This window comes from Odontesthes bonariensis, chromosome 17 (assembly GCF_027942865.1).
Source record: "Odontesthes bonariensis isolate fOdoBon6 chromosome 17, fOdoBon6.hap1, whole genome shotgun sequence".
NCBI lineage: Eukaryota > Metazoa > Chordata > Actinopteri > Atheriniformes > Atherinopsidae > Odontesthes > Odontesthes bonariensis.
The window spans coordinates 15922967-15994618 of NC_134522.1; the positions used below are offsets into that span (position 1 = coordinate 15922967).

The 71652-nt window shown below is 39.9% G+C and overlaps 4 protein-coding genes across 4 annotated transcripts; 2 read left to right on the forward strand and 2 right to left on the reverse strand.

Moving 5' to 3' along the window:
- The first annotated feature begins 2520 nt into the window (after positions 1 to 2520).
- vsx2 (visual system homeobox 2) lies at positions 2521 to 7107 on the forward strand. The gene is made up of 5 exons (XM_075448195.1): positions 2521 to 2932; positions 3262 to 3346; positions 3885 to 4008; positions 6279 to 6459; positions 6737 to 7107. The coding sequence occupies exons 1-5, from the start codon at positions 2521 to 2523 to the stop codon at positions 7105 to 7107; spliced, it is 1173 nt and encodes a 390-aa protein (XP_075304310.1).
- Positions 7108 to 21193: 14086 nt separating this feature from the next.
- Positions 21194 to 28458, reverse strand: LOC142366532 (synapse differentiation-inducing gene protein 1-like). The gene is made up of 4 exons (XM_075448438.1): positions 27990 to 28458; positions 25828 to 26324; positions 22865 to 23002; positions 21194 to 22190 (listed from the first exon to the last, which is right to left on the reverse strand). The coding sequence occupies exons 2-4, from the start codon at positions 26251 to 26253 to the stop codon at positions 22032 to 22034; spliced, it is 723 nt and encodes a 240-aa protein (XP_075304553.1). The 5' UTR covers positions 26254 to 26324; positions 27990 to 28458; the 3' UTR covers positions 21194 to 22031.
- A 16151-nt stretch (positions 28459 to 44609) lies between these two features.
- Positions 44610 to 64146, reverse strand: LOC142402529 (RAS guanyl-releasing protein 1-like). The gene is made up of 17 exons (XM_075488053.1): positions 63766 to 64146; positions 62969 to 63147; positions 57928 to 58035; positions 54862 to 54922; positions 54643 to 54774; positions 54151 to 54304; positions 53787 to 53960; positions 52878 to 52994; positions 51499 to 51774; positions 51070 to 51150; positions 49538 to 49642; positions 49250 to 49359; positions 48702 to 48846; positions 48551 to 48587; positions 48066 to 48197; positions 47028 to 47341; positions 44610 to 46943 (listed from the first exon to the last, which is right to left on the reverse strand). The coding sequence occupies exons 1-17, from the start codon at positions 63897 to 63899 to the stop codon at positions 46809 to 46811; spliced, it is 2394 nt and encodes a 797-aa protein (XP_075344168.1). The 5' UTR covers positions 63900 to 64146; the 3' UTR covers positions 44610 to 46808.
- Positions 64147 to 67613: 3467 nt separating this feature from the next.
- Positions 67614 to 71588, forward strand: exd1 (exonuclease 3'-5' domain containing 1). Its single transcript, XM_075448653.1, has 11 exons — positions 67614 to 67743; positions 67839 to 67904; positions 67985 to 68018; positions 68126 to 68202; positions 68312 to 68397; positions 68504 to 68590; positions 68706 to 68810; positions 68883 to 68963; positions 69099 to 69242; positions 69656 to 69847; positions 70845 to 71588. Exons 1-11 carry the CDS (start codon positions 67614 to 67616, stop codon positions 71586 to 71588), a joined length of 1746 nt encoding a protein of 581 aa, XP_075304768.1.
- Positions 71589 to 71652: the final 64 nt, after the last annotated feature.

Here is a 71652-nt window from a genome sequence, read left to right on the forward strand (position 1 = left end):
GTGCGTTGCCCTGACCTCACATGCCTCCGTGCCCCGACAAACGTCAATCCGATGTGCCCAGAGCCCTTAAATTAGCTGTCAATTAGTGCAAATTAATCAACTGCTCGCCTAATTAAGCAATGCCGACGGGCAGCTACCAAACATGCCATTGTGAAGGAGCCATGAGAAAGCTGCGGGGCTTGCAAACTCTCTCTGTGCTGGGGAGGAAAGGGAGGGAGGGCATCGCATCACACCAGGCCCTGCAAGCTCTCTGGGTAAGCAGAGGCTCGGGCTGTGCTTTGGGTTTTTCCCCTGACTCGGCCCTACATGTGTGCTGTCATCAAGTTTCCTGCACCCTGTTTCAACACCGAGGATCCAGCTTGACTCATACATGCACGCGCATGCGAGTTTTCTGTCCGGATTTCTGGCGGAAATCTTGCAATCTTTTGGGCACACTTACTAAAAAAAAACTATATTTGAGAAAAGAATCAATTGCCAGTGTTGCATTAATATTAGATATCGAGAAATGATGTGCAAAATCTTTCATTACGGGGTGTGCTGGATGAGTTAATCCAATATTTCCATTTCAGCAGAGCAGCTCATCAACATTTGACCTTCCTTTAAATGTAAAATTCATTTTCACAAAACCCAAGCTTTGCCACATGCATCAGCACAATATGATACTTGCTATGCATTAAGGTGGGCGGTTTTAGTTTTCAGCATATTCTGACCTTATGGAAACGACTCCTGTTTGAGTCGTTATACTTGAGGACACTTTCCAAGTCATTTTACATTGAGCGAGGACGAAAGCAAGTGGGTGCAAATAAACAATATATATATCCAACAGCTGTTTTCTTTTTAATCTGAACCAGTCTCGTCAGATCCTGCAGGTCTTTGATGTGCAAACTGCACGAATGACTGGACTAAATCTTCTCTTATTAAGCAGCCCCAAATCAGCATTCACTCATTTTAACTGGAGATGGATGGGCAAACAAAAACCAGAGGAGAGAGTGCTGCACTGTCAGCAAACAAACAGAAAAAAACAAAACAAATGTATTGCGGCAGGAGGGGCGACGGAGTGAGGCTCAGGAACTTCCCTGTAACTGACGGGTCATTCTGACTCACACCCAATTCCATGTTAATAAATGACTCGATCCCAACAGGCTGATGTGCTATTAGCATATCCTAATAACATTGATTTATTCATTAATAGAATTTCCACTAAATAGGCCCTAATTACTTTCAGCTGGCCAGCCACTAACTGCAGCAGCAATATTTTCCCCTCTTGTTAATCAGCAGCTCATTTTACGCTGATATAAAATATGACTTTGCAAGGCGGGTCAGCGGGGGCTCTCCATCTCTGACACGCACTTTGTTTAAGGCTACTTTTGTAAATCGCATGGCTGAACTTTTTTTTTTTTTTTTTTTGCTCCAGTTGCATTACTCGCCTCTGCAAATATTTGCTCTGTAATTGGGATGATTTGTTTATTATTTCACCTGAGAATGTCCTTGATAGAGAAAGAAACCCTTTAAATCAGTTGTATCAGGTCATTTTTTTTTATCAATTTCCCCCCAAATACACCAGATCTATTAATAAAACAACAAACGGTGTTGCTCTGAATCCCCAATAAGGAAGTACTATTTTCAGTGTGCTATCAAATGACATTGAACGAATACAAATAACCAACAGTCCCCATATTGTTATTGTTGTTAGTATTATTGTTGTTATCATTCTATTATTAATCTTGTATGGGCTGCCGCTGTGGGATTAGCGCCCTCCAGGACTCTGCAGCGCAGACTGGGTCCATCTAGTCCAGCTGTCGCTTTTGGGAGGGCCTTTGATTTGCGCGTGATGACTTTCCCAGAGCATCTGGAGATCAATTATCCGTTCATGTGAGCCGGTGGCTGCGCTGAGAGATCATAGCTGCCTCCGTCTGGGTATATATGTCTGTTAACCACTCAGCGAAAGGCAACACATGCAGATTTATTCAGGGAGATAGAGGTAATTTTCTAAACCATGGTCCTTTAAAGGTGGCCATAAGTAAGAGGCGTGAAATATTCATTTGTTGAGATTATCCATTTATGGAGGTTATATTGCGTTTTTATTTACAAATCTTTAGGAGTAATATTATGATTTTAATTCTTCTTTTTTGTTTGATATTTAATGTCTGCATCAATCTGCCATCCTCGTTTTCAGCACTTCGTTTTTTTCTTCATACAGATTGCAGCCTTAAAGGCAGTCATTTCTTGTTTTTTTTTCCCCTCTCATATCTTAAATCTCGTCCCGCGTTCATCCACACAGTTCTCAGGAATATGCAGATGGCTATTTGAGAGGGCGTATAATACATCTATGATCCACTGGAATCCCGAATCCTTGCAGCTGATTGGCTGCTGGGTGCTGCCTCCTGTTGGGATGGACCTGTTGGATAAAAGGACCATTTTCCAAAGGACTGCGTGTTACACAGAGGATCATGCACTGGGGACCATCCTGTAACACGCAATAATAAGAAAATAGGCCAGTCGAGAAGCATCGAATACACCATGACGGGGAAACAAGGCGCCGTGCTGTCGGAAAGTTTAAATCTGTCGGAGAAAACCTCTCTGGGTGCAAACAGCCACCAGCCGAAGAGCAGTGCCATCCATCCACCGCCCAGGTGCACCGGCTTCGGCATCCAGGAGATACTGGGGCTCAATAAAGAACCGTCCACAACTCCCAGGAATCCGCTTTGCTCGCTACCGGCTGGGGCGCACCTGATAGCCGCCAGGTCCGTGCTGGGGCCAGCGGGCGTCGGTGTGGGTGTCGGGATGGGATTAATCGGCCCTGGTGGCATTCCTTCGTTTTACAGCCAACCAGCGTTTCTTGAGACGGTGCTGTCGGACGGACAGGATGTCCACCTGCAGCCCCACGGCAGGTCCGTGGGGCCGCTGGACACCAGCCAGTCTGCCAGCTCAGGTGATCAACATGTAGTGATGATAAAGCCTGCGGTCACTGCAACATAAACCCGTGTGTGTCTGTACAAGCTTACATAGCTTACGGTGCATGAATTTACTCATTATAATCATTATTATTATCATCATTTACATTATTATTATCATATATAAAAAAAACATTCCATTCTATCCCCTTATCTTATCTAAATCATCATGTAAAAATATGATTTAGATAAGATAAGCGGATAAAGATAAAATGGTTTGTTTGGTAAAAGAGTATGGTGACAAATTATGCGTTGGAAAATGCTCATCTGCCATGAAACTTAATGCCTTTCTCTGTTTTCAATGCAGACTCCGAAGATTTATCTTCAAATGAACGAAAACTCTCAAAGTCATCAATAAGCCAGAGCAAGAAACGCAAGAAAAGACGCCACCGGTCAGTGTTCATTTCTGGGGATTGTAGGCAAATAAGATTTATTTAGATCAATCTGCAGAAAAAAAAATCTGCTTGGTTTATTCAAAATTGGTGGGTTTTCCCCCTCCAAAATGGAATTATAGGATAATATATATATATATTTTGTTTGTTTGTTCTGTCATTTATACCGAACATAAACAGCCCAGATCGCCAGAATTTCCTAATCATTATTTGATAGATGATTTAGATAGATTATTTCTGATACCAGCATAAAGATCATAAAAGGTCTGAATTGAGGGGGTTTGCTTTGGTGTGGTTTGCTTCATTCTTTTAACCTGTGGAATTTACTGAAACTACAGCAAACAGTAATTGAAATGTAGTGAATATTCGCGCTTTTCGTCTTTATTTTCTTTGGTAATTTGCTTTTTTATGTCACACATCTGCGTTTTATGTCAGAAATAAACAAATGGTTTAGTTGCTCCTTTGTAAAAAAAAAATTCTGGACACAGTATCTTGTCGAGCTGCTCCACATATTTACACCGTTAACCCATTTCCACAGGACTATATTCACCTCATATCAGCTGGAGGAGCTGGAAAAGGCCTTTAACGAAGCACATTACCCGGATGTTTATGCCCGAGAGATGTTGGCCATGAAAACAGAGTTACCTGAAGACAGAATACAGGTGAGGTCTATTTTTTTTATTTCTATCATAATCTGTATTATTCAATTGAATTGTTTCTGAACTTGGCGATTTGAAACCTGAGTATCTAACATTATATGGTGTGTTTTATTCACTTATGGCATATTTTATTAGTTTAATTAGATCGTCTCTATGAATTAAAGCTTTTAAATTATAGTAATAAAAGCCCTAATTGGCTAAATTTGAAGGGCTTCGTGGTATTAATTATTTCCATAAAAAGCACAGTGTTTTAAAGGAACAATATAGATATGTACTCCTATTATTCAATTTTAAAAAAATACACTTTGAAAACAAATATGTATTTAGCCTACTTGATGCGCTCATCACACGAAGAAGTGTTATCCAATCAAATCCAAGGAAGACTTTTACATGCAATCGAGCTCGTGTCTGTCTCAATATGATTATATCATTTATATTATCTGGTTAGCCTTGCAAAATATATCCTGTCAGTACGAGCTTCTCGTTTCAGAAATAAGCAACTAAATAGTTTTACTGCTTAGATTATAATCTAGACTATTTGTGTTCAGTGGTTTGCCTCATGAATAAACACGTGTCGGATACGGTTTCCTCTCCATCAGTGCCAATCACCTGCTGCACCACTTGAGAGTAGGCCGCCTCTCATGCTGCTCTGATGTAAAAGGGGAGATGGTCTAAAGCGGTCCTCCGTAAATCGATCAGTCCCCCCCCCCGCCCCTGTGCCTGAACAAAGCCCGCACTCCTCCTGCACCAGCATCCTCGCCAGGACAGATAATCTCTCATCAGGCGCAGTTGGATGTGAAACAATTTGTTCTCGGAGACGGAGCCACTAACGACCTAATCAAGCTATCAAGGCGGAAGAAGATTGCAGTGTGACCTGGGCCCATCCATCTGCCGCGGTGCCTTTTAATCTCGTTCTCATTACGGGCCTGCAACAGTATGGCCGTGAATAAATGAGGAAAGGAAATAAATAAATAAGCCGCTCCTCTCCCTAAATAAAATTAACACCCAATTTTCTCATTGAGTTTAATTAGTTAAATCAGACGAGCTCGGGAGGCTGGCCCTGCTGCTGCAGCCGCTGCTGGAGAGACGCAGGGAGTTCAAATGAAATAACTACATTGAATTTATTAGCACGGGTCAATAGCGCTGCTCCCCGGAGTCCCGGTAGTTTAATTTCCCGTGATATTTGCCCGCCTGCCCACCATCGATTGGGCCTGAAATTAACTTATTTTTCAATCAGCCACGCTGTGCCCCTGGGTCGCTCCTCCTTCCCGCTTTCATACACTGGCTTCTTTTAAGGGGCAAGGAGGCAATTTGTCAGAAGAAAAAAACGAAGTATCTTGTATGAAATAAAGTTTATCATCTGAATTACCCAGAAAAAAAACCCAGAAACGATTTGATCTATTGCGATTTGATGTTTAATATCTGCTCCCTCACTTTTTGATTCTTCTTTCTGGTTACTTCCTCTTTTTTTTTTACAGCACCATCAGAGGTGTCTAAGAGTGTTTAACAATCCTGTGTTGTGCCATACAATCAATTTGGCCCTCTTTCTCGGCTGACACAGTGTCTGCTGGGTCTTAAGCAGCTGTTGGCTGTGGCTGAGTGTCCAAAGTGTCTTGATTTGTCAAAAACCCACTGTGACTTTTGCACAGGGACATATTCTCAGGCATCTTCAAGAATGCTCAACAAAACTTATACAGTTACATTTCAGCTGAGTCGAATCAATAAAGATAAATTGTAGTGAAAAGGCTGTTTGATTTAAAAGGATCCACATGCCGTCATCCCAGAAAAATAGCAATTTGTATTCAAATATATCAGGGATATTTAACTGCTGAAAACATCCCATACCGCTCCAAATTTGTTCTTATTGATTACTTCTTCCTGAGATATAAAACATTATGCTAGTGATCAGTAGTGGTGTCGCATAAGTGATGCCACGCACACATACAGGCTGCAAGGTAACTGTTTTGAACTCTTGACAGTAAAAAACAAAAAAAACCCAGATCTTTCACATGAAATGGACACGTGCGTTTCCCAAATTTTCCTTTTTGCTCAGTATCAAGTTTCCATAAGAGTGAAAATCCTCAGCGCTACCAATGTGTGTCTCAGTTTCCAGAAATATTAGATTGATTGTTGAAGCATTAAAGAAGCTTATTCATTTCGCATTCATGCATCCATTTTGCGACCTATCTTGCAAAAGCTACAATGCTTAAAGCGAAGATTACTTCCGGGTGAGAATACCAGTCACTTTTAACAGATTACTCCTCCTGTCACAGGTGTGGTTTCAGAACCGAAGGGCAAAGTGGAGGAAGAGGGAGAAGTGCTGGGGCCGCAGCACAGTGATGGCAGAGTATGGACTGTATGGAGCCATGGTGAGGCATTCAATCCCTCTACCAGAGTCCATCCTCAAGTCTGCCAAGGATGGCATCATGGAGTCCTGTGCCCCATGGCTGCTCGGTGAGGCTGTCGTCTTCTGCTACGTTTTTGCATCCTTCTCTCAACTCATCCGTTAAATCTTCACTGCACTCATTCAGCATTGATAATATATATCAGCTCTGAAAGTTTGTATATTTGTGGAAGTTGTTCAGGAGCTTCTGTTTTTGATTGCTAAGCATGACACTTTCAAACAGAGAATACCATGTAATATATTCACCCAACACTCTGGTAATGTATTGTCATTGTCCATTTAAACATTATATTCTAAACCAGAACTATTTTTGCTTGCTATTTTCAGTCCAAGATGGCTTACCAATCAACAGACGCTATTCTAAATCTGAATACCCGCAACTCTTTGCAGGGATGCACAAAAAGTCCATGGAGGCAGCAGTTACCCCACCAACAGGGAAGTGTGATGCCCCCCAGCAGCCCAGCGCTCAGAGGCAGGAGGAAGCTGAGGTGGAAGAGAAGAGGTCAGAGGGAATTTCTAAAGAGGAACTGAGAGAGAACAGCATTGCTGCACTCAGGGCCAAGGCACAGGAGCACAGTGCCAAAGTGCTGGGGACGGTTTCTCATGACAGACTGCTGGAGGGCAAACAGGAGAGACAGGTGGTTGATGAGAAGGCCAGTGATCCCCCAAGTCCAGCAGAGGAGCAGAGAAGTCCCTAGAGACTATCAAGAGAGAGCTCAAGTACTGTTATTCTCATGAGCGAATACGGTGGACTGGCCGCTTTCAGCATGAGTACGGACATACCAACACAGATTTTCATCCCTTACTGACATCTCGAAACTGGCCTGCATCTGGACTTGTACAAGGAGAGAACTCACGTGGTCGGCTGCTGCACAGAAGAAGCAAACACACTTTTTATGATTCACCTCCAAACTCGCTCTTGTTGCCTGACCAGAGTAGAGACAATTTGACAGAGTGGGGGTAGAAAATGTAGATGTATATAGACCCCCCCAATTATAAATAGAATCAGATGAGCAAACATTTATACAGTACAGCAGTTGTGGCACATTTATTATTACTAATGGCCAATGAGAAGTCAGTGTGGGAAAAGCCACATTTTATTCACACCATTCATTCCAATCATTCTTGTACAGTTACTAAATGGTGACATTTTAGATAAGAATCATCTCACCGACAGTAAGAGAAAGAAAGTAATTGTTGTCCTATATTGCGATGTATATAATTGATGTATCAGTCTCTCTCACCGAGGCACAATTTGAAATATGTTTTCTTGTAGTCTTAAAATGTCTGTGTTTTCATTTCAAAATATGTATAAGTACAAATTCAAAATATAAAATACAAATCACTGTTTATTAAATTTGTCTCTCGGTGTCTTCTTCTGCTTTCTTCAGTTGGATCCTGTAAAATGATTGCATTGTCATGGTGTTATTGTAACTCTTAACTGGCATGAAGTTGCCCTCGTCTGTGGAGTAGCTACTTGTTGTCACTTGACGCTCCGCTGCCTGGGTTCATTAGGAAACCCTCCCCGGCTGCATGCTTGGTTTGGTTCCTATAATCCGTTGCAGATGAAAGCCTTCAATTTCAGATTAGACTAGGGGACCAGCGCTTTTGGGACAGGAGAAAGAGAGAAATCACCTCCAAGCAGGAATGACCTCCGCCTGATTTTAAAACACTTTAATAGATGCTGCTACCAACAGACACACAAGCTGTTTCATCCTCTTATCTGAATACTTAGCCAAAGTCTAACAGCTTTATTTGTTGGCAATCTTCGCATTGCCTGGCTGTTCATAAAAATTTGAATTAGGGCATTTGAGCTCAGCTTTATAACACATCTATGTGGACGCATTAGCCGTAATCTATTTCACATTTTACCCTTCTTAATAAGTTGAACAACTTAGCTATGTCACATTTACACAGAGGCAAACTATTATTTTCAGTATGCTGGCGAATGTCTGAGCAGTGAATGGCTATCAGATTGGAACCATGAAATCATACAATGGGGAAACGTTTACAAATAACATTGCTGGCAGAGAGAAGCACACATAAAATATTTACTGAAGGCTAACGAATGAAATCAAGTAAGTCAGGACAATTAGACAGGTCGATGTGACGCTTATTTGTGTAAACTACACATTTGGGAGGATTCGTCACTATTGCTGAGTCAGCTTGTGGATAATGATTAATGCAAGAACAATGAGGGAATTCAGCTTTACATTAAAGTCTGAAAAGACTGATGCAATTGACCGCTTTAGATAAAAAGGTATGGGCATTCTTTAGAAACACTTCTCATTTCTTTAATCAGAATAGTAAATCAGATACAGGACCGTCGTCGCATTTCTCATGACCACACCTCACTTCACCCCATCTCATCGGGCTCCACCCTCTCTTAACTTAACAACTCAACTAAACTCAAGCTTACTAAACTAAGTATAACTTAGCTTTTGTCTCATCTTATTCATCTCATCTCCATGAGACTTGACTGGTCTCAACTCATTCCTTTTAATCTCAGCTTACTTTATCCACACACATCTCATCCTTTCTCACGTTGCTTTGCCTCGTCTTTGCTCACTTTACCGTATCTTTTCCGAACCTCTAATCCTTCTTAACTCCTCAGTTTAATCATCTCATCTCACCTAATCTTATCTCTCCTCAACTCAACTTTACAAGTCTTGTCTTATCTCTTCTCTTTTCAGTTTATCTATTCCCTATCTTATTTAGCTGAACTAAACTCAACTCAACTCTGCTTAACTCAGGTTAGTTTAGCTTAGCTTATAGCTGATCTGTTGGTCAACAACTTTGATCCAGATCAAGATAGGTTTAACTATGATCATTTTGTTAACTTTTGATCGATTGATTTCAGGGGGGCAACATTTAATCTAGTCAAAATACGTACAATTAAGAACATTCTCATTGCTGTTTTTTATATTTAATCTTACAGGTTTAGACTTGTTTACAGCATGTTTTGCTGGTCTGCTGTAGTTTTTCCTGTGTGCTGTGGTTTAATCTTCAGTTTCTGAACAACCAGAAGCATGTGTTACAAAGCTGGAAACCAACGTCACACATAATGAAGAAATTTCCATTCAGAGTGAAATAACCAAGGGTTCTCAGCCCAGCTAAGTTATAGAGGCCAAGACATACACAGAGCCTGGATTATACCTCTAAAGTGCAAAGCTATTTAATCCTCTGAGAGTGAAACAGAATGCTATTATAGATCAGATTTGCTAAAGATCAAGCTGTTTACATTGAATATGAGGAGATAATTCGTAGTATCCCTCGTGATGGGCATTCTGCTCGTTGAAGACTGTCATAAGATCATCACAATCCACGCAAAGTGACTGAAAGGCTTCAAGAAAAGGTTTAGTCTAATGCATTTTTAATATTCAATTTATTTTTTGATGGGATTTTGAAAACTATGGTTTCATTGGTGAGATTACGAGTATACAGATAATACGTGGATGTCTCTAGGCTCCAGTTTTATGCTGATTTAAAAACAGATACAGGCACTGAGTATTGAAATGCGGTGCTGTTCTGCCCTCTTCTGCACAGATTTAGCAGCACAACTAAGGGCTTAGCAGACAGTAACCCTGCCATCTGGCTGTAATCAAACCTGAATATTTTAAATTCTAGGCTTATTTTTGTGCTTCATTGCACTGAAAAAGAAAAATGATATTTTTTGCTTAATGTTTTCTGATTTTAAAGTTTTGCAGCATACTATTGGAAAGACCAAAGCACACCCTGGAGAGACTGAGCTGAGAGACCCAAGTGAAACTACTAAAGTAAAACCACACCAGCTAAAGCTAAAGAAGTGAAATACTGTGTCACCTCATCTCTACCATCGTGGACGGAGCTTTTTCTGATGTTGTGATGTGTCATGTTGCTTTCTGTTCTACTTCAGCATTTTGGCCACAAGTTGGATTTGAAAGAGGTTTTCAGATTCTACATATCAAGTTGTCAATGCAATCTCATAACTATCAATAGCTGCTCTGAGGCTATCGATCCTCCCCTCTTCTTCTGATGATTGCCTGCTTCTCTGAATAATTCACTTCTAATGCTACTTTTACTTTATTTTAGAATTCGCACATCTCTGATTTACATTAGAAATAGAAGGTGCCCAAAAGCACATGACAATATTTCTGTGTAATTTCCAAGTCCTTCAGGTCTTAGTAATTCTCAAATTAAGATTTATAATGAAGTTTAATTGGACCTGGCTGGAACTGACAGAAACAAGTGATTAAAAATGTTTATTAGTGATTGCACATTCGTTAGGAAATGTTCATTTCTGCACTGTTTGAATGGTCCTGATCATTTCTGCCATGTTTAATTGCTTACTGAAGATCAATTAACATTAAGACAGGGAAAGGTTATGATGCCATATTGAAGTGTTTTCAGGTCCCAGTGTTAACCGCATAGAGCAGGAATAAACAGGAGTTCAACGATATAAAAACTGAGGTAGACAATCAAAAGATACCCCAGCTCTGGCAAGAATAGTGTTAGAAACCTAAATCAAATGCAGATTATTATCACCAAGTCCGTCCTGAAGAATCTGACAAAATTCTGTGACCAACATCTTGGGGCAGACGCTTCAGCCAACATGGCAAAAAAATGGTCTTCACCACCAAGGAGGACTCACATCTCCTACACAAACAAGTAAAAACCCACCTCACCATCACAAAATTTCACCTTGACAAAGATAGGACTTCTTGGTCCACCGTTGTTTTGATACAGTGTCACGGCTTTGGCTTGGTGAAAGAAAGGAGAAAACATCATGGAGAAAGCAATTGATGACATACAGCAGAAGCCAAGAAACCATTAACAGGGAACAATGTTAACATTTTGGAGACCTGAATCCCATCCAGCATCTGAGGAGAGAACTGAAGATCACAGTGATAAGAAGGAAGCTCTTCTGCCTCAAAGACCTGGATTTTGTCAAAGAAAAAGAGTGATGCAGAGTGAAACGGAAAGCTTGTTTGCACTTTTGAGACAAGTTTAATGCTTTTACAACAAATTAAGGCTTTGTCACTAATCACTGAGGAAGATTTTAAGTCATTTTGGAAGTTTTTCATTGAAACTAATATAAAAAAATCAAAAAACAGACCAGAATATTTCATTTATGTTCTTTATATCTTTAACATGCTGTCTGACATATGGAAATTCTGTATTAAATTAATAGTCTTTCAGTTTGAGAATGCAGTTCACCTGCTTCTTTCAGTATTTGTATTCCAGTCTAATGTTATGTATTCATTGTCAGAGAGTTTTGCTGCCTTTCTCCTAATTTGTTTTGCCTGTCTTTCTTTTGTGAAGTTTGTTCTCAGTCAGCAAATAATCTTACATGTCCTTCTATGTTTGGTTGGTCTGTTTGTTGACCTTGTTGACTGTTCCTTTGCCATGTTCTCTGATTTCTCCAGTCTGTCTATGAACCTGCACTTTAGTGTACCTGCCTGTTCTGAACTGCACATCTCTTCTCCACCAGTTTGTTTGCTTTTTGATTCTTCTCTTTTGTGTGTGCGTTCCATGCCTGGATTTCATGTTTGGGTCAGACCAGCTTTCATTGAAGCTCACTCTTTGCTTTAATAGAAACTTAAACTGTAAATGCCCATAATTAATATGCATCAGTGCACTTAGTAATGTGCTTCATACATCCCGATCAAAAACACATTCAATTACATTTCTGATGATATTTCTCCATTCTAAAGCTGGTTAACCAATAATATAATCGATGATTTTTCCCCCCAGAATTATGAGAATACTTTGAGTGCCTTATCTCTGTGTTGGAGCCACACCTCAGTGTTGCAGCCACATGGTGGCAGTATTGAACTTCAATCTTAAACATTTATTAACAGAGGGCTTGTGGATCTGATCTACATATGAATTATAACACAGGTTCACGGTCACATACTTGACATAATTCTGGCAATCTATGAAAACCTACTGCTGAACCCTAATTTAGATTTGGACTTTGATTCACAACTGCAAGGTGACAACAAGTTTGTATAACATGCTTGACACGATCCGATGACTTTATCAATATTTGTCATCTCTTGTCACTCTTATGATGCTGTTGGTGATGAAACTGTCTGCTGTGCGTTAATGGGTACGCAGTTGAATGATCTGTGCTGGCCGGTGACTAAATTAATCTTCAAGGATAATTTTTTTCCCTAAAGCCACAGACCAGCTCTCTTTCATCACCATCATAATCATCATCATCATCATCATCATTTATGTACTAATTTAATGAAATCAGAATCTGTCTGTGAAAGTATTGCTCTTTTTACATTTTAGAATGTAGCCCCACAATTTTTTCGATTACACTATTGATTCAAGTCAGCTGCTGATGTCTGTGTCCCTTTGAATACTACTTTATCTAGTTTATTTTGATTAATCAAAGCCTGAAAATCGTTGGAAAACTGAGACTAAACAGCCTCTTATTTGCTCACCTGCAGAAATTTCCTGAAGCGTGAAAGCTAATTTACTTTGTTTTAAGATTAAACATCCAAAGAGGTAAAGCATAGAGAATACATATTTTATACACTTAAAGAAAATACCCTACAGCTCTTTGAATATGCGTCAGTTGGATTACAGTATATGATTGGAGTTATGTGTCTGTAATAACCATCAGCTTAGAGTATAGTCATCTCTGTCACAGCTGCCTACTCTCCTACTCTCTCGTAATGCATTTATTATCTCTTGAAGTTGTGCTTGACAACTTTTCCCAGAAAGATTTATGATGTGTGGCACGACACCAGCAGACGTCCACTGCATCCGCCCTCCAGCCTACAGTGCATGGTATTTTCAGCAGGCCATCTGTGGGCACCTGCGCCTGCCAAATCCAGTCATCCGGGCAGACATGAACAGCGTTGGACTGTTTACTTTAATACCATCTTACCAACCTTTATTACTTCCTGCTTTATATTAATTGTCTGAGAAAATAGCATCACCCCTCCCTGCGAAGTGTAAGGTACTCAGATTGCAATTAAAAACCATCACATCTTGCTGAGTCTTATCTCAGAGCTGCATTAGAGGCTTCTGCTGGCAAAAGACGAGAGTTTTAAAGAATCCTCAGAGCCAAGAGAGGGGGGAGAAAAGTGTGCTGTCTGTTCTTATCAAGAGAAGCGAAAATATGAACCGATAGACAGCGCTCCCTTGTTGCTCAAGAGTGATAAGTGAAGCCAGTAGATGAGGCTGGGATGCCCTTATCAGTTCAGTGTGTCCTGGCAAATGGCGGCCCCACAGAAAAGAGAGGCATGTTGCTGTGCGACAAAGGTGTGAGGGCAGATAAGCTTGTATGTGTGAAATGCTTTAAAGATGAGCTTAACTCTGATGTGAAAGACAGGGAGAGAGCGAGAGACCAACAGAGAAAAAGAGGGGTTTACAGAAACGATGCGGACATCTGCTGTGCTGATAGTTGCTGAACGGATATCTTTATTTCTTTATGCAAACGGAAAAGTGGCAGAGCAACCCTGTTGGGAATACAGATTTGTTGTGCTGAAGCTGAGAAGTGATGGAAGAGGCATTCAGACCTCTTACTAGAATACATTACTGTACAGCAATATAAGAACACTTTATTGCAAAAAGCCCTGCTTTACATACAGATGTATTATCAGCTAAAACTGTCAGAGTGACCATATGACTGATATATTTAATAAAAAAAGGACTGCTTGGAAGTTTTATCCCTTGGAATTGTTTGCATTTCTTCATAAATTGGATGGCTATATATGGAAAATAACCCAATATGTCTCTGAGTGACAAAATAATTTAAACCTTTGCTTTCACGTGTGTAACCCAATCATGCAGATATAACTGCAACTAAAGGTTTTTGTTAACTGTTAATGAGTCCTGCATGTAAACCTGGCTGGGTTCTATGATACTTTTCTTCTGTGCATCCAAAAAATCCCAAAAATGACTTAATCATTTTCATGATTTAGTTGTTTTGTTGCTACGTGACATCCTTGAGATTCAGTTCATAGAGACAAATTCTGACATTTTCTGTGAGAATATTTCCTGGTATAATACAGAGTTCATCATTCAATCATTTATTTGTCATGGTCCTGTGCTGGTTGTGTGTGATTTTGGGTGCTTTTCCTCCTCTAAGATGAGGTTGGGATGGGCAGACTGTGGACGCTCCTCCCTGGGAGGAGTTTGGTTTCCAGCTCCCCAGCTGTCACACATGTTGCTCATCAGCCTCATCACTGAGCAGCTCTTAAGGACCAGCTTGTGCACCCAGTTTCTGTCCACAAAACATTTTTTCTGGATTCTCTTTGGGCTTCGTAGACCTCAGCCTTGGAGTGGCCTTTGTTGGGTTATCATTTCCAGCGAGATTAGCTTGACTTGGCCCTGAATTTTCATCATTTCTACACGGTCTCTGTCTGTGGATTGGTTGTTAGAACCTCTTTTCCAGTCTGATTAGTATCAACTCTGTCCTCAGAAATCTACTTAGTTTGTGTCATGATACACTTCCACAAAGTTGTAGTGTGAATCATTCCTTAAACCAGGAAACCTGCTCCCTACTGACTCATTAAAAACACCCAAGCCTAATTTCTCCTTCAAAGTCATTTCTAATTCTAAACAGGTACATACTTTTTCCACTCGCATGCATTGGACATTGGATCCACTTACTCATTGATTTTTAGATGAATAGGTGCGTCCAAGCTTTTGACTGGTACTCTATAAATAATATTGGATCTTTTCCTCAATAAATAAATGATGACGCATCTGTTTTTGTCTCATTTGATTAGTCATATTCTGTTTATCTAACCTTAAGGCTTGTGCGACAACCAGATAATGATTTAGATCACATTTACTCAGAAATTTCATTTTCACTCCAAAACTCTGATAAGGATTCAATGCTGAATATGCACAATGTAAGGTGGAGTCTAATGCAATCTAATGCAATTGTTCTGCCATAAAGTTTACTTTAAGGATGCCAAGAGTTGATGGTAGAGTTTTTGACACTCACTGACACTAATTCAACTACCTAAAACTTAAATATACTTCTTGTGTCAATGTGTTTCTGTTCATTTGTACTGAGTTTTCAGATATTCTACTTCCCTCGATTTCAGTTATTTGAGCGGATATCTTCATTCCTCTTGTTTTAATTGACCATTAAGGAATGCTTTTATATTTTACATCTTATGGAAATGATAGGAATCAAAATCCAGAGTTTATCTTCCATGCAATTCTTCCATAATTTTCAGTGCAATTTTTCAATTCCAATTTCCTCTTCCTATTCCATCCTTCCTGTGCAGCATAGCATAGAAACGCAATTAAGAAAAGCTCAACAAGTACATTTTATACTGAAACCACTGTAATTTTGTTTTCTGAGATGTGCTCATGAAGATGTTTTTCTTTCTGTAGTGCTTCAGATTTTGTTGTTATGTTTTGTCTGATATTGTTGTGTTACACCCTACAACATACACCCTTTCTATAAACAAATATTACATCTTGCTTTGAGTTATACTGTATACTATTCACCTCCTTCATCACATATCTAATATCTAACAAACTGTACTTAACTGCATTATAAGTAAGGTACCACAATCCAAAAATAGAAAGGAACTCTGCAAGATGACTGATGAGAATGAACAGGCCCATAACTCTCTTGTGTTGTTCTGATAAGAAGAATGACTTAATAATAGACACAGATTTGAATCTTTGAGATTCCAAATTCCATCGGATCCATTTCCTTCCCTAAGAAAAGAAAAAGATTTCAATTTTAGCTGTAACATGTTGTCATTTACCTTGAGTTAACCCTGAGTTAACCCTTGGATTAAGCGGGTAAAGAAAAAGAATGGCCGTTGTCATTTAATTTACCAACAATTTGTCAAATAAATGCACACATCCCTTACTTGTACTTACCTACTTGATGCAGGACTGTGGGAGGCTGGAGCAGGCTGGTTGCATATTAGAGAAGTCATTCAATTATCAGATGAAAGTGAATACAAAATCAATCAAAGCTTCAAGATTTGGCCCTGAATGTGTTGGAATAGGGTCGTTTGACACTCCTACTGTGATAAAAATGCTGAGTTAATGCTCATTTCTACTCATGTTTGTATTGAAACTGTTGAAATCTCGAAGGGCAGCAGTCATGAGTTTAGTTCCATCCATTGCTGGGGGCATCATTTATGCCGCTGATGCCCTAGAAAGTGTCTCTGGGTTAATCAAATATAGATAAAATGTATCTGAATGCATGGAAAAAGATCTTTGGATGAACTTCAGACAGCATGCAAGTGCTTGTAATCTACCAGATGAACTATGAGGTTTTGATTCAGGATCTGTAACAAAATAGTCGAGTGGTTTTATCTAGTTTTATGGGATCAAAACTTCAATCCAGATGATGGGAAATTTCAGGACACTGTTTTAACACTTCTCAATCCACCTTTTGATAATAGAAAGCGCAGAATTGTATTTTTTAATACAACCGTTCTCACAAGAGAGAGCTTTTCTGAGTAGCGTTTAACCACTTAAGAAAAATCTAAATCAAACAAAGACACTATTCATGCACCGATTGTCCATAATCAGAGTGGTGACGAGTGTTTCATTAAAGCAGAAGTAAAACTCTAAAAGTGCCATTCAGTTGTATAAAGAGCACCATGCTCCTCATTAATGCAGCACTTAGCTTTTATGTGTTTTTATTGTTCCACTCTGTTCCAGTTCGAAAGACCCATTCAGGTTTTTCTTTTGTAATGTGACAAGCTGGGGTATAACTTTCTCTCCAACCTGATATTATCAGGCTATTGAGTAATTATAGATGAATCAATTATATTTAGGAACTCACAAGGGACAGTGTATTTGCCATTTCAAAACAAAATCTGTGTTTCTAACACCAATATTGTATTCACAGTTTGCAGTTTATTCACATATGCAGAAGTTCACATTCAACCTGCTGCTGCCTCTTGGAAAGTTATTATTCACATGGGGGGTGGATGACTAATGAAATCAGCTTGCTTCTGGTGGTCTGAGCTAGCTATGGATGCTGTGAGTGCTAGCAAGCGTGGGTGAAGCTTCCTATCCACTGAGGGAAAGAAAACACATGCAGCGCTGCACTTTCTCGCAGAGTGAGCCCACTTCAGCACCTCATACAGCTCCCATTGATGAGAGCGGCACTTCCGCCCCCGTCTCCCCCATCGAGCCACATTTTATGTATTAGAAACTTGCCTTGGAGAGACGCTACAAAATAGAAAACATGCAAATGTAAGAGATGCCAGGATGTGCCATCTTTCGTGTAAAACTTGCTAAACCCGCCATCTGCTCAGGTTATCGAATGATGAGATACAATTTGGTCAAATTCTAGGCAATTAAAGTAAAGTATAGATGCTTTTACTTATCAAATAACTTCATACAAACTGACATACAAATCTATGTTCATCTCATTTTTATGCTACGTGATCAATAATCCAAATGCATCTCGGATGGCACTGCGTGATGAATAAGAGTCTAAACATATGCACACTTCCGTTTGTAGGTGTTGCAACTTTTTTCTCCTCTGTTTCCAAAGCATTGCTGTCTGAAAAGCTGAACCTCAAGGCCACTGAGTTGTTTAGGATAGTCTGGCTCTTGAGGCTAATGTTCTGATTGGATGGCAGGTGAAGCAAAAGAACGGGACATGCATGATGGTTGTTTTAAGTCCTGGAGGGGAACAAAGTGCTCCTTTCATTTTGCTCTGACATCCTGACTTCAGAGAGCCGGCTTTGTTCCTGCCGCTGGCAGCTAAAGTCACCTCGAGGCTTGACAGTGAGTGATGCCATAAGACAGTGAAGAGACACGGCAGTTACAGCACAGGCTTGTGCCTGCAATAGCAAATAGTCAATATATTGCTCTGTGGTAGACAATAAATTCTGACAGACTTTTCTAACCACCCAATTTGTGTCCTGTTCAGTGGTCCCAAGCCTTTGTTGTCTGTTGAACCCTTACAGCCCTTTCAAATGAGCTCCTGCACACCTACAGCAGCACCAGATTGTTGTATATTTTTACAATCATTACTGTAAAAAAAAATTCTATACTTTGGAGACAATAAACTCGGTGTTATCTAACAATACTAGCTGTTGTAAGTGGGTTATTGCTACAATTCCTTAATACAATTACAAACCCATACCACTCAGAGTTTAATTAAGCTGTTTGGCCATCACATGCTGCCAGAGCATCGTCAGCACTCTTTTGCTTTCACAAATGTATGGAACTGTACCGGAAGGATGGAGCACTATTTTTTCAGTAAACAACTCCATTAGTTAGAGTCAAAATTTGGTGACTGGGATGATCACAACACATGAATGACATAATTGTCATTGTCATTAAACCATACAGTGATCCATTGTGCCATACGAGGAGTGAATAAAGGTATTTTCACCCAGGAAAAGACACTTCTATCAGAAAAGAAATTTTCCATCATAGGATAATGGTAATGACGCAGAAAAACTTTGAGTGGATTTGAAGTGACCTCTTGTTCAAAGGGGCAAATTGAGCCATTCTATGCTGGCACTATAGACAGCGCAGCCCAACCATCTGATCACATTACTATAAAGGTCAAGGATCCAGTCCTCATGTAAGATAAAATATGTTGAAGGATGACTCAGCTGATTCATATGGCTTTCTTTCTAGATAAATGTAGAAAAATTTCTGCAAGCTTTTGCACAAATGAACTCTCAAATGTAAGTTCATCTTTGTAATGAGAGATTCATGCACTGCAACCCTGCTGTAATCCCTTCAATTAACTGTAGGCAGATTGTTTTTATTGACACAAGCTGGTCAGCTGCTGCAGTAACATTCTTAGTTCCCAAGAAAAAAAATGCATTTTTTCCTTTTGTACCTAATTAAACATTGCAGGTGTCCCCTTAGTCAGTGTTCCCAGTATAACAGCCAGCTTTGTTTCTGCCACAGAGTATAGCCAGCCCATAATATTCTCATGTCCATTATCCCAGTTTTATTTTGGGGGTGAGCTAGAATTGCTTTATGTACTTTAGTGCTCAAAAAAACAATTTTTCTCAGTGTATAGTTGTAGCATTTCCTGTCCTTTTCTATCTGAAATGCCCTATTTTACCTCCTGTTTCCTTACTAAAAAACTTAATCAGCTCCGATTGCTTAACTGATTGGTCAGAAGAGGTTGAATGTGGTATCTATGAACTTTTTGTTAAAGCAATATACCAAATCATCCGTTGTGTGAATGTGGGAACAAGTTTCTTCTTCCGTGGGAGAGAATAATTCCCTTCATTGTGAGCTTCAGGGTTTCTAACTTTACAAACTGTTTACATGCACAAAAAAGCTATATAACACACTGAAGGAAAAGGGAAAAACCCAAAAAACGTAACAGGACCTCTTAAATTGTACCATGAAGTAGATCTGTGTGGAAGCTTCTGAGCTCTTGTTTCTTCACTCATTTAGCTTGTAGTAATATAAGCTTGGACTTTATTGCTATGTATTGATTTTAGTTGTTTACTAGTAACTTTAAGTTTGAAATAACTACTGTTTTATCTCAATTTCACATTGTGGAACATTATTCTGAAATTGCTCCACAGTTTGTAGATGCAGTTTTTTGCACATTTGTGAATCTCTGCCCATCTTTACTTCTGAAAGATTCAGCATCTCTCAGGTGCTCTTTTCAAACTCATATGTTACGTTATTGATTTGACTTCAATAAACCCAATTAGCTGCAACATCTACCTCCAGTTGTTTCTTTTTTTGGTATCTCCTTTTGTTTCCCTCATCCCAACTTTTTTGAGACATTTTGCTGCCACCAAACATAACTATTAACGAGGCTATTTTAGATGCTTATGCATTTTGTCATGTCATTTAATTATTTTTTTAATCATTTAGTTCCCATTATTAATTTATTAATTATTTTTGGTAAACTCCCAATGTCAAATGTAAATTGAAAATGGTTGTTAAATACTGCTAGGTGTCAGGTAGCTGTTCAGGGTAAACCCTGCCTCTTGCCCGATGGCAGCTGGAATAAAATGACACAGGAATAAATGAATGAATGAAGTTACATAAAATAAAACCACTAGTTAATCTGAAGTAATTTGTATTAATTCCTTTTCCTACACTAGATTTGATGACACTGAAGTTGAACTGGATACATTTGTAATAACATTTTGTGTTGGGTGCAATGTGCAAGCTTTATGCATGTGTACCAATATATAATGTAGCCACAGCAGACAGAGCAGGTGCAGAGAGTCTGTGTTGGGCTGTATGACAGGACCACTGCCAATTTACTGTTATATCTATGTGTTATTTTAGGCAGGTTGCACACAGAAGAAATAAGTTAGAATTATTCAATATGGGAGTCAGCAAGTAAACAAGTTAGCAATAGACATTTACAATATAGAAATGAGTCACTTTCAACACTATGTAACTGTTAGGATTTTCCCCTTCTAGCACTGAATGGGATCTTTTGTAACTCACTCCTAAAGCATCTTTCGTCTGTTTAATCGGGGTGTTCAAATAAAAGCTTCGGTCAAAGTCTCAGCTCCGTCTCCTCATCTCTTCCCAAGAGCGCATATTCTTATGGAATTCTTTTTTTCCCCCTTGACTTGCCTTGGCAGGGTAAAGTTGGCCTAAAAATAAAAATGTTCTATTTTTTTTTAACCAGCTGAGGGATTCTTGTACAGTGCAGTCTTGCTCTCTGTTACAGAGACACTTTGTGAAAAAACAAACAAACAAAGAACTAGATCTGCGTCATCTGTGCTTTTGCACTACTGTCTGTAGTGAAAAAGGTCCATTGCTGAAACCCACTCCAATTAATTAGAAGATCAGCGATAAAGATCTGCACCACACCAATTAGAAGTTGCATTTGCCTTTATTTTTTCTCTTAAACAAACCAATGTTTATGTCTTCTTTTTAGCCAAAACATAATTTCAGCTTTTCCTTTTGTTTAGTTTAGTTACAATTTTCTCTTGCCTCTGCAACAGCAGGGCTCTACAACAGATGTCTCAAAAACACAAGGAACAAGGGAGTGTAAGAGACAGCAAAGTGTTTCATTACTCATGCCAAATATATTTATTGACTAGATGTACAGTACACAATAGACACTATTAACCCTCATGTCCACTGCCCAGCAGCTTTGTGTAGCTACACTCTCGACACCTTTTGTCTTCTCTGTCAGGGGTCTTCTTCTTGCCTCTCATTGACTGGATCACTTTCTAGTTTATTCTTTTATTAAATAATCACATTCAACTCGACTGGTAGACTAATCTTTTCCAATGAAATTGATTTACAAGGTGCATAATAAAACAATCTGCAATGATATGAAAAGATAAAACACCTACTGTAATTTTCAAATAAAGGTGCTGTTAATGATTAATGTGGTAAAAGGATAGGTAGTTTCTTACTGCTATGAGTTCAGCTCTTTAATAGAAGTACATCATTTCCCTCTTGTACAGTACTCTGGTGGGAGTGCTGCATACCAGAGATAAAGATTTGGTCTGGATCAATATGCAGGGAAAGCAATACTCCATCCACACAATGTATTTTCTTCCTCTTTTCTGTCTTTTATTTGTTCTGCTCTTCGTATAGCTCCTTTTCTTCGCAAGCCAGGCATCAGCACAGTCACACATTCAGGAGAGGAAAAGAGTTCAGTGTGTCCCTTCTTCCCACCTTTTTCCCTTCATTTCCCCCAAAGCAATTGGTTCCAGTGCTATACATGCCCAGGTTTGGACAGGTAGGCTATGAGGGCAACAACCACCCCCACATACATCCCTGTTCCAAGGGTAATGGACAGTGCAGCCAGGAATAGGGCCCTTCTGGAGCTCATTCCTGCTCTGGAGAAGTCTCCCTTAGCGATGGCCTTGCCAGTCTGACAAAACAAAGCAGAGAGTAACATGAGCTGGTGTGTTACTCATCACCACTGAGTGTATGAGTAGGTGTTCAGCCACAGTTAAAAAAGAAAAAAACAAGAAATGCTCTCAGGGAACCATTAGTTACCATGGCAATTAGGTGATTTACTTCTGACAATGACAAATGTGTTGTTTGGGTGTTTTGGTTTCCTATCAAAAATGAGCCTGGCCTTTATTCATTCTTCTGACACATTATTTGCTGTTTCTGAGTAATTTTCTTTGCAATTATTGTGAAAGATGTTGCAAAACTTTCAAGATATGTTGCACTTTGTTTGCAGGGCCTAAAGCTAATGGTTTCAGAACACAAAGATAATGACATTAGACCAGTCGAAGGTATTGCTATAATCACAAATTGGCTGTAAGCTGCTTATGCAGTACAATATATCTGAAGTGCACGGCTCATACGAACATGCTGTGAATAAAAACCTCAATGTTAATAACTTTGTGTTCACAGATGACTGACAAGCGGACCAAACCCGTTGAATTTACACAGTCAATCATCCGAAACAACTGCAAAGAGGGTCACAGGGTGGAAAATAGGCTGCGGTAGCACTGAGTGCTTGTGCTCACTGACCTTAAATAGAATGCAGTGTAATCAGAATTAATGACAGACTTGACGTCTCTTGGACTTTACCTTGTGAGAGTAGTAAAAGGCAACGATGCCCAAGGGCCAGAAGCAACAGAGCATGGAGAAGATGGCCAGACCCAAGTAATCTCGAGGGGGCAGCACGAGGAAGTTGTCCTCACTCTCACTGTCACTCTCACTGTCACTCTGGAAGACAGGAGGTTTATAGAAAAAAATTAGGTGCTTGAAATGCAGTGGAGGATATCATGTAAAGTATGTTTTGCATGCATATTTTGAGGCAAGCAAATTCATGCTGTAAATTGAGACAAGAGAGGAGGTTGTGATGTTAAGAGTGACATCTACAAGAGAGACAATAAGACTGACGTAAATGGTTAAATGTACTTTGAACATCTCCACAGTAGTGCAGATTGACAGCCCCCCCCACACCCTCATATCAGGCCGGGGTATCTGCTCTTGTTTCCACAACCACCCAGGACAGCATGTGCTCAGCCAGCCAGAGAAGATTTGGTGCCTCTGTCAACACCCATGAGCAGCATGACACATAATGCCGGATTAATGGATTGTTCTATCATGGAGAGGTGACAGGAGAAACAGCAAGAAGACAGTGTCATTTATGTGCTAAATTGCTTCTCCAGCCTGAGAGACCCCCACCATCATCTCTTAATACAAGGCGGTCTTACAAGTCAGAGTGTGTTCAACAGGCACCCAATAATGTGCCTTGATGCTAAAACTCAGAACCATGGATGCTGAGCAGGCTAATGAATGATAGATTCGAATGCCACCCAGACTACTCAGGCCCATCACGCCTGCAGCAAGGACGGCATTGTGACTGCATGGGTGACCTTTAAGAGAAGGTGGCCATACTTCTCTCAGCTGTCCTGGAGACCGAGAGGATGTTTGCCTGAAGTAATAGCCCTCATACGGAGCAGGTTTCATTTGTTAGTCTTGTTGCCTTCTAAGGTCAATCAAAGCAGGGAAAAAGAAAGCACAAAACAGAAATCAATATGTAAGACGGACCTGACCAACCATTTTACAGATAATTAAGGAACAGTCAACAAGGCTAGCAAGAAGACAGGAACAAAGCGTGAACAAAACCACATTTATAAACATGTTGTCCACCTTTTTTCTTGTGTCTCTTGATCTTACCAAGGTACAGAGTCTAATGAAATTAATTTGAGTTATTTAGGAAGTATTTCTGTGAGGAAATTGTATTTATATTTTTGAAGGAAATGGAGGATGGCAGTATGGACATACCAAGCAGTTTACATAGAGCACTGAATACAGCAAATTGCGAACCTCTATGTTATCTGCTTTAGGACCACTGTCCTACCTGGAAACTCGGGTACGACCCATCAAAGGAGCAGCTGGTTGCAACCGCATCACATCACATATATAAACGGGTGAGCGCAAACAGGCGTAATCTCCTGTTATCCTTGTAGCAAGACCTGATAACAGACCTGAGTGACTGGTGCATTCAGTCCTGCTGACAGCCTGCCTGACACCGAGTCCGGTCAACTGGGGATGCACTTCCAGTCTGGTCTGTTCATAAAACTGATGGGGCTCCTCCGATGCACAGTGCCTTTAACAACCCTGTCACAGCTCTCTCCAAGGCCTCGTTAGCATCTGGGGGAGAAAGTCGACTCAACAGCACTGCACATTGACCCTTATACCCTATTAGTTGGGACACTCGCAATGGCATCACACACAGGGTCTTGCTACTTTATTGCCTACAATTTATTTTCTTATGTGTCACACAGATGTCAAAAATCTAATGACAGAGACAAGCTGTGGTATCTTTTTCAGTTCTGTTGCTCATTGTCAACAATGGCTGGTGTACCAGGCAAATGTAAACACAAGGCACAAACCATTAAAGACTATTAGAAATGTAAGATGTGTATGAGGTGTCTCCCAGCTCTCCACTGTTCATCTTAATTTCATCCCCATATCTGTGAAATTCCTCTGTATTTGCTGTTATTCAGTAACATGTGGGGCACTATAATTGTGTGTTTCCCTGATTCACAGTATGCAGAAAGTGTAGCACTGAGGCATGTAGAGCCAGATGGAAGGGGAAAAAGAAACGCAGGTGCTAATATTCCAGCTAAAACCCGAACTTTTCATCTAAGCTCAATTCATAAGATTCATTTGCTCTCTTGAATTGAAATAGCATAACTTTAGCTCCAGGCTCACCTGCTACGACATCCATGCATCAGCCGAGTTCTGCTTAATACCTTTAAAGCTTGACATTACTTATGGCATTAATGGAGCTTTCTTCAATGTCTCTATCAATCTGCCAGGCCTCCAAGTGACAGGAGCTGGCGCAATCATCAGCCCAGTTAGGGTGCTATACTTCTTCCTCTGCCAGCTCAGAGCCCTGGGTATTTCACAAGCATCTCTGACTGAAATTAGATTTTCACCGCTTCTGAAAAGACTAAGTTTATTTTGCTGTTGTTTTTTTTTTCTTACCTTATTTGTAGAAAGTAGTTATAGTCCTAACAGCACAATAGCTTGGACTAACAAAAATCCGACGTAATTTTCTTAGAAATGAATAAAACAAAGGCATACTATTACCGTGCAAAGAATCTGAAACCCCCCCCAGCGAACAGACCTTTTCAAGAGTAGATTATGAATTAGTGTGAATCACACTGGCAGTCTATTAGAACAGCAAATTGAGTAATAAGCATTATTCCAGTCTATTCACCATGAGTCATTTTCTGCTGAAAGATGGCCTTTACAATTACAAACAAGTGTGGATCCCCCTTTTGATTTCATGTTGCAACTCATTCTCATAATGAACCTGTCAAACACTGCAAAATATCTCTTACTTGCATCAATTTGCTCCTTTTAATGTATGGTTATAAAAACTATTTTTTGCTGGAAAGATTACTTTTAAGTTGAACTATTTCTATTACTGCACAGCTGCAAATTAAATATGCCTCAAACTGTAATATATACTGCCTCTTACTATAACTGGTACCAATATTTCTCAGTTTTGCTCTGGTGTGACCTCTGACCTCATACTCTGGACCTTGCTCCTCCTCCACCTCGTACGACACCGTCTGGATCTTCACGTCCCTCTCTCCCTGTGTACCGTCCTCTGTGTTTTCAGTGGAAACTCCATCTGACACACCGTCCTTATTCTCTGTGAAAGTGGTCTCAAAGCTCTCACTCTTTGAATCCTTGCTGTGAAGGCTCACATCATCCTTGAACAGGATGAAATTGGGCCTGTAAAAAGCCTCCACTGCTAGATGAAGGGATGTTGCGTCCAAAAACTGCTGAGTCTTATGCTTGCCACTGCTTCCAGTGTAGTAGTAGCCAATTAGGCTGTCCTGATAAGGCTGGCTTGGGTAGTCACACTGGTATTGCTGGTAGTCATTCTGGACTGCATGCCTGCTACTTTTGTCAAGCAGGGGGTTTTGGAGCTCATTCAGGCTCTCCATGACTTGAGGGCAGGGTTAAACGTAGAGTGGATCAAATGATGGAATCCAAAGAATATCTGGCAGTCTGGTTGCTGGAAAAAACAAAAAAAAAATTAAATCAAATCTGATTAGTTGAAGTTAAAACTCATATAAATCACAGGCAGTCATTCTAAATCATGGCACAATATTGGAACTATAGAGAATCTAGGTGGAGAATGTCACAGTTCGATCCAAAAACTAAGATATTGTAGTAATAATGTGGAATGGGAATTCAGAGCAGGAAATATTTCATTTTGTTTGGCAATCAGCATTCCTCTCACCAGTTCTCAGCAGACCGAGCCATGAAATCCCCATCTGCTGTATGTTCAACTGTTGCATTTCACACCCCTAGTTTCATATGTACATGTAGGGAAAAAAAATTGTTCACGTGTCAAAGCTGTTGATACTGAGAAATGGAGAAATTGCTGAAGGCGCTGCTGTATTTTGCAATGTATACTGATTTGACTTGTCTCTCAGTTGCCCACTGTGACTCTTCCTGTTTTAAAATTCATGGCATGTCATGTAACAAATGAGTTACAAATTTGTTAAAAAAAATTGGTTTATTTAAAAAGAAAAGAAAACCTTTAAAAGACAATAAGAGCATAAGGAGATGCAGTAACTAAGGCAACAAGTGTGCCAGTGTCTGTGTGATCCAAGCATGTCCAGATTTGAGCAACAGAAGTGATATTTTTTGTTGCAAATCCAGCACCAGCAGTCAGTTCTTCCTGGCTCATGATAACTTAATCTAGCAAATTCATCTCTCATCCCCTGACCAAAAAAGAAATTAGATAACAGCCACTGAAGCTGCTGCATTGTACTTTGGAATTAGTAGCAACTAAAGTCCAGATTTGAGAAAAAAGCCTCGGGATTAAAAACACAAAAGAAAATCTAAAGGTTTTCCACTCGCTGGAAATGAAAGAATTATAGCACAAGGTTTAGGAGGTGCCAGAGTTGCACGGAAATAAATACGCACATTTATTGGCTGAGAAGACCTGCCGATCTACAGAAGACCATTGGAACCTCTGACCCCATGAGAACAAAAGCTTATGCAGCCATACTGGATTTCACAGTTATTTTCTGTGGAGAAGCATGACAAATGTGGTCCAGTGTGGCTGTATCTGAGCACACTCACTCTCTCACACACACACACACACACACACACGCACACACACACACACACACACACACACACACACACACACACACACACACACACACACACACACAAACGCACACAAGACTCACGCTCGTTATCTTCGCCACTATGTCCATCCTCACATGCTTCTCAGTTTGAGCTACACTCGAGATAACAGGGAATTCCATTACACACTACATTAGTCAAAGAAAATCGCATCCTAAATCCACAAATAATTCATCTGGCACAAGAAAAAGCGCACTAAGCGCACGTGAATTTGGCTCCACTATGTCCTGTCTGTGTACCTTCTGTTTATCTACAGCAGTTTAATCGCTGTCTCTCTCTCTCACAATGAGAATGTGCAATGTTTTTCAATTTTTTGGTAAAATCACATTACTTCACATAAAGCTCAGAAACTCATTGAAATATGCTCGAATTGCTGGTAGTAAGGACAATATTTTTCATATCTGTTATTTTTGCCTTTTCATATAATACTGAGCTTTTCCCTCCTTATAATAATCCACAGATATGATTTATGATAAAAGAGCATAAGAACATTTTTGGGTCACTAGTAGTATCTTACCTGTAGTATAAAATCTTCCCGTTGATTTGCTCAGCATCGTTCCCCTGCGCAAATGAGTCGATGGAGAGGAGAGGACGGACTCACGCTGCTTGGCATTATCAGTTTCAGGAAAACTCCCATCGTAGCACAACAGACGGCATCCGCGTATAGCAGACGGTTATTCCGTGTGTTTAAGAGTGGACTTTGCCCGCTGAGTCCTGGATGCCATTGCACCGCTGCTGCGTCTGGCAGGTAGATTTTACGCACAGTTTATCTCACAGAGCTCCAAACAACTCGGACATAGCCTGACTGACTGTCTCCAGCCAACTGAGCCAACTGATTGGCTGTGCGTGGCGCGCTGTAAACTCTGTTGTTGACTACGCATTTAACATTTCTAAACTTGTCCTGCTCGAGCGTCTTCCTACATTTAGTGTCTCACGTGCTGGCTGGGTGTTTTCATTCGCACCCCCCGCGCCCAAGGCTGCTGCTCTGCTTTGTTGCGTAAGCTGAGAATCTTTTATGAAATCAGGCTTCTGTGGTAGACACAAAAATATGTTTTGGATCACGTGAGCCGCTTTGTAGAGTCATGATTTGTATGATGTATTGCTTTTTTTCTTTCACAAGCTATTTCAGTGTTATTCTTCCCCACTGAAAACCGGCTTTTATAAGTCTGGGAGCCAAACAGATCACATTTGTACGCTCTACATTACTTAAAAGATTATCCTTTTTCACATTTGATTTCCATATAAGTTGCTGTCAACTAGGTCTAAATATTGTACTTTAAGATTAAGCCACTATTAAATTCATTGCACATTGATATTTGATTAATATTTTAGACAGATTCCATGAATTTGTCATGAGCCTGCCAATTTGGATGTGACTTTAACCGCTCTCTGTTGAGCTTGCTTATGATTGCCTTCTGCAGTTTAACACAGTGTAACCCACTGTTTACATAACATAGATATATTTCCCATACAAGCAACTTGGTGACATAACAGATACCACTCAGAAACATTAAGCTTAAATGATTTTGATCCTTTAAGAATAATGATTTAAGAGAGCTACAGCATTTTCAGTAATGCAGTCTGTGGTTCAGATGAATTAAAAACACTATCTAAAGGTTGTGATGCTATATATCCCAAAACCTAAAAGACTGATATACAGCCACTAAACACAGGACACATATCTTATTCAGAAGGAGCACTCTGTTCCACAGGCTCATAAAAATGTCTGGAGTTAATAATGTGCAAGTCCAGGCTCTGTCACTTCCACTGGGAGATGCATTAAGGTGCTGATGGACACTTTATGGGGGAAACATGGGGCTGCATTCATAAGACTGAGCGCACAAACGTCGCTTCCTGTGTCACCTTGTGTTCACACACATGGAGCGACGTGGCACAACATCCCAACTGTCGGCGTGATGGATACCACTCCCTCAGGAGACGAGTATATTAGAAGAGAAGGTGAGATTGGGAAGTGTGGGGGAAGCTGTGGAACCTGTAACTTTTTATATTCCTCCTCCTTTTTTTCCTTCCATTAGCCGTTATATAGGAATTACAGAACATTTCCTTATGAAGATTTATTTTAAGAAAGACACTCAGAAACAGAAGCATTAAAACCCAAAACTGTGAGGCAAACCTAGAAGAGCTCAGTTGTACCACATAGTTCATGGGAATACAAGATCTCTCCGAGACCATGCTTTAGCCAGCCGTCTGTAGATTGACTGTGAATATTTATGATACTCACAGCGCCCCTTTCTTCTGCTCCATTTTCCACTCTATATTTAGGCACCATGTCACTACATTGCAGATGCACTATTTGTCAGGCATTTTCTCCCCAGAGACCTTTAATTTCAAGAAACAAAAACATTGTTGGGGCTGAATATTTGCACCGTGAATTAACGGAAAGCAAAACCAGAGCAGAGCACTTCTTTTACAGTTTGCTTTTGTATTGATTTTTCTCCACCTCTGTTTGATATTCCAGCCAACTCTGACACCATGAACTTTCCTGAGGCCCATTTACCAGCTTTAATCATTAAAACACTTTTGGGAATTAATCAGCCTAATCGGATTGGCAGAGAAAGTATCAAACCACTTAATTTGATCTGGCCTTAGATGGCTTTTACACAGAAGGGTGGGGGGGGGGGGCTTAAGCAGCTTTTACCACATGCTACCTTTGCATTATTTACTGTTTGATGAAACACTTCAGTAAAGCATATGCCAATAGGGCACTTTTGACCTCCAAAACAGCTCATGGGATGAATAATGTCAAAAATACTCCATTGAATTTGATGGAATATTTCTATTTTTTATTTTATTTTATTTAGACTAATCTAGGTATTGTAGCTTTTTTTGGAGAACCCCAGTCTCTCTCTTCTCATAGAAAAACAAGCAAACAACAACAATAATAGTTGTGGCTGTTTTCACGAGTACCCCATGTTAAAAAAGTCTCTTACTGTAGCTAAACTGTGAGCTAAATTAGTCAATTTCCGATTTCCCAAAAGCATAAAGTTGGTGATAAAACTTTTTTTTACAATAATTTTACAAATTTTACAAATTCTGCACCTTTTTGTCCTTTAAACATGACATTGCTCACTACAGCAATCTATTTCAACTTTGTCATTCGAAAGGATGTTTCCAAAATGCACCAGGCTTGTTCAGGGTTAGGGTTATAAGAGTATTTCAAATTGATCTTCATGACCTTTTGAGTTATTTGTTCTTCGATTATGTAAGTGCAGTGCCACTATAAACCATTTCCTGCTTCTGGTGTTCATTGCTGACATCAGGTGTTGTGTGAGGAGCTCATCCATTTGGCCAAACAGGTCACGTTGCAGAAAACAGTGGGACTTCAGTTCCTGCAGTGTGAGACTCAGGTGCAGGAACCAGAGGAGGCTCAGCATATGGGGAAGGTCTTGGCAGGAACAGAGGTTGGAGCGTCTTTTAGACCTGGAGGCACACTGCAAGCATCAAACTGAAAGAACAGAAAGCCATAACTAAATTCTACCTCATATTCGTCACCTGACTCAGAGACCTAGATGACAAACTGTGCTCTGTTAAGGGTAGGAAAAAAAAAAAGATCGAGCAGTAAATCAAATTCAAGAGCCTGCAAATACGACAAAAGCTCTAGTTGAAGGCTCTGTTTATATGACATAAAATGCTGCAATCAGGCATCCATGGAATCATTACTTAGAGCGATAATGCAGAACTTTATTGTTTTATAAGGTCTGATGATAAATGAAGCCAGTGTAAGATGTTAAAGGAAATTAATTAATCTGCCTGTTACATACAGAAAAAAATGAAAATGAGCTTGACTTGACCAGTAGATTGTCATAATGAAAAACATAATAGCCAGCGAATGCCAACATTATGAGAGGCAATTTCATTAAAGTGCTACAAAGTTGCACGGTGTGTGACTTTTCAAGGTCCCTCTACAAATATTCAATCAGCATATTAGCAGTGTGCCTCTGGATGTTGGCCCCTGTCTGCATGCCAGCGCAGGGGAAATGGATGTGCTGGGAGTCCCAAGAGACCTGCAGAGGCTTTTTGCTTTGTAATTATCTAACGCACAATTGCAATATGTGTCAAATTAGCTAAAAGTGCTCCATCAAGAGGGGAAAGGTCAGAGTCTGTTGTTTGCAGTTTGAGACAGAAAACCACATTGGTGCTCTATCGTTCACCTTTAAGCACACCTCTCTTCAGCAGAGCATAAAAAATGCAAACCATGCAACTTGGGAGTGATTCACTCTGCATGGCAGTGCAGTAGTTCATGTCAATCATAAATGGACTTCCTTGCAAAGAGGGGAAAGTGAAGCAGGACAGTGGGGAGTTTCTCATCTCCACTGATCGCTGGCAGTGGTACAGTAGCCTTCTCCAGTGAGATGCTGTGTGCAGATTAATGACATTCTCCATGGTGAGATTTGAAAACTTCCATTAATGGAACACCAATGATAATTTATTTGGACAGCCGAGCTGCTTCTCTTTGATTAATGAAGTGGCCTCAGGGTCATTAATATGATAGATTTCCTCTTATGTACTGATGTTGTGTGGGAAGTCCTAACTGTAACAGAAAAGAAAGAAAAAGAAATCCTTGCTCCACTATATGTTAATTTTCTTTACTATTGATTCATACACTGACAGTGTCCCTTTTTAAAGAGATTTAAGTTTGTGTTTTTTCAAAGAAAGAATCCCTCTGAGGATTAGCATTGGAAATATTATCAGACTTATAATGCTAATCCTTTGGTGTGTGTTTGCAGGTAAGCCAAGTGATGAGTCAGCCTGGCATTGACAATGTTCTGTATTAACTTGCAGGGATGTGTTTTTATCCACACTCCATCCCATCAGCCCCATAAGAAAAATTACCAATTATATGTGCTCAGCTCTGCCAGTGCGGATGTCTCTGATGTGTCATGGGACCAGCCTGCATATGTTAGAGCTCTCCACTTTAAGATAGTCCATTAAGCCTATTAAACCATTTATTAAACAGCAGAGGATTTCGCATTTAATATGCTTCTGAGCCAAACAGAGCTCAGACGAAGACAGATATCTCCATCTGTCAGTGGTTGTGGGACTGCTGTGGGAGAGTTATAAATAGGTAATCGTTCAGGAGCGGCTGCTGCAGGTTAAAGCATGGGACCGTGCTCGGCGCTGGGGTGACTCATCGCCCTGTCTCACTGCATTATGTCAGTTACCTGGAGTTTGCACCTGTCACTGCACCCTCAGGCACCACCTCAAACTAATAACCTGCATGGCCAAACCAGAACCTGCCGAAGGGTGTAACCCTGAACTATATTGGATATATATTATTTAAGTTTATTTAACTGAATGTATTTTCATATTTATAGCGGGTCAAAATACTTAAAGGAATCATTCTTAAAGATCAAGAAAATATAGTAACTTCTGCCTTAGCTCTAATGGTCATTTTGCATTTAAAGAAACAGTATCTGATTTTGGTTTCTGAGCACTTTACAATTTTGGTACAGCCACGCCATTTTTGTGTTTATGGCCTTGTCAGACAGCTTTCTGTAGCTTATAACGCCCACTTTGCTACCAACATCAAACATCATAGTGGGTGTAAAACGAAATTTTGCTGCTAAAAAGTAATAATCAAGCCCAGCCTTGTTCTAACAGCATCACATTGTTTCCTTCAGGAGGTAATGAAGACAAAATCAGTTCAAAATAAGTTGAATGACTTACATTCTAGAGGTGGAAATGATGGCAAAGCTCCTACAAATTTTCTAAATATTGTTCCCACAAGAGCCAAACAGTCAAATAGACAGCAAGTTTGCATGTTTAAGCATGTTGATTTTTTTTCCTTTTTTTTTTTTTTTTTTTTTTTTTTACTGACACGACTGCGTTGCTGGCAGTTTTATCTCTGAAAGTTTATTGCCTTAGCACATTCAGCATCTGAGGAAGGATTTTCCAGGAACACTGTATCAGTGAAATCCTGTCTAGGGCCTTTCGAAAATCATTTGGTGCTCTGCAAACAATAAAACTAAAATGCTGATTTAATGATTGTTGCAGATAACATCATCTTCTGCAATCTAATGTGTTTGAAAGCCATTACAAAAACATCATTATTTCATTTTGTGAAGCTTGCATTATGTAGCTACCAAAAAACTCCAAGCTCTGATTTGAATCAACGGCCAAACAGTCCCCATAATGTTCCTCTTTAATGTGCTTCCACCAGCTGTAATTTCAGGTGGGTTCATTATCTGAGGCTGGCAGGCTGTTGTGGGTGCCCTTATTTAAAAAGCTATTTTCAGTACACAGTGTCACATTGGCTGATGTTCTGACTAATGAACAATATCACCAAGAGGATTTCTGTGAGTGTCAAAAGGTCAGTGAGGACTACTTGTTTGTGAGATCTGATCTGCCTTTCATTTGCAAATGCCTCTTATGTAGCCATATAAGATTTTATTTTTTTCCAAACTGAAAGACCAATCTGGGTGTAATTACAGCCTGGCAGAAATCTATGATGCTCTGCCATACAATCGTTTTCTGTCTCAGTGGCATCGGAACACCACTCCACAGGATATGTGTTGACTTTGACAGCCTTTTAAGAGAATCAAAGCTTGCATGTGGAATCCCTGAGAAGAATATAATCACCGGGATCTTAGATGAACAAAAATGAATATCTGTAACTGCTCATCCATATGAGCACTCAGGTCCAAGGCTCTTTAAATGACCGCTTGCCTCTACTATATCACTTTGGTCACCAATCCCCTAATGGCTGTCTGCTGCAACAGACTAATGATCCGAAAAGAAATGCTACAAGACAGACTGTAAGCTGATGTGGTCAGACCACTCTAATAACAAAAGATGTGATAGCTCTGCTGGTCCATAGCCCAAAGTGTGGGCTAGTGACACATAGCATTTAAATCTCATCTTGTAGTGAAAAATGTGGATGGACACTGAATGACATCATCACATAAACTCTGTCTTTAGACCAATGGAAATGAGTGTAGAAAGTGTAGTTTTTCATAAGATGGCATTGTAATGTATTTTGGCAGAAAGAAAAATTTGCCCCCCCAGCAGACAGATACTATGGAGTGGCTGGTGCCAGTCTCTGTTTGCCACCATTTCAGATGCTGCTCTTTTGTGTTCATGCAATCGGTTAAGATTGAATCTCTAATCAGAATCATTCATTACTGATTGAAGCTAATACTTACAAATTCTTACGAAGCTCCATTTTCAATTCTTGAAGGCAATAAGTCCTGCCTCAATAACATGCCCCCAAAATGTATGCCATATAACAATTGCTCAACCTTTAAAAACATAAAATTGTGGCCAGTGTAACTTTTACAGATACTGATGTGAGACTAGGTTGAATGTTGTTAAAACCAACATAAACATGTTTTTATTAATGACCAGATTATTCTCATGCACTCTAAATAGGACAAAAGTAGTTTAGCATTAAACGTTAAGCCATAAAGCATGCAATCAGATCAACATGTTATGAAAAAAAAGGATGATTATGAGAATGATTAAATTATTGAATTTCAAATGACTCTTGACAACATGTCCATTCTAAAATTGACATTACTTTTCCTTGTTGAACTGAATAAAAGATGTGATGTGATGCATGATTCAATGAAATGCAGCATTTGGGGTTTTTTCATGCATTCAAGTCTGTTTTGTTTATTCTCATCATCAAAAGAGCATCAGAAGCTATCTGCATGATGTAATTAGAACATGCTAAACCACAGAGGAGGTGATGTTTTTTGCTTTTTTACTCTTTGACGAATGTTCTGAACATTCATGAATTAGACCACAATACCAGCCTGTGCACCTACTCAACACTTAACACTATGTGGTATTCCCAACTTTCATTTAATGTTTTTATATTCTGTTGCTTCTATATTCTCTCAACATTATTATTTGCATATTGTCATATTTTTATCTTCTGTATTGTCACGTGTCCTTAGGTGTCATGAAAGGATCTTTTAGATTAAATGTATTTTTATTGTTATTATCATCATTACTATCATTAGGGAGCCTGAATGTGACTGCAGATGGAGGACACTAAAGGTTAGTCAGTTTGACACCAGGGACTGTTGGAAGTATACACATTTTACTGACATATCTGTATTTTATTGAAGTGCTCATTATGCTGAGTGATGGCTCAGATGGAGATTTAATCAGGTCCTCTTTAATCTCTCATTCATTTCATAATGACCTCGTTTTCACTTGACATTGAGCCAAAGGTGGCTGTACTGTTTTACTGTGGCATTGCAAACCGTCAGTAACTGTCCTATTAAACATCTGCTAATCTGCTTTGTAAGCATTTAATAAAGAAAGAAAAAAAAAGAGACATCCACATGTTTATTGATGGCTGGAAAACTCAAAGACTAAAGCATTTCAAATACTGTAAAGGAGAAGAGAAATGCGGCCAGGTAACTCGGTAAGTTGTCTTAGTTGGATTTAATTAGCTATATTAGTATTGTGTTGCTAATTAAATCTTGAGTAGGTTATAACACCTTGCTTGCATATATCTGATGTAACATGCCAAATGTAGAGTGTGTGGTGCCTTTAATGTGAACCAACTTAAATGTGTGTGAATGTGATCGTCCCTTCCTGTCCCCCAAATAAAGATGTGACATTTCAGAAATGAATACATTTCCAAAGTGTAAATTCATTTCAGACAACATAACATTAAAAAGAAACAGACCAACAAAACCAAAAAAACTAAATTTAAGAAAACAGAAAAATAAAAAACACAAGTACACTTCAGCGAGGTGTTTCAGAAGAAAAACAGAATATTTCCAGAAATTTTTAAACAATTTGTTAAAAATGTGAAGTTTTATGGCCTTTATTGTTATTTTCCATTTTCATTGTTAAGTTGAGTGTTTTTGGAAGTACTAGTTGAGGGACATCTGCGTTGCTCTTGGCTTCCTGCACAGTGGCTATGCAACGTGTCCTGCCTCTGATCAAGACTCCTTGGTATGCTTACTGCTGGGCATTACTTTTGCAAAGATTTAAACCACTGTCTAACCACTGTCATCTATAGGAAAGTATTGTTGCTGTATTGTCTTTTACTGTGGTTTTGTTGTTTTGGCTGGTAACGCTGTCAGGTTTGCACCCAAGGGTCATTGTAAAAATAGAGTAAGCAGCAGTCAACCCAAATTGCAGCTAAGGCTGACAGGAATGTTGTTAATTTTGCATGTGTGCTGCTGCACTAAAAGTTATAACAATTCATCTTTGACAAGAAATGAATGTCTGCTCCAAATGTTGTGGTGTAAAAGTAAATGATTACAAAAGACATTGCGCTTTGGGAAACAACTATGCTGGATTTTACTGGAACCTTTGCATCGAGGTTCAAATTTAAACTGCTAGTTGCCCTGGGGCTCAGTGGATCCACACACAGGTTATCATTCATTCAGTGGGCACCATGGTGATACCAAAAGCCTTTTAGAGAGTCAGTTGGGCCTACGCACTTAGAGTGGCCACAAACATGAACCATGGGCAAAATGAAAAGCTCTTTATCGCTTGTTCAAAATAGTAATCTTCATCACTGACATGCAGAGCCAACATAACATGGCCTGATGTTGTGTTCACACTGCATGTGCTATAAAGAGATTATCCCAAGTCAGACGTTACATAACTGAAAACATGCGTGTGTGTCCGTGTGCCACTCTTTACTGTATAAGGCATGATGGTTTCTTGGAATAGACTGAAAAACTGAAACATAAGTTAACCATGGTTGCTAGGAAGAGAAAGGGAAAAGGGAGAAAGTGAGGTTGGAACTATCTCACAAGAGCTGCTTTTACCATTTTTCTGATTGTTACTGCGGTAAATGCTAACATTGAAATTAAACCCACTTAATGGCGCAGTTCCATGTAAAATTCCAGTAACTCCAGCCTTGCTGGCCAAATTGTGCTGGCAACCAGGTATACGAGAAATGGGATATTGCAGAGGTGTGCGGAACAGACACACTAATGAGGAGTGTTCTGTATTTTTCTTACTTTTTTAAATAAATCATTTGCTTTGGAAAAAATAGTAGGCATCTAAGAAAACTCTTTTGAAAAATATAAAAGGAAGGATGAATACAAATCCTCAACACAGCAGATAAAATTATGTTTTTCACAATGGTACAATGGTATTGTTCATAAGTGTGATCACACAACTTACAACGCAAGAACTGATCAAGCAAAAAACAGTTTGAGGTTACAAAAATCTAGTTTCACATGTTTGTCACACATTTTTGTAATAGGAATAGGAACATTTTTACAATCCTGATATTCAAAAGAACAGCAGAGACCAATAACTTATTGTTATACTTTGTATCAAGGAATACTTTTAGAAATATTTGTTGTGTTCTGTGTTCAGATTTTAAAGTGAGAGCCACTTTTGGCCCCAGAGTCCTTCAATTGATTCTCTGAAAGACATTGGCTTCATTATGATCTTGTTTTTGCTCATTATTTCTGTTGTTTCTTGTCTTCTTGTCCACCTGTCATTCCAGTTTCTCACTGTCTGTGTAACAAGCTCTTTTAAGTAATTAAAACAAACCCACAGAGTTAGGGTTATCTTCATTCTAAAAATTGTTTTGTGCAGCATGCTTTTGAAATGACACGTTATGAAATGTGGCCAAACACCTTAATGTATCCAAATATCTAAAACTTTAGAGTCAGCATGGTCTGTCACTGAGCTTGAGCAGCCATTCCCTCATTCCTCTGGGGCCTGAGTTTATGACGTTTTCTGAAAAATCTAGAGAGAGGTTCCCAAGCGATGTCATGTATAAATGAAGAGCTGTGGTCGCTTGGGTCTGAGCTGCCTGCTCACATTTTCTCTTTACTTCTTCCTCTCCTGGAGTTGGCAACGCACAGAGGTCATGAGTCAATCAAATTTAAAAACATCTCGTGGGCCATCTCATAGAGTACACTTCCAGAACAACTCCCTGCTTATGTAAGATTTCAGATGTATGACTGGTAAATATTACAAGTAGGTGTCTTTTTTTTTGTGTGGATCAAACCTGCTCCAAAATCATGACAAATATTAATTTATCATCATCCCGCTCTAATGGTCACTCTCTAAGGCCACCTACGGGGAGGAAAGCATCAAATCATATTAATCTGAACAGTTGGCTGCTCCCTGTGAGCTGGCTGCTCACAGATGGTGGATAGTTGTGTGTGGTGTGTTGAACTTATCTCAAGTTGACCCAAATTAACTTTCACTCTTCGCTTTGCTGACTCCAGGGATCAGCAAGCCAGTCCTTGATGATTATAGGGAATTATGTGATAATGAGTGGATCTACAAATAAAACAAGTGTCATACAAAGCCGCTATTGCCTAGAAATCGATCGTCCATTTGCAGCAGAAAGGATTTTCCCTATTAAAACTGTTGTACAAATGTATTGATGTTAGCTTTAGGAAAGGCTGCCCAATATGCTTGACAATAAGCTCCCTGAAATGTATGCTGATAGAGGTCTCTCTGTTTGTGTTTCCTGCCGTTCCAAAGACAGATTATGAGGCAAAAGCAGCCACTGTTTAAACTAAAATGGCAGTGACAATTATTCTTCTCATCCTGAAGTGACAAAACAGCTTCCCCTTTTCCCTTTTTCATGTCCTGCCTTGTAGCTGACCTTCAAAGAAAATAGCTGTAGAAAAGGAATGATAGAACCATTTTTACTTCTGACCTTTAAGTGATGCATCACCCTTGAGCAGTAAGTGATATCAATGGTTTTGTGCCATCATGATGTGCCAGGTTCATATGTCGCCACGTCCTCCAGGCATTGAAGCTGGAGTGTGCTTCCCATCCCAGCATATCCTTATATCTTGAATCATTGGGGAAATCAAGGGTGGTCGACCAGCAGCAACTAACAAGCTCTTAAACAGCCTGGTGGCCATCATTAAAGTCCTGTGGTTGTTTCAGCCAGCCAAGATGGAGAGCTGTGTACAACTGAGGGTGCGAGTACATGGACAGTCTCCCACTAATACATCTTTGGATACACTGCTGTGGCACAGTGAAGCTCTGTTTAAAAAGATATTACAACTCTGGCACAGATTGTGTTTCAAAGGTCTTTTGTGTTTGTAACCTGAAACTAATTTGGTTTGATTGTGGCATTAATGTGAAAATTAGAGGCTCGAGGAGGGTCTGAGTTAACATGTTACATCAAAAAACTCACGCCCTAATTAGAGACTCAAAAAAAAGGGCGATATCTTAGAATAGATGCTGCCAGTGTGTACCTTTTACTAATAGACTACCAAGTTTAATATGTATTTTCAAAAAGGTGCTTTGAGTGTACATTGAATTGAATATTGAATGTGTCCTCATGGTTTTTATTTTCTGTCTATTTATATTTAATTGACAATGAATCTGCTCCTGCTGGTATGTGCATATTGAGGCAAACTGTGATTGTTTGCAGATGCGCTGAGCAAATATTCAATCTACAAGCTGGCATATGCGGGTAGAGAGCAGCAGACATAGAGGTCTAGCTTCAAGGAAAACAATGAAGTCCTGCCAGTAATAGAAGAATATGAGAAGAGGCTTTAATTTAAAGTTAACACTGAGTATTCTTCTTCAATAAAGGTATACTTATTTTGAACTTGATGCAAGCATCACGATTCAAGAATGTTGGGACACAGGCAACAAAAGACTGGATTAAACCCTAACAACGAGTTAGGTTAATCAGCAGCAGACGATTAACATGAATGGTTATTCTCAGAAGGAAAGGGGAAGAGGAGCTCATGCCTATGTGAAAGAGTGCACTGGAAAAATATTAAAGAATTTAAAAAGTAACCTTTCTCATTGGAAAGAAATGGGGATTTCGTCCTCTGTACTGCTTAATTTAATTGCTTAATTAAAAGAGAATACAGAGAAATACCTGAACAAATGAAACAACGTTGAAAACTAATATCGACTCGTCTTGATGTTCAGGATGATGCTGCACTACATCAGAAAGAAAAACAATTTTGTCGTGGAAATCTTACACTGGCTCAGGAACCTTTTACAGAGAGCATAGTTTATCTCACAGCCACAAATGCAAGTGGAAATTCTAAAAAGTTCCATTTCAAAGACAAAACAATATTTAAACAAGGTCCAAAATGCCCTGTGCAGTTCCAAAGCCGACATTCTTTTAATGACATTGCATTAGTGCACATGGCATGGCTAGGCACCATTTATGCTGAGCAATACTCCCACGCTTTGCAGCAACATATGCGGCTGTCAAGATGTCTTTTTAAGTGAAGACCTTGCGTGTGTCAGCAAGTTAATGGTAAAGCACTGCACAAATCACTGTCGCATGGCTCCATGGTAAAACAGTCCAGATGCTAAACTGCCATGGCTGTATGCCTGCCCTGTCACTCAGTGAAAAAGGTTGCACCATTGTGCAATGACAAATATTGCAAAGGTGTATTTTTCAGCTTCTGATGATATAAAACTACAGCCGCTTGTCGGTAAGAATAAATGATTAAAATGAGGTGATACATAACCGTGCCCCTTTCCAACCAAAAATGATGCTTGCATCAAATTCAAAAACTGAACATTTATTTTTCCAAAAACAACATAATATCTTAGTTTCAACAGCTAGTACATTGCATTTGTACTATTTCTAAATGAAATACAGGGTTATCTTTGAATTTAAATTGACATTTTGTTCAGTCTCTCTTAATTTACTTTAAGCACTGGCAGCAGAATGGGATGGTAGTATCCATCTGCTGGTCCTGTATGCTGGTCATGACTGAAATGTATCAACAATTAATGGATATGTTTCTGTGGAATTCTCCAGCTACATTCAATGGTCCACATACCATTAAGTTGTACTTTAAGTTTGACTTGTATTATCTGTCCTTCAGCATTTTTCCTATACGATTCCTGCAAAACTAATGGTGCCTATAGTGTTAACCCCTTTTAGAAAATGGTTACTTACCAAACTAAGATGGTGAACAGTTTGAATGCTATACCTACATAGCATATCAGGCATTAGATGCATAAATGTCTGTATGGGTGTGCTTGCTCAATCAGTTGAGCAACCCACATCTCAGGTTCAATTCTAGCCAGTAGGCTGAATGTCTATCCTTCTTCTCTCTGCCTTCTTTCCTTTCTCTACACTCACATATTAAATGCTGCTAGACTGCATGAACAATACATCGTTGTTCTTCACAGAGTTTCAAGCCTGTCTTCTTTGGTAGATTTTTTATTGTAGCTCTGTTGTATTTCTCTCACATTTTTTATTAACATTTTTGCTTTTGTAATCATCAAGCTATTTGAATTTGTGAGTAATATAAAAAGGTAAATGCATAAAAAATTTGATTTATAAATAGAATGTTCCATAATTTCTTTCTAAAAAACAGAATGGTATGTTTTTCTGATTTCAGCGATTGTGCTCCGTGTTCTGTTTTCACCCTAATAAACAGGTAGGCCTTGCTTCTTATCAGGTAGGTGACAGTCCAACTGAAGTAGAAGGAGATTCTAGATTTGAAGAGTTCAGATACAGAACAGAGAACAGCCCAGATCACTACTTGATTTGCTCTTTCTTACTCAGCTTCATAAGGAACTCTTACCATGGGGGATAGTCACTCTCCTCCCACTCCTTCTGCCCCTTCTTGCTCTATATCTGTTCGTTTGCTGCAGCCATGCTTTGCTTCACTTTCCTTGATCTTAGCAGTGAGGTGTTTTGTAAGTTCTGCTGACTGTCAAAACTATTCTAGTTACCCCAGCAATGCAGCATCTGTTCTTCGGTCAGGTTGCCATGTCTTTTGTTTCTTATCGCCACCTGGCCTCTTTTTTTCATTAGAATATCTGCCTTGTCAACAGTCTGTCTTTGGAAAATTATTTCTGTCAGATACAGTATGGCCACCGGTTCTTGTATTGAGATGTTGTGTTTTACAACTTCTAAAGTATAAAACAACACAAAGAACACGTCAGCCAATATGAACTTTTGATTTTCAACTTTCTCCCCTTTCCATTCCTTCAGCAGCAGTTAACAGGGACTGAAAGTCAATTGTAAAAAAAAATGCATATTAACATTAATCTCCCATTATCAAAACAGCATGTAACTCTAAGCTGCCTTTTGTTTCCTCCTCTTGTAATGTATATTATTTCATACTGTGACGAACAAATTGCAGATTAACAATAGCCTGTTTTTTTTTTGCTTTTTAATGCATCATTCTGTTACTGTGCTTCTTTATATGTATGCTTGTGCCAAACCATTTTCTGGTTTGTCAGCACGATGAATAACGTGAAGCCACTTCATTGGATATTTGCAGGATATGAATTTCAGCACCCAAAGGTTGCTTTATGAGTGTGAGCCACTTTATTATGTGGAAGTCAGAGCCAGAGAGGTATAATGATTTTTCTTTGTGGGTACTCACATGCTCAACAATGTTGCACACATATTTATTTGTCTCAGTTCAGCTTCAGACTTTCTCAATTCTGAATTTATTTGGACCTCTTGAGTGTGTTTTATTATGAAGTTACAGCTATGTGCTTGAGAAAGGCTGAAAATGGATACAGCCGAGCAGCGGTGTTTCTCTTTGCAGGATTCATGCACAGCTCCATACTCCTCCACTATCATCGGGGTTAATTAAAATTTTCACCATGGCCTCACTTTTTAAGCTACCTCTGGAAATTGTCTTTCTCTCCTTTTCATGGGCTCTTACTATAGATTCTTCCTCTGCTCTCCCAAGAGGGTCCTATGGCCATCATTAGAACATAACAAACTCTGTATAACAATTAGGGGAATTAGTTGAGTTTGGTTGTTGTGTTGCCGCACCCCACAGGCACTTTGGTGGTGGCTCCTCTTCATGCTTGAAATGAGAGTCGCCTGTGTTGGGCTCTCACTGTATTCTCTGTGTCCCACTCCTGCTATCAGGGGAGCATAATGGGCTGTTCCACATCTTTGTCTAATTAGTTTTAGAGTGTTTATTAGACTTAGTGGATTTAGTTAACTCTGGATATCTCACTATGGAACTATGGATACCTCACGATGGCTTGATTCACTGATGTCTGCCTGTTGTAATTAGACTGATTGTTGAAGTGTTAAACAATATTTTGTCCTCAGTGTCTGGACAGCAGAGTCATGGACTGTCCTTTATTCTCCTTCAGGAATACATGCGCCACAAAAAAATGACTTTTACCTTAACAGTTAAGTTTATAAATGGCTTTTGTTTGATACATTTATCTTTATGATGACTGCTTTAACTTGTCACGGTAAATACATTTTTCCTCTCAGGTTTTTATTACAGCCTTGATGGGTAAAAAGGAGCCTTTCCAAGGGCATCTTTAACACATGTTTTCTCTGTCACTTTCTCCCAGCCAGCCATGATATTGGAAATTATTCAGCATTAGTGTGTATGGAGCCCGGTAGACTGGGGACTGTTACTCCCCAACAGCTGGGTGTCACATTCAAATAAAAGTAAATTAGCTGTCACCAAAGCTCGGCTTGGGAGCTGCTGTTCTGCCTCAGAGAATATCCTTTTTCACTGGGTCTCTGTTCACTGCCAAGCTGACACAAGGCGACAAGTCATTATGGCTGCGAGAGATGAAGGAACACAACATAATTTAAGTCAATGGGTTTCCTTTATCTGGGTATAAATTACAGCCACATTAACGTATTGATTCACAGCACCAAGGAGATGGAAGTGCACAATTAATAACCTGCTGTTTGCAGTGTGGCTTGAGGAAAATGTGAGGCATTAGACACTTGGTTTGAATCTCTGCTTTTACAGTAAAAGCCAGTTGCCCTCTCATTATCTGCTGGCCAATCTGTACTGTGCGTTGGACTCATTACCGGCAGCAAAGCCCTAAGGACACGGTAGATTGGCAAGATATCCAGAAATCAGGATAACACAGGCTTCCTCTGAGGGCTTGTGTCTAAATAATCCCCAATACCATCCAACAAATACATATCTTTGAACTACAGGGTCCTGTTCATCAAAGTTTAATCTATTAGTACATTTTGACCTCATTTGAGTGAACTACAATCAGGAGGAAAATTATTCAGCTGTGACAGTTTCTCGCAATTTCATTTGAAATAACACATTTAAACATGCACACAACTAATTAGTGAGCAGATTTTACAAAGGAAATGCCCATGAGTGTGAAAACTGAAAGTAGACGATCGATCATTAAAAAAAAAGCCAAAGGCTTGTTTTTGCAATATGTTGGTGACCCCTGGTGGTCATAATGAGTAACACAAGAGACATACTTCTACAGAATGCACATTATTTATTAGAACAACAGGAAAACAATGCTCAGAGAGGAGGAAACTAGACATAACTAAGATGGCACTGTGTATGTTTTGTATTTACAGGACATTACACATATTACAAATACATGTATCTTGACTGTTGTTCACAGTACAGCACTGCTACAATGGACCGCACAATAACAAAATGACGACTGCACAATAAAAAAAACAGGAAAAATAAAAAATATCAATATGAAACCTACACACATAAATAAGTCAGGGAAAGTACCACGATTCTGTACAAAATGTAAAGTTGTCTCACTCTTCACGTGAACTGTGTAGTGTTTCAGACAATAAATATTAACAATTCATCGAAAATGAAAAAATAATACATAGCAACAACAGTTTTGTAGATTTGAGTGGCTCTTGTCACCATGTGTAATAACTTACCTGTGATGTACTTTCTGAAAACTGTAGTGCTGCACACATTTTCCTGCAGCATCGGATTTCGATTTTATGTTTAACATAAATACCTAAGCTTGTTAACTGATCAAGAATTGATCAAACACACACTGCTGTACTTTTTCACTCTAAAATACTGCACTCGCTCATTCAATCATGACTTATGTTTTACATTATTTTCACTGACTACTTATAAAGGTTCTCCGAAAGTGAAGAATGCCCATGCAGTGGTTTTCATTTTCTGAGCTATTCAGAGCAATAAAGCAGCTTATTTTGCTCAGTCCTTTAAGTAGAATGTTTTACCCTCTTCATACTGTAGATACATTCTGATATGTGTTTTCCCTTTAATACCATGGGTCTACAGTTTTACTGCATTTTGTACTGCAGCAGCTTTCACAAAACCTTATACACACCACTAGAAGTTCTCGAATCTCATTAAAGGTGACATGCTGTCAGCTTTAAAAAGGGGGACCGGAGGGTGTGTTCCAACTACAGGGGGATCACACTCCTCAGCCTCCCTGGTAAGGTCTATTCGGGAGTACTGGAGAGGAGGATCCGCTGGATAGTCGAATCTCGGATTCAGGAGGTGCAGTGTGGTTTTCGTCCTGGCCGTGGAACAGTGGACCAGCTCTATACCCTCGGCAGGATCCTGGAGGGTGCATGGGAGTTCGCCCAAGATGTGTTTTGTGGACTTGGAGAAGGCGTTCAACTGTGTCCCTCGGGGACTCTTGTGGGGGGTGCTCCGGGAGTATGGAGTGCCGGACTCCTTGATATGGGCTGTTCGGTCTCTGTATGACCGGTGTCAGAGTTTGGTCCGCATTGCTGGCAGTAAGTCGGACATGTTCCCTGTGAGGGTTGGACTCCGTCAGGGCTGCCCTTTGTCACCGATTCTGTTCATAATTCTTATGGACAGAAATTCTAGGCGCAGCCAGGGCGTTGAGGGGGTCCGTTTTGGCGACCTCAGAATCGGGTCTCTGCTTTTTGCGGACGATGCGGTTCTGTTGGCGTCGTCGGGCCGTGACCTTCAGCTCTCACTGGAGTGGTTCGCAGCCGAGTGTGAAGCGGCTGGGATGAGAATCAGCACCTCCAAATCCGAGACCATGGTCCTCAGCCGGAAAAGGGTGGAATGCCCTCTCCGGGTCGGGAATGAGATCCTTCCCCAAGTGGAGGAGTTCAAGTATCTCGGGGTCTTGTTCACGAGTGAGGGACGAATGGAGCAGGAGATTGACAGACGGATCCGCATCGAGAGGAGTCAGATGAGGTGGCTCGGGCATCTGGTTAGGATACCTCCTGGACGCCTCCCCGGTGAGGTGTTCCGGGCCCGTCCCACTGGGAGGAGGCCCCGGGGAAGACCCAGGACACGTTGGAGAGACTATGTTTCTCGGCTGGCCTGGGAACGCCTCGGGGTCCCCCCAGAAGAGCTGGAGGAAGTGGCCGGGGACAGGGACGTCTGGGTTTCTCTGCTCAAGCTGCTGCCCCCGCGACCCGATCCCCGGACAAGCGGAAGATAATGAATGGATGGATGGATGGATGCTGTCAGCTTGTCTTGACCTACAGTGTATTATCAGCCCTAAAACGTCTTGATTGGCCTTGCACGTTGTATCTGACTTTATCTTATGTAAATCCAAATTGCCTCAGTCCCACTATACTGGTGAAACACTTTCACTGTTCATGACCAATAAATAAGAATTTATACATTCGGCCATATGGGGGCAGCACAAATCTCCCTGGAAAAGGTTCAGAGTGAGTCTGAGTCTAAGAGGAGGAGTCCTCCTCCACAGGATGAAGAGCATGTCTCCTCAGCAGTGTCTTCAGCATCTCCACCTCCCGCTCTGCCTCTCTCAATTTCTTACGTAGTGTCTCATTGTTTGTTTGGAGTGTCTGGTTTTCCTGCAAAAGAGACAGTAAGTTGAAGTACAGTTGTAATGAACGTGGAGGATTCGAGATATGTGTAAGATCTGTCCCGCTACTCACTGATTCCAGGTTTTCGTAGGTGGGTTTGCTCTCCTCTTCATGCTTTTGCAAAACAGAGGCTCTGTTTTCCCACTTGGCACAATGTCGTTTTCTCTGGATCAACGGGCTGGGGCACGAGGAGAGGGTGGGTGGCGCTGGGACTAAAAGACAAGGCTGAAGGTGGGCTGGCTCAGCAGTGAGAGGGGACAGCTGAGGTCCCTCTGTCTGAGTGTAGCTATGGACTGTTGTAGGTCTCGAACGGGAGGAGACTGGGGAGTCTGGGCTCCAGTCTTTGCTGTCCTCGGGTGGGTAGGGGAAAGGACATTCCTCTGAACCTGACAGGAGGGATATTAATGATAACAATTTCAAATTAGACAAATGGAAAATGATACGTCACCTTCTACTTTGCAGCCATTCATCACCATAATTCCTTAAAGAATATCATACGGCTCAAAGCAAAATGACAGCTCAGTATGTCATAAATAACAAGCTAAATAAATCATGTCACAAAAAAAGATTACATTAGAAAGACTCATTTTGAGATGGGCTGCATGATTATAACCCACATGTTTTCATTTAGTCTGTTAGTAAGTCACTCTATATTAAGTAAAACTGAAAGTGCTTCTGTTCTGAAATTAGGTGCTTCTTTGCAGCAGGTGGGCAGCTTGAGTATTACTGTAAGTGAAACAGTTCGTAATGGCAGCTGGTGGGAAATTACCCTGACACTCAAGAGTTGTTTTCTTTTAGCTCCAAACTAAACTTAAATCATGTGTAACTGTAGCTTTTAGCTGTCTCTAAATGTGGCAGCCAGTGATTACAGGAAATAACATGGCTTTGCAGAGCGCCATAAATGATCTAAAAAAATGATCTGCCAGCAGATGGCACATGCCAAAGAATTTTAGTCCACAGTTAGATGCTTGTTAAAGTCTGCATACTTTAGGTGAGACTGAGCACATCTGTGGGAATGATGAAAACAGTTAATTTGCTATGACTGTGTGATGATTAGTAATGAGTGTGTGAATATAATTGTTTAGAATGAACCTTGTCAGCCCAACCCACCCTCTGAGGTGCTCGTGGTGACAGGCGTGGAGCTTGGTGTCGGACTGTCGATAGTGTTGGTCACTTTGGTGTTCTTCTTGCACTCGAACGCCACCTGATCCTTGCACAGCTTGTGGCAGTTCATGCCGCAGTCTGCAGGCAAAAAGAATGCACAACATGTCACAGCAGGAACTAGTCTTACTTCAACAAACTGATTTCCCACTTCTCTTTGAACACAATCTGTTCTGCAAATGCTACTTTCAGAATGGTGCATGCTTACAGTCAAGCAAACAAATACTTCTTAGATCTTGTGAAGGACGGGGGAGGGGAAAAACTGTGGTTCTTGATGCAGACTCTATTCTTTTTTTTCCCTGTGTTGCAAGGTTCAGTTAGCAATATGCATAGAAAACCACACTTCACCTCACCTGCTCCCCACAAGATACTGCGAGTACCTCCTCTCATTTCTGAGACAGGCACTGAGCCAAAGATGAACACTTAATAATTACCCCTGCATCTGTAGCCTTGCTTGATGACACCCCACAACTGTGAAAGAATATACAGTGAAAAACCGTTAACATAACTGATTATTACAAGACTAATAACAAAATTGTACTCAGTGTTTGCAGAAGGTAACAAATAAGTAGTGAGTTTACTTACGAATCCAGAGCAGTTGTCACAGAAAGTGGGTTTCATGTAAGTGGTCTCCTGGAAGTTGTGAACAAAGCCAAGGCCCAGCTTGGAACAGATGACGCTGGCCCGCATGAAATAAGCTGTGATCTCCTTTCTGTTTACAAGGCCTTCCCTGAACAACCAAAAAAAAATTATATACACGGTATACAAAAGTTTAATAAAGAAAACAGAAACAAAGAAAACAAAACTTTTCATATTCTGGTAAAAAATATGAATTCAATATACATATTCACAAGTTGTATAAGTACAGAATTTCTGTACTTATTTATTCATATCTGCACCTACTCGTCCGATGTATGTGTTAAACACTATCTACCACGTTGTCGCTGTGTAATGTGAAAACACATCATGGTGCTTGTTTTCATGTGAGTATTTAGAAGTGGTTTATGGCTTGTTCTGCAGCTATTTTATATTTCCTGTTGCTACGCTCATCACTACAAATACCACTTTGGCTTCCTCTTCCCTGAAGTTACATATGAGCTAAGAGCAAGTGTGTGACCTTGTCAATGACCCACTTTTCTTTGTCCATAACGCAGAAGGAAAATGGAAAGCTAACAGCGATTTTCTCAAAGTCCTCCTGAGAAATAAATCCGTTCTCATCATGATCGTAGTTCTTGAACACGGACTGTGAAAGACAAGAAGTAAAGACCATTGTTACTCAACTATCAGTGAACAATAGCTGCAAGAACAGACTGTCAAAGTGGCTGCGTGAACAATAATAGTTAAAATTGATGATTATGGTTACATAATAGCATTACAAAAAGGCTGTGCGGAGGCTACACTTGAAAAGAGGAAGCACTTACATCTACCATTCTCTGCACATGTTTGCTGATGGTTCGTGGATCGGGTTTTGGAGCCACTCCTGATGCCCAGTCCACACAAACTGGAGGTCTGGAGGGGGTGGCTGGCTGATACAGAATTAATTTCTCATTAAAAGAAAACATGTTATAACTTGTCTGGGCATACATCTTTTACTAAATTTGAGCACAATCTAATTTTCAAAAACAGGCAAAACTTTCAACTAGCTACGAGGGAATAAAGTAAATTAGACATATATTCATTTGTCATAATGTATGTTATTTATATTTTTGAATAAAAGAGTAAAGTTTGTATTGATATTTTGCCTATGTATGATACATTGTTAGAGCGGGTTAGCTTAGGTCCTGTCCAATGGTAAAAAAATGACTATATACCCTGCAATGCTTTTTTAAATAATCCATCTTTCAGATTGATAAAAAAAACTGAAAAACTACATGCTCATTAAGGAGCTTTAGTGTGTTTTTGTGAGCCAGCAGGCTGTTTTCCTTATTGACATTCACTAGGTTACGCTAAGCTAACCAGCTGCTGAAATGATGCTGAAATGTACACAGACAGTTTTCTTCTGCACATTCAACTATTAGCCAAGAAAATTAATAAGAGTATTTCCCAAAATGCTAAAAGTCTCCATAAAAATGTCCAGTGTGCAGGATATCTGAAAGGCAAAAATTGCAACTTAATAATTAATCTCCATCTATCCCAAATCGACAGGATAATTGGTTAAAAAAAAAATGCAGTAGAGAGCCAGTGTTTGGTTTATCCATTTGGGGCATTTTTTCATATAAGTTATACCTTATACACGATTTCCCACTAATAAGAACTAAGAACTAACCCCTAACCCATAACATCATATGGCATTTCTGCCACTAAATGTTACACACCTGAACTTTAAACACACTTAGGTTTGTTTTTTTTATAATTGTAAACCTGAACTAACTCATACCCCTGCACCTCTGAAAAGGATTAAGTGGGCATGAAAAATATGATAAACCTAAACCTAATCAGGCAGCAACCAAACACTGCCAAACGGTGCGTAAGGTGGAACTATGGTCCACCATGTAACTACCACCTCTGACATGTGGCTACATATCAAACAATCAAATGAATATTCAAATTTGAAAAAACTGTTAAATCCACCCCTGATGACTAATAATGCAACCAAAAGCTCATCCTTACTAACTAACTACTAAAATTACAACTAAAGTGACTTTACTGCACTGCCACACCTGATACGTGCAGTTCTGTAAAAGTATGAAAAAAATTGCCCAGACTATCTCCAGGTGGCAGCATCGGTTTCCCAGACCTGTTATGTAAAAAAAACATAGCCGTCTGAATACAAGTTTTTGAGACAATTCCAAGGCACAAATGCTTAGCTAGTGGGTGAAATCTTTCCAGCATAAAAAAAATACCCTACAGACATGCTAAAATGATTAATATATTTAATTGAGGGGGTCTCTAAGGTCTTACGTTATTTCCAACTGGCCGGTTAACTTTAGGTGTCTGTGTTTCTATCACTTACAGGTGCTTTGCAGTTCTTGGGTTCCCGTGCATAAGACAGCTCATAAATTTCATCCTCAGTGTAGTAAAGGTCCAAGGACAGCTGTGAGAGAGGATAACATCAGTGCATGGAAGCTAAACAGACAGAGTGAGCCTTCTGTATACAAAGCTTTCTCCTTGAAAGGACGAATTCAGGTTGCAGGACAACTATTATCTCTCAGGGGCATTCTGTTACTCAAATATGATTAAAACACTGTACGCATATAACACAACAATGCACCAATCTGAACTGAGTGTCATTCACATTCAGTTTGTCACCCACACACTCACAGATCATAGACTCTCATGCTCATTGGCATCTGTGAGTACATTCACAACTTATTGAATCAGATAAAGCCACGCAATAATTAAAAAAGAATAATGAATCTATAAAGTGACTCTGAAGGATTACCGTCAATAGATGAACCAGGTCCTTGTTTGCATCCAGCCTGGGTGGGATCTGCTGGAGCTGGATCAGCTCATTGATATGGCTGTAAAGCGCCTGGAGCTTCTGAACATTCACCTTGTTGTCTTCCACATAGTCTGACATGGCCTCGTTGACAGAAATCAGGTCTTTGAGATGGACACCAAGGATGGGGATTTTAAAACCTGTACATCTGCTGTAAGCTTGTCTGTAGTTGTCAAAGTTTCTGCAGGAGGACAGCAGGTCTGTCATCTCATTCAGTACCTAGGGAGTAAAAGACATTTCTTAAGATGAGAGAGCTCTAATCCCTCACTATTAAATGAACTGGATACTATGTGGTTAGTTGAAGAACCCATATTAGCTCATTTACAAGGTCATGGTTGTATTTACTCGGGCTACTAGAGTAGGTTTAGCAGGTTTTATTTTGAATAAATGCGTTCATGTTCTTATATTATATATCTCTGTTGTTCCTTTTGTCAACTTTGTCTGCTCTGAATTGACAAAAAGGATGAAGGGTAAATAGGCTGCTCATTATTTAACATATCCTTTCTTATCTACTTTGGCAAAGAATACACTGGACCATCCTTTATAGAAGGACAGGAGACAATGTTATCCCACAATTCCTTGTGACAGCAGGATTATAGTCAATGCTCACCAATTTCTACACTTGTTATATTAACTCAGTTTGACAAGAAGTACTTTTTCAAATTACCAACCTTGTTTATATTTTCACCAGCTAGCAATGTTTATTTAATATGCACGCAAGAACATGACAAGAATGAATGGACAAAGTATCTTATGTGCCTTTTATAACTAAGGGTAGGTGCAACTGCCCGCTCCAAGCCTAGCCACACCACACAACCAACAAAACAAAAAAAATTCTCGACTTTTATAAGTAATTCAGAAAGCTTAACATTAGAAACCGTTTTTGATCTCATTTGATCAATCAAGGGTTGCATAAACAGCGTACTTCTACATGGCAGTCATGTCTGCAAATCTACATAAGACTGACCAAAAAAATGACCTAAATACCCTACAGCTATGAGTCATAGAACAAAATAAAGACCTATCAGTTGTCACCCCAATGGTCTCAGCCTTGACATCCCTAAGAACAGTTTGAAGAGTGTCAAAACAGCCACTGAGAGGCAGGCTTTTTTTGTGTCACATGGTGATGTAGATTAGTAACAGAAGTAAAGCTTTGACTACAAATACGGAGTTTGAGGCAGGGAAAAGAAAACTCCCTTTGGTGTGGACTTTGATCTTAGTAACTTTGCAAAGGTTTCAGATGAGTAATTAAGCTGGATAACACTATAAAGTGAAAGTAAAGAACCCAAAAGCATGATCTTAAAGTACTTTTTAACCATTACCTTGGTGACCTCACTGGGCACATGTGATGTGGTGTCTTTTAGTCTGGAAATTGAGCTGTGACACAGCCCTCCCACCACTGCCATTAGTGTGTTGTAGTTGTGCATAAGGTGAAGACTCTGGTGGACACAAAAAAACACAATTAAATCAGTCCATTCACGCACATACATGAAAACACACATAATCAAAATTGGTCCAGGTAGCCCCGGTTATATAACTTACAACATTGATGTTGCATAAGCTACTTATATTATAGTATTTTTCTTACTGCGCGCTGATATCTCTCTTTTTTTAGGGCTTTTCGCCCTTTTCTCAGTTCTCTAATTCATGCTGTCACTGGAGCATTATGGTGTGAAATTCGTTTCCACACCCGTGGGTTCTGAGGTTGACAGCAGTGAACAGCAGCAGTCTGGTGCATTAATGTTTAGAGTGCAAGAGGTCCTCCAGAGTACAAGCCTGCCTAACGGCTCCCTAAAGCCAGTGTATCACTTCTCAGCAGGCTGCATGCACACGCATTGGAAGGATTTTAACAAGCGAGGTCTGATCACTGACTCAATTCAAAAGTAACAAAAGTAACTCATAGTGTTAAAGTAGGTTTCCACAGGAGGACTCCATTAGCTTACAATAAATTCATGTTTTTCTGTCATTAGAAAAATCTTTGGATATGCTGAAGGCCTGCAGCTGAGCTCTTGAAAATCATTACAAGCTCTCTGTGAATTGTCATTATGCAACTGCTAATTATGCAGCATCTGTAGTGTTTTTCTGTGTGACATTTGTACTCTGTATTTGGTTAAACAAGTCATGTTAATAAAAGCATGTAGATACAAGCAAGAGGAAATGTGATGTTTTCTTTTCGGCTCAACTAAGAACAGAAACGTAAGAACCGTAGTGGGGGTTGGGTTAACCACTACCTGTGCAACGTGAATAAACTTCACGAAAACCTCAGCTCTCAGCTGAGCAGTTGGCCGGCTCAGCACCATCAGCTGAACCCACTGGGAGATCCCATTACACAGGGCAATGGAACGCTCCAGCACGGGGATGTCCTTCATGCAGCAGCTTCGAATGTAGTTCTGATAGTCTACAAACTGGCAGAGAGAGCAGAGAGAAGAGCATAAACCTCTACACGGAAACTGCAAGGCTTGTCATACCAGGAGGGCATACTCAATGGTTTTTACATCACACACAAATATATCAAATAAATAAATCAAATAAAAAGTACCAATGATAATCTTAAACTGAGGGTGTTTTACAGTTGACATGAGTTCATATACTCACCGATATTCTGCAAAACGATTTAAACTCCAGGTAGGTGAGATGTTCAGCCAACTCTATGGGCTCCAGGTGATCAAAAAGAAGAGAGACCTTCCTCTTTTTACTGTAGTTAGCTTTGATCCTCTGGCTGGCCTTCCATGACCAGTCCCGTTCATTTCTAGAACACCCCATGAAATATAATTTGAGCACATCAGAAAGGATTCAATGATAGTGCTAAAAAAAAAAAAATCAACTGCTTAATTAAAGGCCTTTAGATCTATAAAATTTCAGGTTTGCAGCCTCAGTCGGGAATAATGTGGGGTCGGCTGTCATGCATAACAGCTTAGATGGTGAGGGGGAATTTTGTAGCAGCCACAAGGTGAAATTGTTCTCAGCTCAGAGTCTGTATTCTTGATCGTGACTGATTTCAGTAGTTTTCATGAGTGAAACAAACTGACTGACAGACATGTATGCCTCATGTCTCAGTATGCCAGCTGGTCAGAAATTAACACTTACATCCATTTGGTCTCTAAGAGAGAGCAAAGATGTTCTTGTCCTTGTTCTCTGATCATATCCCGGAACTCATCCAGGCTGTCAGACAAGCTGTGGTGCAACCGGAACATCATCCAGAATTCCTGAATCCAATGCCTGGAGTTCAGAAATGATACCAACTTGATTGATATAGAAAACAAGAGTTGAATTTGACCCTTAACATGTCACATGGGTTTCACTAACCTGATGAAGTAGCATATCCTCTGGCACTCTGATGGCTGCTCATTGTCCAATGCTGTTTTAAATGTAGGAACTAGTCAAGGAGCTGACCAAACATAATTACCATCTGAAAGTTAAACCTGAGATTCCTGTCTGAACTAAAAAAATGTTTCACATGCTTTTGTTCAGCTTATTTTGCCAGAGAATCTACTGATCATTAAGCGGCCAAGACGGGGTATGTTTTGAGTAAATAATGAGCATATGGCTGATTTGAATGCAGAGGTTCTTTCCCACAAAAGAAAAAAAAGCTCATTAGTAAAAACTGCAGCAACTAAACCAAAAAGCAAACACAAGTGACATTTGGTCATGTAGGAGGAGGCAACTGCATGAGGCAAAACTCTGATGAGCATCACTGAATGAATCATTCTGGCATACAGAGGTAGTGAATCACAAAATGCACAAAGAAAACACACAACCATCATCTAAAATACAACAGAACAATTGATAATGCGCATTGTTTGGTGGTAGGACTCTAAAGATGTTATAATCAGTGTTGTGTGCCCACAAGAATATTATTCATTTCTGTGGTCAGAACGTTCCCCATTTTGCACGTCGCTCACAAAACACTTCCCCTTGAATGCATATACAGTAAGCACAAAGCATTTCCCCATGAAACAAAGGAGCTTTTATAAATAGACTGACAGTGTGGCTCTCAACAAGAATTCAGATTGAAGTGATGCACATGAAAAAGCTAATTACGTCATGGGAACAGAAGATCAACCCACGCAAATCCCAAGGCTTGACTGTGATGAGAACTGTCAATGGCCCCTGTGTCTCTTTCTTGATCCTAACACACTGACTGGATACATTTGATGCATCCTTTTGGGTCATCAGGCTCAATAAGAGAGGATTAAAAATAGCAGAGGGGCCATTTGGCTGTGTGTGCATTGATGTGGGTTTGTGTGCACAGTGGCCTCTTTCAGCAGGTGGGTCTGGGTTTTTATGTAGTTGAAGAGGACTTCTATCAGATAGAGACAGATGTAATTAACACCTGAAACCCCAAGGATCCTAACTGGGCCAGCAGGATCCTCTGATGGGGCTTTGTGACGCCACTGCTGTTTCCTGAATTCAAGCCTAGATTAGAGATGATCCACTCTAAACACAAGACATTACAAAAGCCATGCTTTTTTAGGCATTAAATAGGGACAATGAAAGGCACTGTATCAAAGACTTTGAAAGAGACCAACAGAACGGTAATAGATTCACTGCTATTGAATGCATGGGATGCAGGGCTCGAGGTGAAGGAGAGTTACACTGTGAAATGGATGTAAAAGGACTACAGAGACTGACAGTTGAAGTAAACACAAACTGCCACTTGCCCATCACATTCTACTCTGACAGCTATAGGATGCACTCTGAGCCAGTGGTGTCAAAAGTACACACATTTGTTACTTAAGTAGAAGTATAGATACTGCAGTTTAAAAACACTCTGGTAAAAGTTGAAGTATCAACTTGACCTCTTTACTCAAGTAAAAGTGAAAAAGTATGTGCTCCAAAACCTACTTAAAGTATAAAAGTATAAGTAACCTTTAAAGGGGAACTGCGGTTTTTTCAACATTAAGCCTCTTTTATGAGTCGTCTGCAATGTTTTAGAACCCCCCTCACCGCTTTTTTGAATTTTACTGCTGTCTCCGGTATTTGCCTAATTTTGATTCTTCTCAACCTGCTTCAGAATGGCAAGTCATATGCATGTCCTAAAAGGTCCGTAAAAGCACCATAAACGTCGTTTCAAAATCATCAACTCACCGGAGTGGTTACTGGTGTGCACTGGTAATCCATATCAAATTTCGTTGCGAAAAGTTGCTTCTGTCGTGTTTTATTTGACATTTTGTAAATCCCATTGAGTTCTATGGAAACCTGGATGTTCGTTGATATTACTCCGCCATCAAGTGGTGTGGAGTATAGCAAGTCAGATTCAACTGCTGAGCGGAAGTTTATCCACGGCTGTGAGGTGGCTAAGAAAATAGTTCGAGCATGAACGAGCTGCCAAATAAAATAGGCATATACCGGAGACAGCAGTAAAATTCAAAAAAGCGGTGAGGGGGGTTCTAAAACATTGCAGATGACTCATAAAAGAGGCTTAATGTTGAAAATACCGCAGTTCCCCTTTAAATAAAAAATAATTTTTTTTTTTTTTTTAAAAACCCACACAAAAAGGTAGATGCTACTACCTGAATTGCAAGCTTAATTTGAAAACTGATTAGTTCTACATGTGGGTCTTGGGTGTGCAGAGTTTGCATTGCATTTTCCACGAGTCATTTTTGCACCCGACTATTTCGAAAAATTCTTTGAGATAGGGCCAAGGATGAGGAAGGTCTTGTTGGTTTCCGGCTCCATCTCCTGATACGCTCTTGCCTGTGTCCGACCTTTCAGACATTTCGCCATCTTTTTCTGAATCCGACATTGTCGCGTGGCACACACTTCGCGCAGCTTCGCGTTTGCAGTTTGTAGAACACCTGCTTGCTTCTGACGAATGACGATTTCCTTGTGTGTCAGCACAAATTTGACGAATAGCCTAACCGATGAGTGTTTGCGTTATATGATTCATCCAATTACACTCGTTCTCACTAGGTGTGGATGGCGCCACTGATCTGTATTGGATGGCGCACATGACGTGAAATACATAAACATTAAACTGAAGCCAAGAGTTAAAAAAAAAAAAAAACTGAAGCCAAGAGTAACGAGGCTGTTTGTTTTGAAAATGTAAGGAATAGAAAGTACAGATACTTGTGTGAAAATGTAATGAGTAGGAGTCAGAAGTAGGCAGAAAAATAAGTAATGGAGTAAAGTACAGATACCTAAAAAGTGTACTTAAGAACAGTGATGACGAAGTATTTGTACTTCGTTACTTGACACCTCTGCTCTGAGCCAAGTACAAGCTTGACTGTGCGTTGCTGTTGACAACCAAAGGAAAGCAGCACAAAGCAGGACCAGAAATCTGATCCTACGTTTCATTTCCTGCTCAGTAGTGGCATTGTCTTAATCATGGAGCTGTACTGTGAAAGTGTTTCTAGCTTTATGTTGAAGGATATAGACTTCCGAGTTTGTCCAGCAAATCACTGGAGGACATGAGGACACGATGCATGGTCAGAGTGATGTTCAGCAGGTGGCTGCTCCCCTGTACACAACCATCCGAATCTGCAAAGCAAAATGTGCACACTTGAATTTATAGTCATTGCTTAAAGTGGACTGAGATGCAAGACAACATGTCATCAGAGACACAAGATTTTCTGTATCCTTCTAAATGGGAATCAGCAAAAGGCAAGTCACAAAAATGGTGTTACCAGATTGTCATGACAGAACTGTTTATGTATCAAGTCATCGAATCAATTGGCTCACTAGTCTAGGTGTTTCACCAGACCATAGCTCCAGAGTACGTTTGGGTTTAGGCCAAATGAAAATACTCATTCATGTGAATGAACAACCCCATGTAACCCCATGCAAAATGTTAAATATTCATTTTCATGCAGTTTTTGTTACAGAACCTGAGGGTAGATTTCTTTTTTCTGTTTGTTTTAGATCACTGTTATGCATATGACATAACTGTCATAAAATGACATTAAAATCATTTATAAAACTGCCTTAGGGGACATTAAATCTTCATCAAAAATGAAAGCAGTTTTTGTGGCACATCATGTCTGTGTGATATTTTTTCAGGGCTGCTCAGGAAGCAACATGAAGTTTTATGCATGAATCATCCCACAAAATAGGGGAACAGTGGAAGAAAATATGTAGTTTTTGTTTATTCTAACAAATTTAAGTTGAAGCAGCTATTCAATAGCAGAGGTGAAAATGGCATAATTGTCCCAGATAAGAACATCAACTATAGAGCTCTAATGTACTCTGAATGCTCCAAAGTCCACTGCTTCCAACTCCTTGTGTTTAAGGAAATTTTGATTGTTATTTCAATATCAAAACGTTTGTATTTGTCTATTTTAAGTTTAAGAATATATTTTTAACTTTTTATATTTTTAACTGATGAATAAAAATAAATAACAGCAAATTATTACATATCATATACTATCACCAGAAAAAGACCATCTTGCTCTTAATAACAGACTTACTTGTTAAAAATGTACTGTTGTAAAGTAGACATGTTTGGATGCGCAGACCATATTAAAGTGTTTTGATGGGCTCCCTAAAAGTTAGAACTTTTTATTGGAAAGTCAATTTACCTTTGTCAAATTTTGCATACATAAGAGGACAGGCAAATAATAAAAGGCATCTAAATGCCATTTGTGGAATATCAGTCACTAATGTGAAAAACATGTTATCTCAAAAACTGTGACGTAGGTATTTCCATCAGTGGACAAGAGCTGGTTAGGTTAACTGCAACTGATTCACACACACACACACACACACACACACACACACACACACACACACACACCTTTATTCATACCATCCACAGACCCTGCAGTGGAAGATTTACCTTTTCCTTTGATTGTGTGAACCTCTGAGACTCGCTTGTCTCACTACACTTTTTCATTTCCTCTTTCCTTGCGTGTTTGTAACTTCCTCTCTTTGTGACCAGACCACCTTTCCTCATCTGGATTGTCTGACTCTATGCTACAACTGACATCTTGAGATGCACGCTGAAAAAGCATTCCACGTCTGCCATTCTATAAGTTTAGATTACGTGTGTACGAAACACTGCGTGACAGAACAATGCCAGATCTGATCTGTAACTGCATAAAGCACATTTCACTGTCCACTGAAAGTAACGCTTCTGCAAGACTTCAAACCACTGAAACGGGAATTGCACTAGTATTAGACATAAACTGGAGGAACATTCAATTGTATCTTTGAATAAAATATTTTTAAACCAAGAGATATATAGCCCCCCACACCCAGTCAGTAGAAAATTTTAAGAACAACAATTGTGAATAAAAGCTTTGCCAGTATCTTGACACCATCAAGGACATCAGGCGTCTGAGGACCCACTTTTAAACCAAATCACCTTGGAAATACCTCAGACACCATGGCAACATGGTTTCTTATCTTTGTTATCTGTAAGCAACTTGCCACTCCTGCTGCAGCTGACTAATCCAGCCTTCCATATCCTATATCGGATGTGTCTCTGTTAACAACATGCAGCCACTTCCATATAAACCCACTGAATGGTGAAGACCTCACCAGTCAAATCACTGAGAGGGTAGAATAGACAAATGAAACAATGTCTTGTTTTCACAGTGACTTTTTAAAAAAAAAAAAAACACAGCTGTGGTCCACTTTAGACATCTAGCCCTAACTACAAGTTTTCCTTATGAACATTTGTGCAAACACAAGTATTAGCTTGTTATGCTTTAATCATCTATTCATGCTCATTCTCTGGTTTTGAATCAGCCAAAGTCAGTTCTATGGTAGATGCGCAACAGGAAGCTATGTCTCTCCATCAGGTAAACAATTTCTTCATCCTTCTTTTCACAACATTCCAACCACTAACACTCCCTGTGCAGGGTTAATTGCAGGAGGAAATCCCCTCCGGACTGACTGTTAGTGACTGGAACATTAGGAAAGCTGCCGCCCAGCAGCATACTGGAACTGCATGATATTGGATGGTGATAAACACTGCAGAGGGCAGGCTCTGCCTACTTTGAAGGTTATCTTAAACATTCATCAGACACTCAAAACCGGAGTGTCATTTTTCCTTGTTTTAAAAGAGGCTATCAGACTGGATTATCTTTTTGTTTTGTTTTTGTCCAAGTCAGATGCAGGATGGTGCATATCTCTTTGTACTCTGAGCAAAATCTTCCATACTGACCAGGGCTTGGCACAGCTCTATGGATAACACAGTACTACGATGTGACTTTCAATATCCCAACAAGGTGTACAACAACTTCAAACAGATAGCTAAGAAAAATGGTTGCAAAAGACAAAACAGATCATTTCAAAAGATAGGTCAAACAAACCACTGAAACCACTAAATATAGGCAAAAGCAAAAAGTATGCCAGTAATTGATAAATATTGCTAACCATTCTGAACAAATTTACTAAATTAAAGCAACTTTTCTTGTTCGAAATAGTTTGCTTAAAAGCCAAAAGAAAAGAAATAGTTTGCTTAGAATTACGGAAACTTTCAGTATTGCTCACAGTAAAGAATAAACAGTTAAACTAGTCAAATGCAAGTGCATGTTTAAATATTCTAACGTAATAGGTACTGAAACATTTTTGGCTTTAAGTGCTTGAAAATGGTTAATAGGCCTGTTAGCTGTGGATGATGGCTAAATGTTTGAAATATCTTTGAAAAAAATGAATAGCCTCAGAATGATTGATAACCAAAGTAACTAAGCAAGGTCTGAAATACTTAATAATAACTGATGATGTACTGATGACTATAATTAATGGACAAATAGTTGTTGGTTAAAAACAATAGCTAAATTGTTTCAATGTTGCGCTATAATTGACACATAAATGTACGTGATTACGTGATTAGTTAGATTACAGTAACAGATAAACAGATAAAATGGTTGCAATATGTAGTTGCTGTCACTAGCAACACCGCAAGCAAGCAATGAGAGTGACTGAAACAGATTAACTACCGCAATATTGACTATAATATAATTTTTTATGTAGCATGATTAACGTTGTTTAAATTATGTTTAAGTAAATCCAACTTATTGGATCAGGACATTTAGTGACAGTGAAGTTGTAATTCACAGGACTGCAAGTGTTTGCCGATAACAATAATAATAACACTGTAGAGACTAAAGGTTTTCTATCAGGCCAGTAGAAAACAGTTTTTTAACGTCTCGACTTTTTAAGTTTCTTGGCTGTTTTCATAGATATTATTCATGATATCTGCAGCATGTAATTGATTCTTTAATTACTATTATTAAAGAAATGCGATAGATACTTTGTGAGCGTGCACTACAGCAGTGTTGTATGGTCTGGAGAGAGTAATGATTTCAGCCATTGATCTACACCTCATAGTTCTCTGTATTTCAAAGGTTAGTCGGTATCTGAGGGCTACTGTTCAGGGAGGTGACCTTTCAGCCTGGCCAGGCTTGAAGCTGCCATCAGGTAATCTTTCAAATAGCTCTTACGTGCACTTTCAGATTTGAAAAGGACTGGACTTGTGGACCGTAGGGGTTCACTTGTGATGTGAGCTGAGAGGAACAGGACTGCCATTTTATCAGGAAAGACTGCTCAAACAAAATCCCAGTAATAACACTGCACTGATAGATAGATAGCATTTTGTGCATGTGTGTACACACCTCGTGTTTTGCATACAGCTGTGACACAGAAAATGATTTTGTATAATGGCATTATTTCGTGCTAATATTTGGGGTTCCTTCACTCCTGATAAATTCTATTTCCTTCATGAACCTGATATGAGATGCTGTCTGTCATTAGAGCCCTCTTCTACCTCTCTGCAGATAAATGTAGTTATGAGATGTCATTTTATGCACAGCCTATTGTAACACTTGTCCACTGCTTTTGCTGCATTTGTGTAACCAGGCAACGGCAGTTTGAAAGCTGTCTCTTTAGAGACGCAATCACCATAACTCTGAGAGCACTCCAGACAACTTGATGGAGCCAATGATCTTTGTTTGACGGATCCAACTACTGCCTACACGACCACTGCTGTGCTTTTTTCATTTTAATAAACCCTCTCGATAGGACCATCTTGCATGCTGCCTGAGACACAAGCAATGGTAAAGTCAGAAATGATGAAATATTACTTTTTCTTTTCAGCAATCACTTAAAGCAAAAACACAAAATCAGACATCTTGGAGGGATTTCATCATCAAAACATATCTTAAACTGAACAAAAACAAATTCAGCAGTGGTAAGAAAATATCCTTTAGTTTTAAATACAAAGCAACCCTTCATTTGTAAGGAACCTGTCCAAACTTGTTTCAGCTAAAAGCTTGCAAAACTGTTGGGAAAAGCCTCCCAGCAACGGTGCAGTGATCACTATCAAACTAACCCTTAAACCTGCCCACATCGAAAAAATTGTAGATTTCATAGCCAAAAAAGCTTGAGCCTGAAATATTAGTACTCAAATTTAATTTCAAAGCAGGATTTTACACTGTGAAACAAAGCCCAGTGAAGGTCAGCAGCTTACCGAAGGACTGCAAACAGGCCTGGATGAGCTCATCCCAACTTGCACCCTTGGTGAGGTGTCCCAGGGACATTATTGATTTCCCCGGGTTGGTTTGGGCTGGGCTGGGTTTGTGGAACCTGTGAGGCAGGCCGGGAGAAGAAACTCTCGACTTGCTAGAGGTGCATCCTGAAGTCACCCTCCTTAGAGAAAGACCAACACAAGAAGAGTGAGGGGGAGGCAGGGGGGCTTAGTGGAAGTCTAGTCTGAGTTTCATTGTCTTTAATGAAGGCCGTGTGTGTGAGTGTGTGTGTGTGTGACAGAGAGCGAGAGAGAGAGAGAGAGAGAGAGAGTGAGACATCACATACGTGATATGAAGTCATAATTCTATGTGACTATATACTGTAATATGTAAATACCAGATCAGTAGGAATTATGGTTTGCAGCTCAGACACGACCTTTAGATGTTACTATTCATTGTTCTAAATTCCTTCCTTTAAATTAGGGAAATACCAACTGATTGTGAATACCCAGGTCAAACTGTCGCGTGACAAGTAAACAATGAATGAGTTTCCAGTTAACGTGTTTCAACACGGAAGATAACACTCCAGGCGGAGGATCTGTGCGCGCTTGTGCGTAAAACACAACCGGAGCACATAAATTCAGTTACGGTTTCGGCTCAAATTCCAACACATCCGTTTATTTACCAGCAATATGTTATCTATGATAGCCAAAGTAATCAACGTATATTTTGAATAAGTGTGCTCATATATTTACCAAAAAAACAAGCCAAAAACTATAAAAAAGATTTAGCGACTTACACATCGTCTTTTCGCTTTTCGTCCGACGTCACGCTTTCATTTTGGTTCTCTTTAGATAGACATCCCATGGCGAGGTACTGGGCGACGAGCGGCTGAACTAGGCTGTCCATCTGTGTCCTCCTCGATGGGAGCATTACATCGCTCTGGTCGGCTCCGTGCGCCTCTGCGGTCTCAGCAGCATTGCGCTGACTCCTCAATGAACATTACACAATTAAGATTCACCCAGTCTGTCGGTGAGGGGGCGGCCGTGCTGCTGTCAGGCATGTCACTCACTCCCTTGAGCTCTACACTTTACTTATCATTTTAACTTGCGTCAAGCCTCGTGTTTTTACAGGTTTAGAGACTACTTTACAACTTTAATCAAGTCTTTACATTTATGCTATCCCGTTTTGTGTTGGCAAGATAGAAACCCGTGTCCGTGTTTCCTGGGGGCATGGGCGGAATTTATGGGGGGGGGGGGGGGGGGGGGGTGTACACTGGTCCCCCAAGGTAGTGATGAATCTCAGCTGATGCACATCATATTCAGCAGTGTGCTCTCACAGACTAGTAGTTACTGAATTTGGGATTACTTTGTGAGATTTGTAAAATTTTTTCAACTACATGAGGCAACATACCTGCTCTGCTTATAACACTGAATGTTTATACTTTCCTTGACAGGCTGAACTTACACAAATATGCATATATCAGAGCAGAAATTAATGATATAACCATTTTTCCAGGCACTGACTACAAATTTGTAGTTTTGCTTCCTAAACATATTCATCTTCTTGCTTATACCTAACCTATTTATTTTTGATGGTCAAACCTGAATACATTTGATCAAATCAAAGCTGAAAAGAGAGTAAGAACAAAGATGAAGCTTATCAAAGATACAATGGTCTCACACTGGAGTCAAACGCAACAACACATCCAGGGACTTATAGCACCAAAACCTCTCAAATCTCCAACTGTAGGTTTGTTCACTGATTAATAAGAACAATTATTGTGCACATTGGTGGAGTGGTTTCAGAGAAATACAAAAGTTACTATGAAAAATCTTAAGATAACAATGTGAGAGACACTGAGAATGGAAAGACGTCAGTAAACCCAGTCGTTCCCTCCAGCTCTTTGTTTGTTGTCCTTCGATTGTTATACAGAAGCTTCCCCCCTAAAAAAAGAAACAACAACAAAATAAGATTGAAAAATAAATAAACTGAACTGTTGCATTACTTTTTATCTTGTTTTAAATTAACATAGTAAGTCTTCACTTCATTTAACCATGACCTGACCATGAAGTGAACTTACCTAATTTACTACTTTGCTTTATCTCTGGAGTGGTTTTAATCTTCAGCTTTTGTCTGTGGAATGACTTCATCTAACACAAACACTACTGCTCCATTTCATAAAGGGGTCTTTTCAAAATTGCTGTTTTGTTTGATCTCTGTGGGGATATCTGGAAAATGTGAGCCCTTCTGACGATTTTGTGTCCAAACTAATTGTGTGCCCTCAACCTTTGAAATCATAGTTTCCCCCATGCCTCAGGGTCCTTGATATGAATAAATTCTGTAAAACCTGCTTGATGTGATTCTTCCTTTGGTTTACTAAAGCATTCTATTTGTTCAATCTGCAGAGCAGGAAAGGGTGGATCTTCCTTCAAAGATAAAAGAGGTTGCAGGTTCCGTTACAGCTCATACTACAATTATTGTCGTAGGTGGTCCAGAGAAGATGTTTCCTGAAGTTTTTCAGCTGCTTTAAGAGGTCTGCTGAGTGTTATCACATTTGTTCGAGATTAGGATTTTAGGTGGACATTAGGTAAAAGAATGACGAAAGCTAACAGTATATTTTGCACTTAGGGTCATGGATATTCCAAACTTATAAACAAATCCATGACTTACAAAGAGTATTGGATGGATCCAGACTTCTTTCTTCAAAATACAGAATTAGTTATCCATCCATCCATCCATCCATTTTCTATGCCTGCTTAATCCAACTGTTGGGCCGCAGGGAGAATCAGTTATTTACTGAATCATTATGATGAAAATGCATTTATATGTGTTGTGATCTTGAATTGAAATCCTTTATTAGTTTGAGGCTCGTTGATTGAATGTACAGGAGTATGCTGTGACTGCTAAATGCTTTTGAAATGCAGATAATCCCACTTTTCTTTGACCACGTGAGATTGCGTTCATACCAGGAGGAATGCTGATAATTAAAGTTGTAGAACTTTGGTTGTACCCTTGATTTGAACCGAGTATAAGCTCAGGAGGTATTATGGACTCTATAAGACAAAGAGTACAGTCCAAACACACAGTCTGTGATCAAATTTGACTCAGGTTTGGTACCTCAGAACATCCTCCTCTAGATGAGGTGTCTCAGTACGCCCGTACGCACTGTTTTCAGATAACCAATAGTTTAAGTTAATTATTTTCCACTGGCAAAGTGATATCATGAGAACCTGTGTATTTGAAGCTGGTTACTTGTGATAAGATAGTTTGTCTGTACAATGTTATGCATCACTGCAGGTATCAGTGGTGCCTTAAGCCTGCCCCCATTTGGCATCTGAATCACATCTTTCCTGATGTTTTTGTTCTCCCAGTACTGTGGATCTGCACAGTTTAAAACTGTGAGACTAGGAAATGACAAAAGTACACTACATTACTAATTGTGTCTCCTTTAACAATTTCCTCCCTTTTATATGCCTCCCAAACAACAACAAACACAATTTAGATGAAGAATATCATATTGCAAACTGACGTAAGGATGGAAAACTACCCAGATTTTCAGATTCAAAGTTTGGATGAACAGCAGTTGGCTCAGTACTTGAGTTGAGGGCACCCCCTGGTGGATATATTGAGTTAACTGGGGCTATTAAACTGGCAGCACGCTGGCCTTTTGCAGAACATGGTACATTAACCTTTATTGAAAACAGTCTCCACTCAACGTTGCAATAATTTGTAGACAACATTTAATGTGCAAGCTCAGTTTGCTATCACTGTTTCCATCCAGACTATTAGTAAACAAGACTTCCAGGGCCAAAAATGCTGTAGAACAAAAATGCTTTATTCTGTCTGTAAACTTTGTTATTTTTAGTATATATATTCTATTTTTCTTTTCTTTTTGCTCACATCTTCCTTATTTTAAAGAAAAGGGAAGGTTGAATTTGCCAGTCCTAACAAACCCACACCAAATACTATTAAAAACACATATCTCGCTATTCTGACGTTGTTGTTTGCAATTTGCTTCACTAGGGGGCACTAAAGGGACAAAGTTTCCGATTGGTGCATACACGGTAACAGTGGGTAACTTGAAGATTTGGCCGAGGTTCCTGTTTTGCTTGTTATTTTCTACACATTTGCTGCTGACAAGTAGCCTAAATTCTAAAACTTAATTTACAACTTTGACTTTCGTGAAAGGTTCTATCAGGTACCCTCATAAGCGGAAATGGTTCATAAAGAGTCGGACATCACAAATATCTTCATGCTGTCCGAGCCCAAAAGCAAGGGCGCTAACCTTTAACCTCGAATGAGTAAAAGCTAAACCAGCTTGGACATTTACAGATAACTATTTATAGAAGTAACATAACAAATACATGTGTAAAGGCTTCTAATAAAGTCTTTAAGTTCCCACGTGCATTGTTTATATTTTAACGGTTATAACGAACATTCGTTTGTATAATCTACAAGTAACGTAGAGCTTTTGAACGCATCATTAAGTTTACCTCACGACGGTCGCGTGCTGTGACAACCAATTAGCTAACGTGTGAGCGAGGGCTAATGCAAGCCTAGCTGCTCCTTGTGAATGACAAAAAACAGCGTTGATAGAATAGCTTGCTAATTCTTCGCTAAATTATACACAGTTTTACTTTCAAAATGGTGGTGGACGACGTGCTGTTCATGAATATCCTGAAAGGAAAACGCATCAAACTAACACTAAAGAATTCATCGTACTTTGGGGTCGTACAGCGTATCAATCCAAACAAAACCTTGGTTTTGGCGGACGGTTAGCAGTTTAATCCCAGACTGTATTTATCTTGTCTGTTTAATAGTACATAGCAGTGAAATAGCCTTGCTTTTATGTGATTTTATATCTTTTAGTAAGTGGCAGGAATGGATGCAAATTTTCTGGAACCATAATGTTCTTTGGCCACGAAGTTCTGAACGGTGAGTCCAATATATTAGATTTATACATTTTTTGTTGTTGTTGTATTAATTGGTGAATATTTGGACTGTGAAATCAACAGTTGAATTTACCAATGAAGCAAGTGGTGACTGTGGGTGAGTACTGTAGTCCTTACCAGTTTGAAAAATAAATGTTACCATCGATGACAACAATGTGCTGGCTCTGAAAATTAATGGTAATAATTGAAAAAAATGTTGCACAGAAATGTGAATGGCGACGGACTTGAGGAGCAGTTGAACTTAGAAAAGTTTCAGCCATACAGAAAAACCATTAAACTGCGTGAGTTTAAGCCAAATTTATGTGTGGTTTCACTAAAGTTACATTCAAACCAACAAGCTTATTTTGCTTTGAAAGATAAATTCACTTTTAAGAGTTTCCTTTCTAGCAGATGATAATGATGATGATGATGATGAAGAAGAGGAGTCCATCAACTTTGTAGTCATTGATGGGTTCCATGAGAATTTTGGGCCTGCGGTAGGTTGATTTATAGTATGCTTTGCATTGCAGAAGTCACTTGGATGGTACTGTGTTTGTTCAATATTCAAACTGAAATATGAAGTCTCGGCTGCTACTGCTTTAGGTGATGCACATCAAAAAGCAGCACGTGATTGGTGTGGGAGCTGAAGGAGTGGAGATATTTAAGAATGGAAGACTGTGTTGGCTGCAGGTGAGAAGTTCTGAACTCCTAATTTTTAAATCCTGTCTTTTATGGTTCATTCTCTCACCTGTCTTCACTCGTTGCAAAGATTATGAAGAAAATAACTGGTGATCCATGTCTCTAGATTGCTACCAAAAACAAGGTTTACTTATTTGACGTCCTGCTGCTTGGAGCGCGGGCATTTAAGAATGGCCTCTCCATGATTTTGGAAAGTAAACGCATATTAAAGGTGAGCAGTTCGAACACTTTACAGTTCCTGTTTAATTACAGTGATGATTATTAGTATTGTACCATCTTACAGGTGATTCATGACTGCAGAGCCATCTCTGGAAGTCTGATTGCTCAGTTTGGAGTCAAGTTAACCAACGTCTTTGACACTCAGGTAGGTTTATATGACGTACAGTCACCTCCTTTGCAAAGCAGCATTAGCTACTAAGTCTTAAGGTTTTTTGTGTCGCTCCTCACAAAGTTTGGTTGAACTTGTATATTTCTCATTATTATTTCTGCCTGTTTTAAGGTGGCAGATGCAATGTGCTTCTACTCAGAGACAGGAGGTTTCCTTCCTGACAGAGTCAGCACTCTCCAGGAGGTGGTAAGTCTCTATCTGAAGGTGCCGTCCTCCAGGCTTTCATCTCTTCAGATGAAGTCACAGCTCACCAAGGTACAGCACTCAGTCCCATCTACAGTGGTTTTATGTAATTGATCAAAACACACTAATCGATAACGACATTAAAACCATGTGTTAGTCCACATTTTGCTGCCAAAACAGTCCTGACATGTCAGGCATCATGGACACTGGGGTGAGTATGGGGTGCTGGTCGACATCTTTGGCTCATTTGTCATTTTTCTTAAGCCATTACTGAGCAGTTTTTACATTGTGGCAGGCCGCATTGTGATGCTGAGGGAGGGGAGTCCATTGCCATCAAGGGTGTGCTTGGTCTCGAACAATGCTTTTAGATGGGTCATGCACATCAAAGTAACATCTATACGAATGCCAGCGTGTTATTTACTTCACCTGTCAGTGTTTTTGATTCTGTGGCTGATCAGTGTATAAAGTGGTGTGTATTTTTACAGGAAGAAAGGGAGATGTGGTTCAAGCGGCCTTGTCCTGTACCCCTGCTGAAGGTGATGGTTTTGTCAGTGATACACCTTCAGCCTCTCAGACTGGTGTTGCTGGACAGTCTCATGAATGACTACATGGCTCTGGTGGATTCTTACCTCAACAGCAGCCACTATCAACCCGATGAACTGGAGCACGTCAATATGGTGAGTCATTTCAGAAACTAGACATTTAAGATTTTTGTTTTATTCAAAGATCTGTCATCCTATCAGAAGTGTGTGCCTTTCCAGGATGTTGTCAGCATTCTTGGACTGCAGTCTCTGGAACATTTTGTCTTTGTGGGAAAAATAAAGACTAATTCAGACATGTACTTTCTTCCATTAATCTGACGGAGACCAAACATGTTGGTTTCAGGTCTTAATGAGCACCCGGAGCTATGGCGGGACAATAAAAACAATCTCAAAGTTTGATTTAGATTAAATGTATGTTTATCTCTGTGGCAAGCATTTAGATATTTTCAGTTGATCCATTGGTAGCACAAATACTCTGTTGCTTAGCACAAACAAATGCAACATCTGTCAAAGTCAACCGTTTTGGCCATTATATCAAACTACATGCTCATTTATTAAAAACACTGTTTGAATTGCCAGCGTCGAAAAAAGATTGAATGGATATGAGCAAGAATGAGTGGAACCAACGAGGGGAATGAAACTGAGAGAGATCTCACATTATTATCCTAAACTGTAGAGGTCATTATTTAGTATTGACTCAATATTCTATGGCAAATGGCCCACAAACACTCATTTGAGTAGCCCTGCCCTTCTTAATGCAAACGAATCCGTATGTGTGGAATCGAGACACGTTGGGTTAAACTGTTGCCACTTGAGTGCTTCGGTTGACACATTTAAGTCTTTTCCAACCCTTCAAGCAACTGTTAATGTTTTTGCTGTTTTTTTACAAGAAACACCAAGCAAAATATAGGGGCATTTTACCAAGCAGGGGTCGCAACAGGTTTAATGACCACAGCCCAGCAACTGACAATGATGTGAATGTGAGTCGTTTAGCTGGCTTTTGACTGGTGTTCGGTTTTCACAAAAAAGATATGACGAAGGTCAACATCTCAGATTTGTTGTGTGGTGTGAATAATGCAGAAACATTCAGTTTAGTAAGCAGACCTCGTGTCTTGCGTGCCTTCATCTACAGGAAGGTGTGTTGGAGTTGCCCAGAGAGCTTAAGCAGTTAGACGAAATGCGTCGTGAGCGGCAGGGATCGGCCACCAGCCACTACCCGGTCACAGAAGAAGGTCTGCTGGCTCGCTTCTACCCGCATCCTCAGTCATCATCCCAGACGGCCCCTGCTGCAGAGGACCAGAGCAAGACACAGCCCGAGTCCTTTGAACCTGCAACAGTGGAACCACCTTCATCCCCCCAAATGGACCCTCTTGTTCACCAAAACGTGCATTGCCTTTCGAGTGTCACCACTGTTTCTTCTGGGGATGTCCACGCCTCTTCCAACGCGCCAGCCCAGTATTCGGCACCTGCTACAGTGTTACACCATAAGAAAGAAATGTTTGGCAACGGTACCCTCTCTGCAGGTGTAGACGGAGGATGCAAAGAGTCACAAATGAATATGATGGGAAGAGGAAGGCCATTCGGGAAAGAGCCATCATCTAGCCGAGTCATACCCTCTATAGGAAGAGGGTTTCTTCTCCAGATACCACCACCTCAGATCTCCAGAGAGCATTCCGAGGACATCAAAACTCCAGCTAGACTGGAGATGGCTCCCCCTACCAGCCACACACTTACCAAAGAAACTAAGCTCCAGCCTGGCTGCCATGATGATGAGCTGTCCGAGGACATTTGTGGTGTGAGAGGAGAATGTTTTACTCCAACTTCTCAGTCCCTCTCATCCCCACTGAGCAACTCTTTCAGGTCTTTCAGACACTGAAGGAAACATCTCAAAGCTTTTAAGGATATGCCTCACGACAGCTCATTTGTCATTTTTGATTTTC

What these genes read in the sequence shown, in the direction of transcription:
- LOC142366532 (XM_075448438.1), bottom strand. Translation starts at nt 26,253, where the DNA reads ATGGAGAGCCTGAATGAGCTCCAAAACCCCCTGCTTGACAAAAGTAGC. An exon ending in AGCAAGGTCCAGAGTATGAG is followed by an intron (nt 23,003 to 25,827) that starts GTCAGAGGTCAC and finishes CCTGTCTTCCAG; the next exon opens with AGTGACAGTGAGAGTGACAG. An exon ending in CCTTTTACTACTCTCACAAG is followed by an intron (nt 22,191 to 22,864) that starts GTAAAGTCCAAG and finishes TTGTTTTGTCAG; the next exon opens with ACTGGCAAGGCCATCGCTAA.
- LOC142402529 (XM_075488053.1), bottom strand. Translation starts at nt 63,899, where the DNA reads ATGCTCCCATCGAGGAGGACACAGATGGACAGCCTAGTTCAGCCGCTC. An exon ending in ATGTGCAGAGAATGGTAGAT is followed by an intron (nt 49,360 to 49,537) that starts GTAAGTGCTTCC and finishes TGTCTTTCACAG; the next exon opens with TCCGTGTTCAAGAACTACGA. An exon ending in TGCGTTATGGACAAAGAAAA is followed by an intron (nt 48,847 to 49,249) that starts GTGGGTCATTGA and finishes TTGGTTGTTCAG; the next exon opens with GGAAGGCCTTGTAAACAGAA.
- exd1 (XM_075448653.1), top strand. Translation starts at nt 67,614, where the DNA reads ATGGTGGTGGACGACGTGCTGTTCATGAATATCCTGAAAGGAAAACGC. An exon ending in CAGAAAAACCATTAAACTGC is followed by an intron (nt 68,203 to 68,311) that starts GTGAGTTTAAGC and finishes CCTTTCTAGCAG; the next exon opens with ATGATAATGATGATGATGAT. An exon ending in ATGAGAATTTTGGGCCTGCG is followed by an intron (nt 68,398 to 68,503) that starts GTAGGTTGATTT and finishes CTACTGCTTTAG; the next exon opens with GTGATGCACATCAAAAAGCA.
- vsx2 (XM_075448195.1), top strand. Translation starts at nt 2,521, where the DNA reads ATGACGGGGAAACAAGGCGCCGTGCTGTCGGAAAGTTTAAATCTGTCG. An exon ending in CGCAAGAAAAGACGCCACCG is followed by an intron (nt 3,347 to 3,884) that starts GTCAGTGTTCAT and finishes CCATTTCCACAG; the next exon opens with GACTATATTCACCTCATATC. An exon ending in CTGTGCCCCATGGCTGCTCG is followed by an intron (nt 6,460 to 6,736) that starts GTGAGGCTGTCG and finishes TGCTATTTTCAG; the next exon opens with TCCAAGATGGCTTACCAATC.